This window comes from Astatotilapia calliptera, chromosome 20, assembly GCF_964374335.1.
Source record: "Astatotilapia calliptera chromosome 20, fAstCal68.1, whole genome shotgun sequence".
NCBI lineage: Eukaryota > Metazoa > Chordata > Actinopteri > Cichliformes > Cichlidae > Astatotilapia > Astatotilapia calliptera.
The window spans coordinates 22,552,259-22,621,704 of record NC_137441.1 but is presented as its reverse complement, the minus strand read 5'-3'; the positions used below and the strand labels follow the sequence as shown (position 1 = coordinate 22,621,704).

Genomic DNA, 69,446 nt, shown 5'->3' with positions numbered 1-69,446 from the left:
TGATTTTATATACCTTTGCCCAAGAAAGTGACCGGAACACCTGAATTCAATGATTTGGATGGTTGAGTGAATACGTTGGGCAATGTAGCTCATACGTGGTGTACTCTGTCCACTGTAAGTGGTGGGCAAGAACAAAACAATTATTGGTATTCATTATTCATTTTATTAATTCACAAATCCCTTTAATGTCTTTTCTTTTTTTTTGATAACTTAAACCAAAAGGTTAATTGGTGCAATAAAAAAAAAAAAAAAACCCACAAACAAAATAGGTAAAAATGTTTCAGAAATTTACAGCATTTGTCCCTTTAAAGTAAAAATCAATCTCCTATCAAACTGCTTCCACACTGAAGCTGGTCTAAAGGCAAAGTTACAGTCAGCCTCCAGGCAGCGTGAGAATGTGCTGAAATCCATCACACAAGGAGTTAGAAAAGCTGCGAACCAGAAGGAAATGCATGTGACGCTATTACAGTCAGTCTGGCAGAAGCAGGGTAAACGCTGAGTGCAGCTGCAAATCCTAATTGTTAAGACCAATTTTCAACAAAACACTAATTTCACACAGCAAGATTCTATTGCAAAGTTTGACCAATTAACCCATTAAAGAACACCTGTAACTCGAATCCTAACATCAGTTTTATATTAAGGCGGCTGAAGATTTTGTTGATGCCCAAATACCTGCAGCCTTTTTAAATCTACTGTGTGCACTACAGTTGAAGATGTTTGAATGAAACGCCCCTCAGACGTCTCAGAACATTACTGCAGGTCTCACAGACGGTCACTCCCTGCACAACCCTGGCTGTGATTGTAGAGGACGTGCCGTCTTCTGGTTGGGACGCTGCATATTATTCTGCACAAAGAGGTGGGAATCACAGGGAACCGTATACAGCAGGATATACTACCTTTATAATTATTAGCATTGGTACGGCCACTTTCTAAATCCTCTATAACAGTCTTCTCTGAGCCTGCCTGAGATTTATCTGCATGTGTAAAGCTTGGTGGGTTCAGCTGGAAATAATGTCTCACTGCAAATAATCAGCTCTCTCACTATCTCAAGGCATTGTTTTTCATTTTTAAATTGCACTCATGTGGTATGGTGGTGGGACTTCTTTTTGTAGCTTAACTGGATCTGTATTAAGGATTCTGTGAGTAGATTTCTACTAAGTGAATAGTAAAAGCAGTTAAATGGAAGAAAACATGTGATGTTATCCCTCTCTCCTTATAGATGTGCTCAAATGAGACTTGGCAAGCAATAACTTATCGAACCATTAAAAAATATCTACAATCCACACCAGTTTCAAGCTGCCAAAAACAAATAAACAAAAAAAACCAACAACAGTCAGTAGTGATCACAGTGTAACAGTCATTCAAGCCACACTAAGGAATTTTGATTGAATTCTAATGACATTGCAGCAGCAGCACAGAGAGGGAGCTCTGCAGCCATAATTAACACGAATAGCATCCTGGCTGAGAATGTTCCCTTAAAGAAAGAGCTTTCTGTGACCTTTGTCCTGCTTACAAGACAAGGAGTGCTCGCTGCTAGTGACTCATTCAGTTCTCCACTCAGACTCGTGTTGCTCTGAAACAGCAAAACTGCTCTCTGGACTTGGACAGGAAGTCAGGCAAGAACATTTCACAAACACAGTGCTGAGCTTGACATTACAGGCCATAAGTCCACATTTCACAAGTCCATCAAAGACCCTTTATCTGTTGATGGCTAGAACAACATTCCCTTGTCAGAGCCCTTGTTTTCCGAGATACAGCCAAATCCTGGATGAGCACGAGATAACAGCGGGTCAATGTCGGCTCTTTTTAGCAAGTGTAGAAAATGAGACGATATTAAGCATTTCCCTGCTGCCGAGCTGTTAGTCCATCCTGCAGTGTACACTAACACAGTCCTTGTAGTCCCAGATCTGCGCCCCTCACGGAAGTGAGTGACGGAGGGATAGGGCCGTTGTGTCACCAGAGGAGTGGATCTTGTAATTCTCCGGCTGCTGGTACGTGGTGTTGGAGCCGCAGTCGATGTAGCGATAGGCCTCCAGGCTGTTCTGGGACGTTCGCACCATGTACGAGGTTTTCACTGAGGTTCTGAAAACAGGAGAGGACAGAGATGTAAGAATCAGGCTGTTTACCATGTTGCTGTCACATCTCAACCAGTTAATTGCTCACAGAAGAAAAGCACGTTGCCACAGTAATGATTTCTCACAGCTCTGTAAGTGTGATATCGAGAACCACAGGGCACGAAACTGCACCTGCACAAATGACTTCTCTCTAGACTGCAAAACAAGAATTAAAGGGTTTGGGAAAAGAAAGAAAAAGCAGTGGGTTACCCAGTTTCCCCAAAGTACCTCACCCTGACAATGTGGTTTATATGTTAACAGCATCTCTTATCTAAGGCTGTGTTTACACTACTCGTGCAGAAGCCACTGGCTACAAGACAGAACCAGTGAGAGCTGAAGACAGGAAGCTTCAAACTGACCCTTAATAACTGTTATGGGGCCATTATGCTCGCCGTTCTCGCCCTGACAAACTGCACGGCACGACAAAAGTTTGATCACATGTGCTAGCGCATGCAGACAGCAATAGGTGCTGTCCCTGATTTTAAATCCTGTAAATCTGGTTCAGCTCAGTGATTTCCTTCAAGCCCCTCTTCTATGAAACCAACTCCCATTTTTGATTCACGAGGCAGACGCCCTCTGTACTTGTAAGACTAGGCTTAAAACGTCTTGATGCATGCTCAATCATCCAGGTAAGTAAATCTCCAAAAGTTGATTCATCTGGACGTCGCACTTTCAGTGGGAGAAACATTTGATCACTCATCCAAGTGACTTCTTCAGTCTCAGCTGACTGCAGGTTTCCCCACTCTTATAAACAGTACATTTGCATAATGACTGAAACCAGCCCACTGAAGGAACAATGGGCTGGGAGGTCAGTTCCTTAATCTTAATTATGCAAATTCTCATGACCATTGATCAATAACCACTGATCAGTGGCCATGAGTACCATTCACAGAGAGTTGGGGAATGGCTGCAATCACAGCATTGTAAGATGGTGAAAGATGTACCCTTAGGCCCCCTCCTCAATTTAGAGATGGTCTTTCCCTTTTCACGTAAATGGCCTCCTTGACTCCGCACTCAAACCAGCGTTCCTCCCTGTCCAGGATGTGCACATCCTCATCATTGAAAGAGTGTCCACTGCCCTGTAGGTGTAAATAGACTGCAGAGTCCTGGCCTGACGAGGTAGCTCTTCTGTGTTGTGCCATCTGCTTCGCCAGAGGTTGTTTGGTTTCCCCGATGTATAAATCCTGAATCCTCTAAATATATAGTTCCTGATGGATCAGGTGACCCTGAACCCTCCCTAGGCTGCTGGGGGCTTCCCATGATGCACTCTTTCTCCTTCACTCTTGATTCATTAAAACGTCCTTATTTATGTGGGCCTTTGGCACAGCTCATCAGATCATCCACTCTCTGAAACAAGCCATTTTAGCTCCTCCCCCTTTTAGACCAACTTATTCTGATTGGCTGCCCCCGCATGCTGCTTCATATGACCATATAGACCCTGTGCACGAGAAAATGCTAACTTCCTGGTTTGAGACCAGATGTAGGGGTGTACATTTCCGGTAGCTTCACTTTGCGATCAATCGCTACTGCGAGGATATACTCCAAAATCATGTCCAAAACTCAAAAACGGAAAGATCATGTTAAGTTACAAAGAGGAGAAGGTGGGAACACTCACCACTGTTGTGTCATAAAAAAATCTAATGATCGATTTTGACGTTTAAAGAGTTTAGATCGATCAGTTGTTTACATCACTCAACACAAGCAGAACTGCATTACTGCAGCAGAAGACACATCGTCCACATTCAGAAGCACATCTCTGTATAGTTATTATGATTTAAACAGGCAAAATGTTCAGCATTCAAACTACAGGTGAAGAATAGTCAAACCAGATGTTTCCCCCGTTATGTCAATATCAGCTATTCAAGTACACACCTACACAGCATGTTAACAAACCGTGAAAAAAAGGCACACAAAAAATGAATGATTGCTGGTAACGGTTTCTATACATTAGTATTTACGAAGGGTATGTTGTGACTTACCTTCAAAATTACAGTGGTCCCTCGCTATAACGCGGTTCACCTTTCACCTCGCTGTTTCGCAGATTTTTTTAGTGCAAGTTTGCATGCTTATTTTTTTTTCTTATTTTTTTTTACGTCACATTGTGTCCTGCGTCCTGATCGCTGCAGTCGATCTCCTCCGTGACGTCTCTCCTGTACAGTACAGAATCGCTGCATCGATCGCTAGCAGTGTGACTCTGAAGTGCAGTGCTGTATGTCGACGAAACATTTTGCACCGTCAAAAAATAAAATTGGCTACTTGATTTCACCTATCGCTGGTTATTTTTAGAACATAACACCCGCGATAAACAAGGGACAGCTGAGAAATATAACAGTTGAATCCCTTTTCTCTTTTGCCCTGAGGCGCGGGGAAAAAATATAGACAAGTCGATGAACATCATTTACAGATATATTGGGTAAATGCCAAAGACATCTATAGAAATGTAAATCGCCGCTTGATTCATTCATTTGCTTAACTTGTTTTGGACTGTAAACAAGGCGCGAATAGGACACCGGAAACAAAGCTCCCCACAGGAGTTTCCGCACCGGAAGTAGCATATGCTAACGTGCACATAGTCTATTAGACATCACAGTGATTTTTCTGCTGCAAGTGTTAAGATAAAAGACAGAAGTAACAAAGTAAAATGAAGATAAAGATATCTGTCGGGGTAAGGACACTTACTGCATGAGTACGAGAATGTTGTGAACCTTGATGCTGGACATGGTGCATAACGTACTGAAAAAACAAAACACAAAGGCTCAGATTACTGAACTGGAATTCATGTGTAGGTTTGCAAAGAAGCTTAATTTCCTCTACAAGCTCAGGCGCAGACACTTACTAGACGTACGGAGCGTTACTGCCGATCTCCACGCTGACTGTGTAGTTCACCTGCAGAAGATTGACACAATACGTCACACCAACAACAGAAGTATTTCAAGAGCAGCACAGGAAGACAATTCAGGCCATTATCAGCAGTGAAACTACAGAATGAAGCAACCACAGCAACTCTTTGAGCTTTGTTTACTGATTCAGCTGAGGTGATCTGCAGACAGAAGGTTGTTAAAACAAGAGGGGAAAACAAAACAAAAACACTGATTTCCTGTAAATGCTGGGTAGATAACAACAAACATTACTCAAAAAAAAAGAGGAAATGGTGATTTTATCTGGCGTTTACTTTTAGCTAAAGATCTGCTGCTTCATTGAGCCACAGCGCTGTACTGAAGCAGCAGAGCTGAGTATGTGGGCTGTGTGAAAAACTGGCCAAATCTTCTCTGCCAGTGCCAAATGGCTTATTCAGTGACCAGCACATCCAGTGTGACAAATGCTGGTTGAAGCCATCCTCAGGCTGTGTGTTAGAGGAATAGTATCAGTCGTCTCTTCAGATTTTAATCATTCAGTTCTTTAGCACAAGGAGTTTGACTGCTTTGGTACAGCGCCTGGTTTACTGAGGCAGACCTGTTCTCGATCACATGTGGGGAAATGATACAAGAAAAATTCTGGGCTACTAACAAGTGTACTGTGAGAAGCACTTCAGCGTGAGGTGGATATGTGCAGCTGCGGCCGCTCCACTCGAGCTGACACACAACAACATACGGTGAACAGGCCCAGGCCACGATGCCATGAAGACAGCCAAGGGTGGAGTTAGAAATGTTCTTATTGATCTCACTGTAAATCAAAGGCCAAAAAACAGTCCTAATTATCAAACTGCTTGTGTGATTGAATGCTTAAATAAGCTGCCATCCAGCATCCTGTTGTAGCTGTACACAACCACAGAAGTGTGATGAATGAATCATGCTGCGGCTGCTGTGCTCTGATCTGCTGTCGATATTCAGTGTGCCACTTGTTTGTAAGCCTGACACAAGCGTGCAGGGGCGTTTGTATGTATCCCCCTCTAACTTAGTTAACTTCACCTTACCTGCTATGAAGTTAGAGTGAGCGGTCCTGACAACCACTGATTATTAGTTCTGTCATGTTTATGGTTACTATTTTCAGCTGTGGGGAGATTAGCACAGCTGTTGGCACCAGCTGCCACACACCCACACAAAAAACCAACAACACTAATAGGGGAGCTTGCAAATTGCTTAAAAATAGCCATAAGAGTGATATGGCTTATATGGAAAGGAACACTGACAGCAGTAGTGATAATGTATCGGCATCGATGGAGCGGAAACATTAAAATTGTGTAAAACAGCAAAGGAGACAAGCATCTTGATTGATTGCACTTTGAGTGGCTGAAATCCTGTACCTGACACGCGCTGAGTGGCAGCACTGTGGTGACGTTGTGGAGCAGCTCAGTCCCGATCACCGACTTCATGTAGAGGACCTGGGAGCTGATGCTCTGCACATGCACCGAGAAGAAGTTGGGGTTGCTGAAGTTGAGCGTGCTCTGAGTAAAATAAAGAACAAAAGACACACAGAGGAATAAAAAGACAGCACCTACAACACAGCCTGTTTTTGACACTTCTAGTTAAGTTTCATCAAAAGACACTCAGATGGCAGAAGCTATTATTATTATCAACATCCATTTACTACACAAGCAGAAAGTGGCAAAAGCAGCAACATCAACATGTTTTCTAAACTAAATCCTAAAAAATGTCAACGCTGTTGCCACGTTTTGTGGTTTCATAAAGGAAGCGTGGCCTGCAGAGTGCTTCAGTGCACTAAAGTGCAGATCTGAACTAGACTAGTGAAGCAGCTCTTACACAGTGCACAGCTTAAATGAAACCTGACGATTGTTTCACATCCTCAGATGGTTTAGAACCACTATCGTGATGAGGGAGACAACATTTTGTCATTCACACGCTCAACTTTTACATGAAGATAGTCACATAGCAAAGTACGACTCTGAATTAACCTCAACCATTCATTCTAAGATCTCGTATGTATTCAAGAGCGCAGGATTTGCTCTTCTGTCAAAAACAAGGAAAGCAAATGTGTATACTGATCAGGTATAATATTATGACCACTCTCAGGTGGAGTGAATAGCACTGATTATCTCTTCATCGTGGCACCTGTTAGTGGGTGTGATATATTAGGGAGCAAGTGAACATTTTGTCCTCAAAGTTGATGAGTTAGAAGCAGGAAAAATGACAAGTGTAAGGATTTGAGCGAGTTTAACAGGGATCAAGCTGTGATCGCTAGATGACCCGGTCAGAGCATCCCCAAAACAAAAGCAGCTCTTGTGAGCTGTTCTGAGTCTGCAGCGGTCAGTATCTATCAAAAGTGGTTCAAGGGAGGAAACAATAGAGAACCAGGAATCATGGGCACAGATCCATGGCTGGTCTTTGTGGTCTGACCCAACAGATGAGCTACTGTAGCTTAAATTTCCCCAAAAAAACAAAAAAAACCATAAGTTACTGTTTGTTCTGAAAGAAAAGTTGTGAAAATATAAGGTTCATCACAGTTTGTTATGAATGAGGCTGAACAGCTGCAGAGCAGTCAGGTTGCCCATAACCACCAGCAAAAGCACAACAATGCATATGCAAATATAAGAACTGGACCATGGAGCAATGGAAGAAGGAGGCTGGTCTGATGAATCACACTAACGGTTGGTACTGCGTTTCTATCGCTTAAACTCGGTAACACCTGCTACAAGGATGCATTATGGGAAGAAGACAAGCCAGGAGAGGCAGCCATGGGCCATGTTCTGCTGGGAATCCTTTGGTCCTGAATCCATGTGGATGTTACTTTGACACATACCAACTACCTAATCATTGTTGCACATCATGTGCTTCCTCTCATGGAAACCATGTTCCCTGATGGCTTTGGCCTCTTTCAGCAGGATAATGCACCACAAGACTCATTCCAGGAGCACAGCGATGAACCTGGGGTGTTGACTGGGCCTCCAAATTCCCCAGATCTCATTCCAATAGAGCACCTGTGGGATGTGCTGGATAAACAAGGAGGCCCCACCTTACAGCTTACAGGACTTAGAGGGTCTGATGCTAACATCTTGGTGTCAGATACCACAGCACACCTTCAGGGGTCAAATGGAGTTCATGCCTCAAGTGCTCAGGGCTGTTTTGGCAGCACAAGGGAGCATACACATTTAGTAGATGAAATCAAACCCTTCTTGTCAAAGTCATTTTTGCACACTAAATATTTATTTGGTTTTATAAAGTGGAGCTCCTCCAGGTCAAAAAAAGAATGGAATCTTTTCCCTTCTTTACAAAACAACACGAGAAAGCACTAAAATGTGTTTAGCTGTCATCTGTGACGTTTGATGTTTTTTGTTACAGTTTTGGGTTTTTTGGGGAGGTTTTTTTTTTTTTTAATCTTGTTTGTGTGTCTATATTTACAAAAGATAAATGTCCAGATGTTTTTGGACACTTATTCAAGCTTTGCCTCTGTACAGCACCACAGTGAATCTGAAAGGCTCCGATCAACATGCAATCAAAGTACCAAGTGCTTGTTAGACAATTCCTCTATTTCCACAGACTCTAAAGCAACCAGGCAGGGTAACATAATACATTTCACCACTTCATTGTGTTTTGTTTGCTTTTTAAAAGAACATCTGTCATCTTCCTGATACAGTCTGTTTTCTATCAGCATCATCATTTCCTGCCACACCTCCTTGGACTTCAGACTGCGAGATATCAGGCTCTGAACAGCAAACAAATGCTAATTCAACACTCGGATTCATCTCCTGACCACTGTTTACATTAACTTGTTGTGGAATAATAAGAAAGCAGGGCTCTTCTAGCCATGAAACTGCCAGACTCATTTGTCTGGTTAATGCTGAGCAAGTGAAAACAGACAAAAAATGACTCCTAAGGTGTTAATGTGATGTTTTAGTTGTAGCAGCTGAATTCAAGCCAAGACTCAACACTTGAATCACGCTATTAGCATTTCAAATTCACTGTGGTCGTTGTGTTGCTTAACTGGCTGTACTTTCCCAAAGTTGAACTGAAATAATGAAACTGTCTAAGTATTTACCCACTGACCACATGTGATAAAGAAGAGCGTTACAGAAGCTGAAGATTGTTGCTAGCTTGCAAACCCGTCCTTCCACTCATTAGTCACTTCAGACACATTTGTATGGAAACACATCGGTGCTGATCCCACAGAGGAGTTCTTAGTGAAGTGAGACCTGAGCCTGCAGAGGCTGAGAGTTATGCTTTGTCATGCTGTTTGTGTAGATTATTAGAAGCTGTGATATGAAACCTACCGTCATGTTCATCAGGACCTTTGTGTTGTTGCGGTCGAACGTCACCGTCACCGAGCGGATCCCTCCGTCCACCACAACCACTGGACGTGGGAAAAGGAAGAAGGCAACAAGCGAAGAGGCCAGCAGGCAGAGCACAACTGACAGGACCACGTAGAGCTTCCTACGACACAGAGAGGGAAGGTTCTCTCCAGACAATGCACTCACCTCCTACATCACCTCAGACAGAGTGAGAGACCCACACGTCCAGAGGGAACAGACACAGGAACACATCAGTGTGCTGCAGTTACTCACGTTCTTTGGGGTTGCAGTCTTTGGTCATTGTACGGGATCAGTGCAACCAGTTCATTCACTTGTTCTGCAGAGCAAGAAGAAAAATGATGTTTAGCATTTCCCATTAAAACTGTTTTTTTGGAAACACGACAAAGACGGAGAAATTAAACACAGGACATCAGCTAAAAGTGCTACCCCTCCGCCTCCCAGGTAACACACCTGTGGTATCAAGTTCAAGATCCTGTGTCACCTTGTTTACATACAGAAAACTTACTGACCCTAATGTTGAGGTCACTGAGATTCAAACTCATCTGACATCTTAGTAGAAACACAAATGGTATTTGAAGCTCCTACTTCCCCTCATTTGTGCGTTATTGCATTCACAAACTTGTCCATACATCCTGCCTGCCCGCCCACTTGGCAGGGTGATGACAATACCCCGTCAGCCTTTTACAGCTAAGCAAACGAACCCCCAACTTAAAATAATAGCTTCTGTTTAACAGATTCACTGGTGCAGCTCTTCATGAATCTAATCATTACTCTAACACATTTTCTTAGGTGAGACACAAAATTGTATAAAACATACAGCATAGTACCAAGTTATTTTATGTTGAGCACAGGGAACCATGCATAGCTATATGTCATTACTTACATTAATCTGCTCTGGGAGTACTATGGACAAAAAAGTACCAGATGTATGAGGTACATCTCATAGACCATCATCCTCAGACATTAGCCAAGCAAACAATGGGACTCCTGCCTCTGTGATGGACAAGGTGATTATGCTTCTGAAGATATTCCAGATTTGGAATTTAGAAGTCAGGAATGTGTGATTACAACAACTCATGCGGTTGTTTCTGTACATGCAGCTCTTTCACTTTCACCTTCTAGAGCAGTTTTTCCATATGGGAGGATCAGGGATGGTGAGAGAAAACAAAAACTCAATAAATGGCACTTAAATGCCGACATCACCCCCTGGCCTCTCTGATGTCTGACAGGCTCATAATTGTACAGCTGTGCCCCTTCATATCTGTACGAATGTACATTTTCAGCATCTTCTAAACTAGTGTTTGCGCCCACGTTTCTTATTGCTGGTGTCACATGGCCTCATGTGAGGTCAAAGTTCTGCGTTATGCACGGTGGGTCATAAACTCCATTAAAAACATTACTTTAAGTGTTTTCTTAGTGGATAAGTGCAGACCAGTTTTCTGGACAATCTAGTAATTTCTTGATTTTTCCATTTGTTCACAGAGCTTCAAAACCTTGCAAAACAAACTCAATGTGTCTCGTTCAGAATTACCAGCACAACTTTAGCTAAATGTCAGTATGAGCCAACACTGACCATGCTGGCTGATATCTGCATCTTTTATGTCTAATATATTTTCTTATATTAGTAACTAGACTGTAGTCAACAGGATTTATGAAGGGGTTAAAAGTAAAATAAAGAAATTAGTTGTTTTCTCTATATGGCTCTGCTTTACTGTACCTACATTATACACAATCCAGTCCTTCTTGGTCAAACTTTAGGACATTTAAACGTCACAGATTAGAGACCAACAAGCCTTTTACGACACTTAAAATGTTGACCGTGTTTTTTTCCGTGCCAAACACTTGAAAACACCTTTTAGGAATTCTGCGCCTCATCTCTGGCGTTAAATGAGCAGAAGATGTCCTCATATCAACACAGACTGACTGTCCGACACTAACGCTTACTGATTTATCAACTCTTTCTACTCACCTGAAGGTATGCGTCCAGTGCCTTGGCAGGTCGGACAAGTTACGCTGTCTCTGCCGGTGAACTCCACGTACGGGAACTGGGCTATGTCCTCCCGCCGGACTAGTCCATCCAAAGAGTCGTTATCGGAGTCTCTGCGTTCAGTGTACCGCGTTACCCTCTGCTCCTCCGGGAGGAGAGACTGGCTGCTGCTGCTACGAGACCACCGCGTCCCCATGGCGGGTGTTTGTGGGTGGTAAAGACAGCAGAGCCAGAGTCTCCCGTTCGGAGGTGGATAATAAGGAGCCCCCCCAGAAAAGTGAAGACTCGGTGATTTACAGATAATTGTGTTCGGTAAACGAAAACACACCAAATGTCGCTGAACGCGCAAAGTTTACGCCGTGCCTCAGAGTGACGTCTCTCGGCTAGCTAATCTGCTAACGCACAATTTCTCGGTTAGCACCTGTGGTGAGTTATGGGAGACGTCCGTAAGCATGACTGAGTAAACTTTAAATACCCTTTAGACAAAACTAGCTGTCGTTAGCATAAAGTCACATCTTCCAACAAAACAGCCTCGGACTCCCGCCGCTCCCTGTTACTTTCTCAATAAAGTTTACATATTGTTGCCTTCACGTAACCTAAGTGTCCGATCCAATACACAGCAAATGCATAACAAATGCTACTGCTACCAATGGTAACGAAACGAATTTTCAATTCAGTTATGTCGTGTTTTACAAGTCAAGCATTATGACATTTAGCCATAAATTATTTTGGAAAATTGAACTTAATCTATTATTGACACACAGCACAGTTTGAAACATCTACACTACAAATGGCCGTTTAAATGAAACACATTTTTATTTCTTACAAGACAGCTCTTTAAAATTACAGACTTCATCAAACATCTCAGTGTTCTGAGTGATGTTAAAGCATTTGTTTGTTTGTTTTTTTATTTTTAACTGTAAGTGAAACAATTAAGTGCAATATTTATTATGTTTTTAAAACACTTGAACGCATCCAGAGACTTGCCAACATAGTGAGAATGACAACTCGCTGCTGCCATCTAGTAGAAAGGATTTGGGTAAAGCAGCTAAAATGGATTCTACGCTGAATAAGAAAAAAAGAAAAGAAAATTACAGACATTTATTTCAGCATCATGTAAAATTTAATAGGAAGCAGTCTCTCACGCTCGTTGTGTACTTATATGTACCCACAACAGCAACATTGTATGCAATCATCAGTCATCAGTTTCTCCTGCAAGCCTCCTCTTCAGCTTATCATTCTCTCTTTGCAGCATTTTATTCTGAAAAAGAAGTATTAAAAAGACTGAGAGACTCATTTAAAGCTTTCGTGAATATTGGAAATATTTAATTTCATAAGCTCTGTAAGTTCTTTAACAGAAATAGAAAAAAAAACAGCCATGACAACTCAGGACTGACCTTATGTTGGAGCGCCTCCACTTTTATGTCTCGTCCTACTCTGTGTGTCTCCTCCTTATTTGAAACCCGAAAGGCGTCCCCAATAACTGAGACCAGCACGTGAGACTAAAAAGTAATTCAGAAAAAATCACATCTGGGACACTAGAAGCCAGAATATGTCATTCAGCTGTGGATTTGTAGTCTTCTGCTCTACCAACATCAAACTTCAAAGTTGGTCTTTAGTTTCAGCCTTGGGAATACTCACAAACTTTGCGCTCTGAAACAGATAACAGTGGTACGTGTCCGCTGCAGGGTGCTTGGCCACAAACCCAAAAACTTTGGGTGAAGAAGGATGGACAGCACAAAAGGAAATAGTAGAGAGGTTGCACGAGTACAATAGGAACTGAGGGAAGGGAAGATGATGAGAATTAACATTTTAAAACATCATGAAAGCTGAATACATCATGAGAATGAGCAGTTTTGTAATTAGGACACTTTTGTCACACACCTTGGTTTTGTTTTCCAAAATGTCTATCCCACTCAGAGACAGGAACAGATGGACTTTGCTCTTCTTTGCAGCTTTCTCAGAGGAGAATTCATCTGAAGTCTAGGAATGACAAAAACACACAAAATTGTTTCATTTAAACAGTATAAATAATCCTGCAGATGCACACAAAGTTGGCCTTTCCCTACTAGAATACAAGACTATTTTAAAGGGGTACATTATAGACAATAATGAGAGTCTGCAGCCATGTTAGCAGCCCTGTAGGAGCTGAAGCGGTGGCTCTAATAGCTCAAGCATAATTAAACCAATATATGCATGTCTGCAAGCTAGCACTTACCAGCTGCCCAATTAGGTGGAGCAGAGGCGGGTGGTATTTACATATTTGGTCATGAGTCAATGCACTGGATACATTGACGCTGCTCTATTATTATGAGCAGTAAAAGGGTTTATGAGACTTGATATGAGTATAAAGAGACAGGACATAACAAAATAGGGATACAAAACAACCACAAACACAGAGAAGAAATCATAAAAGTGAGCAAAACAAGTACAAAGAGGAACAAGACAACCACTCACACAAAATAATCACAGAGACGCAAAGCAACAAAGAGGCACGGGGCACTACAAATAAATACACAGCAACCATAAAAAGGCTAAAATGGGACATCAAAGGGGTACAAACCAACCACACACGGAAGAATAACCACAAAGAGATGCAAAATGACTACAGAGTGCCACAAAACAAATACAAAGTGCTGAAAAACAACTACAAACAATGAAAACGTACAACAAAGCACTAAACAACTTAAAAGCGACAACAATAGCCACAAAGACACAAAACAACTACAAAGTTGTGAAAAATGATCTCAAAGTTGTGTAAAACATCCACAGAGCAGTGTAAATGATTTCAATAACAGTTTCTCATATGTGGCGTGGCAGAGGTGTTGGGCGCTCTTTTCAACACTTCATGTTGTCAGTGTGGAGCCGATGGTCGCTGACTACATGAATGCATGATCTATGACACCAGCACGACTAAAAATAACATTGTAAATGTATTAAATATGTCGGTGGCTCACCTTGAGGTTCTGAGCGGCTTCTTCCAGGATCTGTATTCCATCGGGGCGGACCACCTCTACTCGACCGAGAAACTACAGTTTACAGAAACAAGTGTTGTTCTTGTTTTTAATAATAGTAATAATAAGAACTTTACTTAGCATTTTACTTTACACAGTATGTTTTTTTATATATATATTTGGTTGCTACCTATCAAGTATACAAGTAAAGTTGAATAAAAAATAAGTAATCTCAGAGCTGAGAATATTTTTCAACACTCTGCAACAAAACTGTGGCTGTTAAAGATCAGCATTTACCTTTACTGGAAAGGAGATCTCAACGTCGTCTTCCACGTCATTCATCTCAACACTCGTACCAAACTAAAGCCTGGATCTGTCAAAGACAGACATAAATTAGGTTTAAATAAATATATATTATACAAATGATCTAATCAACTATATAAAGAAAAGAAGTGCTGGAGATTTCTTCTTACCTTTTGTAAATATACCGCAAACGGAGTGAATTGGCTTCCAACTGCAGGGAGTGTAAAGTCTGTCAGAGTTAATGAATAACTGATTTGTCTTCCTTATTGCTTATTGCACATCTATCTGATAACCAGCCAGCCAGACATCTAAGCAAGATGTTTTATTGTGTTTAAAAGCTCTTTCGTGACACGAAGATCAGGACAAAAATAATTAAATATAAATATAAATACATACATATGTGTGGACTGTTCTAAAGTAGAGGTAGACTAACTCTTCTCTTTGCTTAGCTAAGCTTTTTCTTTAAGATATTTTATTTTTGGGATGTAATTGAATAGTTGCTGTAGAAACAGACAGTAAACGAGTAAACACAGGTAACAAAGGTGCCGCTGGTTGAGAGTGAAACTGGGGATGTGGCATGTGGTAGTACACACCCTAACACCTCTGCAGTATTAGAAAATCCAGACCGGTGACAAGTCAAAGGAAAACCCTGAACCTTTTGACACTGAGAGCATCTTTAACATATCTATTTACAGCCATAATATTATAGAATACTGAAGTTTGTGTTAGAAAAAGCTCAGAATTTGTTTTCATATGGTTACTGGTGATCTCATATTGACACCTTAACTAGAGATTTGATTTAGCCTTCTTTACTGCGGTCACAGCTCATTACACCACATTCAGATGCTTTGATAACTTTAATGCAGTCAGGCTTGAAGTCATTAGGGGCACGGCTGCTTGGACACACATATATACAGGCAAACAACTGCTACCATCTAATTTGCCTTCCTAAACCAGATCTCTCCACTTTGTGAACTGGGTGCCTATTAAAGCATTTTGAATGTAATTGGTTAATAAACAGCCTGGCTTGCTGTGTGGTTAGTCACATTACCATCACCACTGATCTAGTCTGCTTTGTGCATATACTTAAAAACAAACAAACAAACAAACAAACACAAGAACTTCCAGTTCAACTGTATTTATTGTTTACAGTGCGTGCCACTTCATCAATGCGCAATTATATATATATTTGTCTTAGCAAGTACATACAGGAAACATCAACGTCTCGAGGTGGAGAAGAGCATCGTGTTAAACAGTGGATGAAAATGATGATTGTGGTCAGACAACGCAAAGAGAAGCCTAAACCAGACAGTTAAAATACCCAACCATTCACTTCTCACAGTCAACAAACGGTGAGTTCAGACAGTTTTTGAACACATTATCAACAATGCCCAACATCCTGCAAACATACTTTTTATAACATATTCCCAAAAGACTGCTTGTATCAAATCAATGACAGAAATAGACAGAAAAGAAGCCTGACTCTCAGCACAGCTGCCGACACGCTCCATGAGGTGTCGGCAGCTGTGCTTTAGGCTTCGTGTTCGTGATGTCATACAGTGATAGAGGGGTGAAGTGACCTGGGGATGGCTGACAAAAGGATCCCTTTTTGTGGCAAGCTTTATGTGAATGATGAGATGACATAACACCACCCACTCAGACGGACACCGATGGAACAGAGCCGAGCGTTCACATTACCGTTAAGTGCCAATTTCAGGTTTAGTTTGTGAGACGTGACAAACTAATCCCTGATCATTACAATTCAAGCAACAGTCTGTTCTATTAGTGTGCATCTGTGAGGCTGGTGAGGCGACACTGCTGCTGTGTGCCGGGGTCTACGAATCGTTCACGGACATGTTCTCTATGGCATCGGGCAGGTTCTGGTCTCCGCCGCCTCCTCCCTGCTTCTTCTTCTTCCCTCCTTCCTGCTGTTTCTTTGATTTCTTGGACATTTCCTGATCAATGGGAGCTGGCTTGACAAACTTAATGATCTCTGTCAAACCTGAAGATGGGAAAAACAACAAAAACATTTAATATATCCAATATTTTACATTTCTTGTCTTAAAAACATATTTTCCCTTGTTTTTCCAACCATCTGGTAGAATGCACCAGAGGGTGACAGCTACACTCCTGCAAGCTGTTTGCTGACAGTCACTGAACAAGAATGTTAATGGCGCACAGACTACATATAAAGTAAATAATATAAATAATAATAATAAATAATAAATATATAAAGCATGGATGCAGCTTCTGGGTATGAGAAGTGAAGTCTGTGGTCACGTTTCTTAAACTTTAATTTTTTTTTAAATGGCCAGCAGGGGGAAGCCTTGAGCCTTTAAACTAACCATCTCTAATATAAACAATCACTGTCATGACACTGTGTCAAATATGATATGTAGAGATGTTAGGAGTCATCTTAGTTTAACTTGGGACAGAGGAAGGGTAGCAGTCAGTCCCTGTGATCAGCTTCAAGTGTTGGATACACATACGATTGACGGATATGGATGTTAACATGTACCTCTCAGCTGGACAGCACTTCCAAAAATGTCAATTTTTTTTCCTCTAAGAAAGCTGCAAAGCATTTGAAATTTGTTCCAAATGCTAAGTATTATATGGAGACAAACGCAGTTGAGATGATAGTGTACATTAACATCAAAAGTCTCTAGGTGCAGTAAACAGGTAAGAAAGCCAGCACAGCTTACCAGGAGGCATGAACTCCCTGAGCTTCTCTGGAACAATGATTCCTTCTTCAGTTTGGTAGTTCTCTAGGATGGCACACATTACACGTGTGGTGGCGCACATGGTTGCATTCAACATGTGCACAAACTCCGCCTACAAAACACACAGACAACGAGAGATATGAATTTAGAGTGTGGCTACAGAAAAGTGAAACGCATGTGCAGGGGGAAGCAAGTTAAGATTTTTCTGCTTCCCAGTAATTCGCTTTATCTTTGATCCCTTACGAAATAGCAGACAAGACACACAAACTGCATTAGTTCTTGTACGCTGTGTTGGAACTGAGCACTCACCTTGTCCATCATTTTTTTGGTCTGTCCGTAGCGGATGCGCAGCCGCCTGGCCTGGTAGTCTGTGCAGTTTGAGCAGGAGACCAGCTCTCTGAAGGCCCCTGAGCCGGGGAACCAGGCCTCCAGATCCAGCTTCTTACTGGCTGCATGGTTCAGGGCACCTACAGTACACATGAAGGAGAGAGCAGTTAGTTTATGTCAGGGGTGCCCAATCCCGGTCCTCGAGAGCTACCGTCCTGCAGCTTTTAGATGCATCCTTGTTCCCACACACCCGAATCAAATGAATGGCTTGTTATCAGGCCTTTGCCAAACACGATGGCATGCTGAAGAGGTAATCAAACCATTTGATTCAGCTGTGTTGGAGTAGGGATGCATCTAAAAGCTGCAGGATAGTAGCTCTCGAGGACTGGGATTGGGCAGCCCTGGTTTATGTCATGGTTGAGTTATAAAGAAATCATCTAAAACTCTTTCTGCTTGTTTGAAGCACAGTTAGGTGAATGCCTAGCAGGTAGTGCTGGATATTACGTTTATCTAATTTATCTACAGAAGGAATTCAGTTTGTAATGTTTCAGTTCCATCAGATAAACCACAAAGAAATTCATGAAGCATTTTCATACTGTCTTCATTTTTCCACATACAAATGCAGGTGACCCAGACGCAGCCTGGTTGTGTCATCTTCAACTGTCTGCTGTGCATGTTTAACTCAACTCTGTTCATGCTGCTTCAAACAATTCACCCCTAGTGGATGTTATACAGAGTTATACTGGACTGATAGTTCAGATAGTGTAAAAATCTAATTATTGACTAAATGAAGAACACATTTATCCTGTTTGTAATGCGTTCTAGATTTTGTAGGCCTACATGTGCAAAACAATCATTCATTTTTCAATGTCTGTCCACTGTGCTGAAAGTAATTACTGAAGTGGATAGTTCAAGTCATGAATGACTGTCCAACTGAGGGATGGTATTTATGTACAAACATGCATGATGATTGGTTTGGTGAAGGTCAGTCCATGTGTCTTTCTTTTCTTCTTCATGCACAATTTAAAAAAAACAAAACAAACTGTCTGTTTGTATTGGATTTCTTTTAGTTTCCAACACAAACAGACTTGATGCTGTACCTTCAAGAATGGGCCACATTCACGTCTGATATTTATTCCGTCTCACTTTAGGGTGAGACTGAATGTGTGTGGATATAAGAAATCGGTAATATGTAGTACACAGGATGGCCCAACAGTTGTGTTTCTTCCTTCCTACCAAAACACTTGGATATGTAATATTTATAATATATTTAAAGTTGTCACTTTCAATTGTGGTATGGTTAGCTGTAGTCTCATGGTATAATATTACTGTATTGCAATACAGTGATTCTGAGATATTCACAATGTGAGACCATCTACAAAATATAAGATCTGAGTAAATGATGGAGAAGAAAAAATATCCCTAAAAAATAAAAAGACCTGAATTAAATATTTATTCCTTGTATTGTGTTGTCTGTGTGTGTCCAGCAACTAAAAATGCTCAGTGTGGTATGAGGAGTGAGAGTGCATGTATTTGACCTACCAGAGACAATGTTGACGATACGATAAGGAATTCCTAGTGACTGGTAGAACTCTTCTGCTGTTCCTATCATCTCATCGAACATCTCCCATGATTTGCCGTCATGCGGTGAGGCATAGACAAACTGCTCAATCTACAAGCAGACGTAGAAGAAACAATGTTTAAAATTAAAAGCAAAAAGTACTTTTGTTATTAATGTTTTTGAAACTATATTAGTGTTAATCTGACATATTGTTTTTGAATAAAAATAAATTTAAAAATGTAATTATACAAAAAAATATCACAATTTCAACAAAACTGACCTTCTCAAACTGGTGCACTCTGAAGATCCCACGGGTGTCTCGGCCATGGGAACCCACTTCCTGTCTGAAGCAGGTGGAGAAGCCAGCGTAGCGGATGGGCAGGTCCTCTGGTTTGAGCCATTCTTCCCTCAGGAAGGCAGCGATGGGCTGCTCTGAGGTGGCGATGAGGTATTTCTCATCTATGGAACTGTCATCTGATTTCTCACTTCCCTTTCCGATGACCTGACAGAAACACGTAGAGAGGTTGAAGAGGGAACCTAAATCCATGTATAGACATATTTGTTGGTTGCCAATCTTCTTTTCTGCCACACTCCAATTATCTTCTACTGGATTCAGAGCAGGCAGGCTGCCCAAGTCCACTCAACTCACTGTCATCATCATCAGGATACCAGTTTGACACGGTTGGGACTGTAAATCTAATAACGAGAACTATTCACACAATATCTACAAAAATGCAACTGCTGCATCTCTAATGCACAGGTTTTATATTTTTACCACTTTGGAACAAGTATACTGCATGCTCCAATTCAGAGACAGTCTCCATACCTTGTAAAGCTCTTCATCAAACTGGCTGAGCTGGGCGACTTCCTGCATGACCTCCTTCCTCATGAAGAAAGGTGTGTACAGCATGGTGTAGTTCTTGCTGTAGAGGATCCTTAAGGCAAAATTGATCAGAGCCTGCTCCAGGAACACCAGGGGACCCTGAACACAGCAGAGAGGAGATAAACAGCTGGTCAGTAAAGGAAAGGAAGAGGAAAGGGAAACCTGGTCATGCTACTATGTGTTACTTTGTTTCTCTACTTACTTTTCTTCATATGAAAACATACCTTGAGAAAATAACCTCTGCTGCCAGCTACAACTGCTCCCCTCTCGCCATCAAAACCATCGATCATGACCACCAGGTCAACATGGGAGTACTTCTTCTGGGCAGTGCAGTCACCCCAGGTACGCTCCACCTTATTGTCTGCATCCTGACGGCAAACAATAAACAATTTGATTGTATGATCAGAAAATCTTGAAATGACAAGACATTTATCATAGTACCAGATTCTGTGAATTACTAATAAGGAAAACATGTGTTTTTATTTTCAGATTCACAAAAAGCTCAAAGTTTATTTGAAGGTTTTAATGAGGTGTTAAAGCTGTATTATGCTGCCAGAATTGCCTGAAAGCCACACTCTCCAAACCTCTGGAACTCTGAAAAACTATTGGAATTATATCAGTGTTTTTATGTTGTTTGTGAGGAGAGCACTGTTTATCTGGGAAGACTATAGCATATGAATAACTTTCACACGAATGGTGAGTGACCTTTCACTTTTGGGTGATGTGGACCCAGATTAAGCCAGCAAATACTCCCCACAGCACAATACATTAAATCAATTATCAGGACTTGACAGCGAGACACCCTGCTATTTGCTGGTGATCCAGTCTTGTGTCATCGAGTTTTACTTTTCACTTTATGGGTGATCAGCATTAGAAGATGCAGCTGATAACAGGAAGGGTTAGCTAAATAAATGATTATACTTTTCTTCCCCTGCCTGCAACTTTTCAGTGTACAACACCAGCTCACTGCTGGCTTACAGGACCCCTCATGGTGGCTCTATTTCCCTTGCTATGGATGTGGTAAATGAACAAGGCAGAAAATTAGGACAGAAAAATCATCATGATATGATGGTGTTTTGATCTGTGCGTGGGCTGTGTCCATTTAATGGATGATAAATCAATAACCACATTCATTACAGACATGTGGATGTTATTTACAAAGAAAAAGCTGCTTCTAGCACTGACCATGTAAAAGACCATGTAGTACGATTGATGCCCAAACCAAAAAAAAAAAAAAAGTCTAGCGGTCTTCTTTTCAGACATTCAAGATCAATGTTGGGCTCTAGTATTAACCCCCCCTCAAACCAAACCACACACCTCATCATTGCTGATGGGTACAGAGGGGTGCAAAAGGTTGCCGATCTCTCTCAGGTACTCGAAACGTTCCGCCTCCAGCTTTACTCTCTCACTGTCCATCTTCTCTATCGCTTCATCCACCAACAAACGCACCTTTTTAATCTGGGTTACTGTCAGGGCCTGGCACAGGACAAAAAAAATGCAAACAAGCTTGTTAGATCTGTTTGCCATCTTACAAACAGTTATGCTGTGTAGACAGAAAAGAGTGCAGTCAGTCATACCGACAGAACTTCAGCCGTAAGAGACTCCAGGTTCTGCGCTTCTTCAGGAACAGCCTCATCCTCTCCAACTGGTTCCTTCTTCTGCATGAGCAACAAAGCAGAGGGTTAAAGACAGACAATGCTAAACCTTGTTTATTTCTGAAGGGACTGGAAAACAAATACAATGCTCAACAGTCCCCATTTAGTGTTATGTTGAAATACCTTCATTTTTTCCCCGATGCTTTTGCTGCAAAGGTTCTTTGCTTTGTTCAGGTTGTCTGCAGTGAAGCGGCCTGTCAGGGGGTAAAATCAGTGACTCAGTGCATTATGAGATTGTGTGTGTGCCACAGCAGCTGGTCTAATAACCTGGTGACATGATTTACAGTAACTAAGTATTAAACAGCCCAAAATAATAATATAAACATAACACTATCTTGGCAACTTTCATACCTGTAATAATGTACAGAAGAAATTATTAAAACTGGATCATGTTGACTATCTCAGTAGTCACACTACAGGGCGACGTTGACTTGACATGTTGCTGGCTGGGATTGCATCAGATTGACTACCCGGCATCGTTTAGCTAACCCGGCGTTAGCTTAATGGGAAACGCTGGCTAAGTCAACGGAATAATGGGAACAGGAGGTTAACTAGTGACTCGTCTTGTGAAAATTTGGTCTTAAATAACTAGGTACTTATTAAATAACAACCACAATGGCTTTTCTAGATTTGCTGAATTATGCTAGCTGCGCTAAGATTAGCGTGCTATTCACATCTGGTTATACTAAATAAAATGACAGACAAACTTCAATGAATTGCTTAAGAAACAGTGTACAACATCTATCCACTAATCAATACGGCGCAAATATAACACACCAACCAGCACGTTTACCATTTAAATTACTGACTTTCATAAGTGAGATCAGACCACTGCAGTGCAATGAGCTTTTAGCTTGCGCAGCAACACAGTGAAGCTAACAACCAAAAGTATTCCCTAAATTTATTCTGAAGATTTTATATTTAGTATTACAATGAGCCGAATAAACAGGTGGACCCTGAATAAGTCAAAAACCTTGTTCGGTCCCATTTCGGATCAAACAGTTAACCACAATTAAACTGTAACAGTTTAAAAAAGACATTTTGTTAAATGGAGTCTGGCGTGAACTCTTCTCCATTATAAGATTCATTGACGGCTACGCTAACATTAGCATCGTTAGCCACCGCGTTGACGTTAGCTGCAGAGTGACTTACATTTTCTCCACTCTGTGTCTGCGGCCACCAGCTTGTCAACCAGGGTAACATCTTTAAACCTCTTTCTTTGAGTCTCACGGACGACTTCGGGGTCGCCGCCTTTGTCGGTTCGAAACAGGTCCAAGTCGAGCACCATCTTTCCACGCTGGCTGTCAGAGAAGAAACCGATAGAGCTCTTGCCGACGTCGCCTCCCACCGAGTTGCCAGATTCTGTTGTTCACGTAAAAAAAAAAAAAAAAACCCTAACTACGTAATCCTAGTTGTACGGAGTCCCCGACGTCCATTGAGTTCTTTTGTTACTCCAATGCAAACAAGTATTTTAACTTGAATGAGATCAATATTTTGTTCATGATAAATACAATAGACCCAAATGCTCATGTTAACTAGGGTGTATTGTCAGTTTTTAAATACATTTAATTTATGAAATTAATTGTTAAAAAACATTTATACAGAAATTATCTCTGCTGGCTAATATGTTATTCAACAATGAAGTGCCACAAACTGCATTTCCTCTTATGTCTACTTGAGGCTACCTTGTGTGAGATTTCAAGTGCTGTGGGGGGCTGCCTGGTTAGTCTGCTTATCCCTGGAGGTGTTGAACAATATCAAAATGCATGCTCCACCAGTAGATCACAAAGCAAAACCAGATCAGGGAATTTCTAATTCATCGCCTGACGATCTGCCTCCCATCACAGCTGTTCCCTGCACCAAGCAGAATGAAGTTTCTCAAATACTCTTCAAAAACAGACCTTCAAAACACAGTTTAAATGTCTGGCAGAGCAGAAGGTGAAGACCTTGTCGATGGAAGCAGATCCTGATGCATTGTTAAAATGCTTTGAAAAACCAGGGTATTCTAGAATTCGAGGACAAACTCGGGGAGCATTTAACTCAATGCATAATCGTGATAAATGACTGTGATCTCAAATTTGATCAAAATAATTGGGCCCTGATCATTAAGTTTTTCTGGTAGAACCATTCAAAAAAGCTCTGTAAAACTGCTGTGGTGCAGCTCTACATAAGAGTCACTCTTGCATTTGCAAATGCAGAAGAAGTGAGTGACCAAAAAAAAAAACTAACTAAGTAACTAATTAGCCAATTGAGATTGGCACACAGAAAAATAGCATAAATAAGAAAACATCAGCTTCTTCTTCCTCATGGGGAATAAACATCTCAGTTGGGACACCATAAAAACAGTATGTGTAAAACATGGGAACAGGGGCTTTCACAACTGGTAAGCACCTACTGTGTGTCCAGATGTACAAAAGAATTGGAAAAGTATCTGGAAACCTAAGCTCAGTGACTCACACTTGATCCCTGAAGCAAAAGCCTAAAATGTGAGTAATATACAACCTGGAGATGGACTCCTTTAGCTCAGATAATATGGCTCTCAAAATCTGCAGCACCTGAGCGACCCCTTCTTTGAAACACGTTCCGTTAAAAATAGGAAATACCGTATATTGCAATTATATTAGCAGTAATTATAATCATAACTGACCATTTATATATCCTACATTTGGAATTAGATGGTGTGTTCTCGGGGGTGAGAGACTGGTGGTTGGAGAAGACTTCAGAGGACATGTACCTGAAGGGAACAGAGGTGATGAGAAGGTGTTGCGTAGGTAAAGTGTAGAAGGACAAAAATACATATAAGAGTGGAGGAAGGTGCACACAGGTGAACTATTCTGTGCACACAGGTGAGCTGAGAATGTGCTGCCTGGCTTCCTTCTCTCCTGAGAAGAAAGCTAGGCAAAAATCGAAGTCACATTTTTCCTCTGGGGAGAATGTGACAAGGCAGCATCAGGTGGTAGTATGTAGGATGAATTTAGTCATTAAGAAGAGAAAACAAGTTAAGGCAGTCAAAGATTAAATGGTGAACATTGAAGAAAGAAGGATGTTGCAGAGAGTTCAGAAAGGAGGTGAGATAGAATTACTAGACGACTGCAGATGTACGGCTGAAGTAGGATAGTCAGAGAGATGAAGAAAGTGGACAGGGGTCCTGAGAGGCTAGGATTACAACAAAAAAAAGAGAGGTGACTTTTACAGAAAGACAAGCAGAGCCTGGACTTGCAAGAGAGTAGAGTGATTAAGGATCAAGATGGAAATGTACTAACCATTGAGGAGAGTCGCTATCTTTCTGCTGCTCCCTTTAGGGGTCGCCACAGTGCGTCTTCTGCCTTTATCTCAGTCTATCCCAAGCATCCTTCTCCATTTTGTGTGACATGTTGTGTGTCCATCCTGGTTACTTTCAATGAAAAAGTTAGCATCTTAACATCTTCAACACAGACACACATACACCTTTGTTTTATTGGTAAATGTAAATGGGATTGCTTTTTCAAACAGGGCTGCTTGTTGCTTCAGGACCTGGACCTTCTTCTTCCTGGCGTTTGTCCCATGTGACAGGGTCAGCTTTGCGAAAAATCCGTCTCCATTTAGCACGATCGAAGGCGTCTTCTGGGGCGACATTGACGATCTTCATGTCAGCAACGCGGTTACTGGCCACCGGGCTCAAGCCTCATTGCTGTTTTTGCCACTGAGCTGTCGTCTAAGCGTACCACCTTAGATGGCTAAGGTCAGGACCTGGACCCCTGGCCATAATTGATGGCTCTGGCTCTCTACCAGAAAGCATGAAGGAGATTGAAATGCTAAATATAGATGATTCTTTTATTCTTGTTCTTTTGCCAAAAAGAATACACTCAAACATGGACAGACTTCTTTCATAAACCCCAACAAAGAAAGTAATTTCCAGCGTAGCAGAGGGTGTAATGTGAATATTTACAATAGACCCTTTTTCAAGTTTTCTTTGTTAGTTATTTGTTGATATATTAACAGTAAAAGGAAGTTCAACTTCCCATAAAATAATTTGTCCTTTTAAAAACACCTACTGGTGTTATGGAGGCATTTTGAGAATCCTAGAATACTCTTCTTAACCACGTGGAGGAAAAACTTTGTTTAATCATAGATGCTGATACATACAGAAACAAATCAAATCAAATCACTTTTATTGTCACATCACATGTGCAGGTACACTGGTACAGTACATGTGAGTGAAATTCTTGTGTGCAAGCTTCACAAGCAACAGAGGTGTGCAAAAATACAATAACATAAGACAAGCAACATATAAGAATGGCTAAATCTGAGAATTATATGAATAAATATATGTACAATATAAGGGTGTATGCATATTACTGAATGTGTATACTAAATATGTATATCTACGTGTGTGTATATATATGTGTGTGTGTGTACATATTTTACAAATAAATAGAGTAAACAATAAAATAAAAGTATATAAAATATACAGAGGTTGGTAGTTGGATATTGTGCAAAACAAGTGGCATTTATATACAGTATGGAGTGCATAATGCTGAAGTTCCAGTAGTGAAGGTGAGGTGTCTATGAAGTGTTCAGCAGTCTGATGGCCTGGTGGAAGAAGCTGTCTCTCAGTCTGCTGGTACGGGACCGGATGCTGCAGAACCTCCTTCCCGATGGAAGTAGTCTGAACAGTTTATGCTTTCCTCAGGCAGCGCTTCCTGTAGATGTCTTGGAGGGAGGGAAGCTCACCTCCAATTATCCGTTCAGAGCACCGCACTACTCGCTGGAGAGCTTTGCAGTTGTAGGCGGTGCTGTTGCCATACCAGGTGGTGATGCATCCAGTGAGGATGCTCTCAATGGCACAGTGATAGAAGGTCCTGAGGATGCGGGGGCTCATGCCAAATCTTCTCAGTCTCCTGAGAAAGAAGAGGCGCTGCTGCGCCTTCTTCACTGTTTTTGTTTGTGTGTACTGACCACGTAAGATCCTCAGCCAGATGTACACCCAGGAAGCGGAAGCTGCTCACTCTCTCCACAGCAGCGCCGCTGATGGTGATGGGGGTGTGTACTTCTCTGCACCTCCGGAAGTCCACTATCAACTCCTTTGTCTTTGCGACGTTGAGGGTGAGATGGTTGTCTTGACACCAGTGGGTCAGGGCGCTGACCTCCTCCCTGTAAGCTGTCTCATCACCTTTGGTGATAAGACCCACCACTGTAGTGTCATCCGCAAACTTCACAATGATGTTGGAGCTGTTAGTGGCCGTGCAGTCGTAGGTGTAGAGTGAGTACAGGAGAGGGCTCAGTACACACCCCTGTGGAGTACCAGTGTTCAGTGTGATGGAGGATGAGGTGATGCTGCCCAGTCTGACCACTTGGCGTCTGTCAGACAGGAAGTTAAGGATCCAGCTGCAGAGGGAGCTGCTCAGTCCTAGATCCTGCAGTTTCCTGTCCAGCTTCGAGGGAACGATGGTATTGAATGCTGAGCTGTAATCTACAAACAGCATTCTCACATACGTGTCTCTCTTCTCCAGGTGTGAGAGGGCAGCATGGAGTGTCAGGGCTATGGCATCATCAGTGGACCTGTTGTGGCGGTATGCAAATTGCAGAGGGTCCAGTGAGTCGGGTAGTGCGGAGCAAACGAAGTCCCTGATCAGCTTCTCTTTTTTTTCTTTTTTTTTTTTTCTTTTTTGCCTGTCCCGTTTGGCTCTTTTGCCATCAGAATTGTTGTCTAAAGGCAAAGAAAGATGCCCAACGGATTTACTTTACCAAATTGACCATCCCAGCCTTGCCGTAATGGTCCATTTGATTCACCTTTTATTGTTTATTTTATTTTCACTTGCTGAATACGGGACAGACTGGACTGGAGGAAAGAAGGGGAGAAAGAAAGAGGGAAAGAGAAACAGCTGAGAAGAGGGACGGGGAAGAAGGGCAAAAAACAAAAACCAACAGAATGGGCAGAAAAAAAAATGCATCTATCGATCACCTGGATCACCTGTTGAGAAAGAAAAAAGAAAACAAGCAGAAGAGAATAAACAACATCACAATGATATATGGGAATATGACAGTAAATACTAAATATTAAACATTATTGTGTAGCACATAAGATCAACAGAACACAGTGTGCTTTGAGGTAGGAGCCAAAAAGGGTGTAGTTTGTGGGTGTGATCACCCGTGTGTACACCTGTGAGCATGGACGCGCTTGTTTTTGTTTTTTTTTAAAAGGTTCCTTCATGTAACGATCTGCTAGAGGGTGTGGTGGGGCCACAGCCCCGTCCTCCAGGGCATGAAGCAGGTATGGAGGAGATCAAAACTCCAGACATCCAGAGGCCCCCAGAACACAAGAGACATGCAATGTTGCGTGGAGATCAGGGGCAGTACACCTGGACTGGTGGTGGTCCCCATCTTTAAGTAGGGAGACCGGAGGGTGTGTTCCAACTACAGGGGGATCACACTCCTCAGCCTCCCTGGGAAAGTCTATGCCAGGGTGCTGGAAAGGAGAGTTCATCCGCTAGAGAAAACGGCAGCCTCGAGCAAGCCAGGATATTAGTTTACAGAGGCTGTTAAAATTATATGTCTAACGTTAAAATGTTGGTGACACAATAATTTCATCCTAATGGTACTGACATATTCATAGGGTTAATTTTTGAGACAAAACATCATGAGGTAGTCATGATTTTGCAAATATTCCAACCAACACAAAGCTCAGAGAGTAATGGTGACACAAGATCACAGGTGAAATTGGATGATGACTTGATGGTTCATGACTGTATTTGAAGCACATGTGTGACTGCATGTATGTGGAATGTCTCACTGTTATTCATCAGGTGACAGAGGCAGCTCTGCCATTTTGTAGCTCAGACAGAAGTGGAGAGGCGAGGTCACAGGTGACTGACTGATGATTTGGTGCTATAGATTAACTAGTATTTATTATCATGACAGTTGTTAGGCTGCTGATTCATTAGTGTATATTTGACAAAGAATCTGAATTGACATGTCTCACTTTTTATATGGCACGAATCCATGTGTTATTTTATCAGACAGCAATATGTCCTAGTGCAGTCAGAGGGGAAGAGCCAGGACCAAAGCTGAGGCACATCAAGCACAGAATAATAATTGTAATCTGAGGATAAAACGCATGTACTGAGGCTGAAAGAAGCTTCACTACATTCAGTCATTCACCCATTCACACACTGGTGACAGCAAGCTACATTTTAGCCACAGCTGCCCTGGGGCGCACTGACAGAGGCGAGGCTGCCGGACACTGGCGCCACCGGGCCCTCTGACCACCACCAAACACGGGGTTAGTATCTTGCCCAAGGATATTTGGCATGCAGCCAGGAGGCAGCCTAGGATCAAATCACCGACCTTCTGGTTAGTGGCTGACCTGCTCTGCCACCTGAGATACAGCCACCCCTAAGAAGACTAAAAAGATGGGTAAGGTTAACATTGACTCGAATGAGATTAAACAATGCTGCTGTATGTCCACCAGGAGAGACTGGACAGTATAGATGTAAAACCAATATGCCAGCAGTTTATCTCAGTTAACAAGAGGAGCAGGCCTGTGTTTGGCTGCTTCACATAGTGGAGATTGAGTTGTTGTGTGGGACACCAGTAGTCCGTCTCTGTTGCTGTAACAGTAGTTCATGTTTAGAATAAAAAAAATCCCAGCTCACTGAGTTGATCGGGCCAATAGTGCCTAAAATGTTGCATAAAATTGCTGAGAGATCTTTTACTTTGTGGTAATCTTAGATGAGTAGTTTTATGGACAAAACCCACCAGGTCATTCAGTGTTCCCTTAGTGCTAATGTATAACAGATGTTGGTGTAACTGAAGTAATGTTGTTAAGTCTTTAAAGTCATAGTCTTTTATTGTCATGACTGTATTTGAAGCTATTTTTATGTTTGTATGATACCTGATTTATATGGAATATGATTGAAGTAAACTAAAGCCTAAAATACTTAGTCAGTCATTTGTTTAATAGTAATTTAACATTATATAATTCAAATGTAAAACTATGAATTGTAATTTTAAATGGTTTAAAAGCATGTAGAATAGCATATGTAGGCAAGTATATTTCTCCTTTTATCAAGAAGCAAAGACAAAAAGGGGAAAAAAAGAAACAGGGCAGGGTTCGGTGGTTGAATCATCCGTCCCCACCAATGCCAAAACCAAATCTACGCCCTTGATCGAAAACAATACATTTATTCCAATGTATGAAATACACTTCTTGTAAAAAAGCTGATTGGAAATGCATTTAAAAAAAAAAAAAAAAAAGGCTCCTGCCATGACCTTCCTTCTGTACACACACACACACACACACACACACACACACACACACACACACACACAGGTGGACCTAAATCTTCACCTCCAAGTCCGTTCACATACAAGAGGAAGAAACTACGCTGGCTTTGAACACACACCATTTATTTCCATAAAAAACACAGCCAGAATCACAAATACAAGTTAAAATCCCCCGTATACAATAAAAAAAAAAAAGAGTTCTCAATGCGCTAAAAACCCTGCCGGCAGAAATAACTATACACTATTAAAACAAAGCTAAACGAATGTCTCCCATATGCTAAAATTCCCCTCCCACAGTCCCATAATCCCACAGTACAGCCACACGCGGGCGAATGTTCCTTATCTGACACAGGAGAGGAATTTCTCTTCCGGGATGGAAACCACGCCGGGCAGAAGAACAAGGAGGGGGCTCCTGTCGCAGACCTGTCTCCTCCTGACAGCACGTCGCCGCACAATCTCGCCCCACTCCACACCTGCACCTACCTCCCTCGTAGCACTGTCAGATGCAGGCAGAGGGGCATCCCTGCCCTGTTGTGAATTGCGGCCATCGCCACCCACTGTTGCTGTTCCTGCCGTTGGGACTGGATCACTGAACGACTCGTGGCACCCCACAGTCAGGCAGCAGTTCCTTCAACACACGTGCGGGCTTACACGCGTTCCTTTTTCTCCTGCTCACCTTTCATGCATCGCTTCTCTTGCTGCTGCTGCTGCTTCTTCTTCTTCTTCTTCTTCTTCTTCTTCTTCTTCTTCTTCTTCTTCTTCTTCTTCTTCTTCTTCTTCTTCTTCTTCTTCTTCTTCTTCTTCTTCTTCTTCTTCTTCTCCTCCTTCTCCTTCTCCTCCTCCTCCTCCTCCTTCTCCTTCTTCTTCTTCTTCTCCTTCTCCTTCTCCTTCTCCTCCTCCATTTTAATGGCGGTTGGCAAACAACCTTCTCTTGTCTCTGCGCTCACTATCCCCTTTAACAGGTCAGCCCGGCGGCTGATAGGGCATCTTAGTGAACGCCCCCACCTCACAGGTGCCTACAATTGTCTGCTTAGTCCACAGTGGATTAAAGGAATATGGTACAACAACACTAACACACATAATATAAATATGAGGATAAAACTATGCAATATAAATATCAATAAACAAACATGCAATATAAATATCACAATAAAATCATCTGTCTCAGCTGAACTATGGACACGCACACACATACACTTACACTGATAAGCACTCATACATCCCCCCTCCCCTTCCAATGCCTTTGATGCTTGTTCCCTCCTGGGAACACGAGGTGGGTCTGGGCCCGCGCTGGAGAGTCGGTACAGTGGCAGGATGGCTGCTGTGTTGCCTGGGATTACTCCTCATCCCTTACCCAACCCTGTTGCTGGTCACGTGCTCCATAATGTTGTACTGTGGACATTTATGTGCTTTCTGTGCAGAGGAGTGTTTTTGTTTCCTGTTCTCATGCTGTCCTCTATAGCCCAGCATGAATAGACGTCCCTTTTTTTCCTCTTGTACTTTCCCATTGTAGTGTATATTTCAGTGTTTTTTTCAGTAATGCAACCGTTCTCTGACTTGTATCCCCATGTGATGTCTGTGTACTGTGTGTAAGGTCGGGGGCGGGTTCATTCCACTGCCGGGCAACCTGCCACTGCTTGTGGCAAAAAATTTGAACTTGAACTTGAACACACATTCACACACTGGTGATGGCAAGCTACAGTGTAGCCACAGCCGCCCTGGGGCGCACTGACGGAGGCGAATGGTGCCTTTCCAGATGTGTAAGGTGCCAATTCCATCTTCACCAATGCACCCCCATTGGTGCAAAAGAGATGCAAACTTTTGAACAAGCTGGATGTTCAGTCTCCTCTTTAATCCAGACAAAGCAGCGTCCATGTTTTCAAAAAGAATTTCAAATTTAAATTCGTCTGACCACAGAACAGTTTTCCACCTCGTCTCAGTCTATTTCAAATGAACTCTGGCCAAAATTAGACAACAGTGATCTGGATTATGTTCACATCTGGCTTCTTTTGTAAACTCATATCGTAAACTGTTGCCATTTAACCATATTAGTTGCAAATTGTTCCTCCAGCTGTTTCATTTTAGTGTCACTTGACTTTTCCAGCCTTTTGTTGACCTATTCCAACAAGTGAGCTGTTAGTTACGCTGCTGACATTTGGTAATAAACAGATAATCTTCAATTATGGTCTGTCTTGTAATTGTTATATTCAGAAAAATGGAACAGTGATCGACGATATAAAATTTCCCCCTGTTTTTAATACAGTGTGTGTATGAGCCAATATTTAACCAAGGCTGTTTCTGATCAAAGACAAGCTGAGGACTTACAGCACCAGCAAAATGTTAAAAAACAAACAAAAAACAAGTCGCAATAAAATGGCATTATTTGAAACTTTTTTATTTTATTAAAATTTTCGATGTAAATAGATTTTATTATTTTACACAAATATAATGTAATATACAAGACGAGACATTTATTCATATGTTTAAATGACATGAAGCTTTGATTTCCATTTGTACGCAGAGATGTACACAGACACGTGAAGCATGGCTGTAAAGTTGCTTGTTTACAATATTTAAAATTCAACTTCAAAATAAACAGTCTTACAGAGTAAGCTTGATAATAAGATTAATAGCTGATGTATTCATGGAACCTATTACACAATACTGCAAGAAAATTGACTGAAAATATTTATTTGAGAAAATATCTTTTTGGCCAGGACACATAATACTGGGTGCATATTAAGTTGCATATTAAGGCATTGCAGAGGTCATAGTGTGTGCTGAGGCACAGGTGTAGATCCACTCCTCACGTTTGAGGTGTAAACTCACAGTTTCATTCAACTATCACATATCGAGCTGAGAACTATCATTAACTGAGGGTGTGTAAGTCCCTTCTTCACTATCTAGTCCCCTTCTTCCAGAGAGTGCTGTCCTTTTCCCTCCAATGCCATTCCAGCCTCATAGATAGCCCACTGCAGAGCAGCTCCAGCTGGCACCTTGGCAAAGCCTTTCTCTGAGATTTGGTCTATCTTAAGGTAAGCCCCAGGCCTGTGCAGGGCCACTCCATGGAGGTGGGAGAAGAGCAGTGGTAAGTCACTTGTCAGTACATAGTGAGAAATGAGCCTCAGTTCAGTGGGAATGTCTGTCTCCTCTGAGTACTCGAAAATGGCTGCCATGTATTTGGACAGGTCCTGGCCCCAGGCTTTGGCTCGGCCCACCTCTGCACCAATAAGCTGGATGATTGCATCAGAGCTGTAGGCCTGATCTTCATCACCATCATCATCCTCTGGCTTGGGTCTTTGGTTAAAGCCCCTAGAGCACATCACCAAGACAAAGTCACTTTCCCGGATCTGCCGGCAGTGCCAGGCCATGCTGCCTTCCTCAGCCACGCTCAGAGAGTCCCAAAGATCCAGACACACCTTTGAAGAAAAATAAGTGGGAAGACTTTGTTAATATAAACCGAATCCCATCTCTTTCTCTTATTAAATGCATCTCATACTAACGAACACTTTGGCAAAATGTTGCCAAAACTGCCCTTACAAAATGTGCTGCAAGTTAAGAGATAAAATGTAAAACTGTACCTGAGTGGCCATGTGCTGCTGTATGAAAACACCTAACTGCATGACAGCTTTGACATGAGCGGGGCCCTCATGGCTGCTGTAGCAAATCAGAAGACGAGGAGGGGTCAGCCTGTTTTTGCGCAGTGATACCAATTCTTCCTGATTCCCAACTTCCTCGTGTTTGTTGATGATATCTGATGATTAAAAAAACAAAACATTTTCATGTGCTGCTGGGGAAAGGAGCAGATGGATTAGAGATACTAAATGAAAATGTATAAACGTAATAACTGGCAGTGGTTCAAATACTGATTTTACATGACATGTCTGGGTTGTTTTTGTACCTAGTTGTATGTCAAATTTCTTCATCTGCAGCTTGGTCCTCCTCCTAATGACAATAGCCAGACAGCCTCCAAGTACGGCTACCGCGACCAGACTCAGAGGAAGGACAAAAGCCAAGGAGGGAGTGACAGAGCGTGGAGAGGCATCTTCTGATAACACCAAAGTTTGAATTATTTCTTGAGACAGTTTAGTGGATTATCCCACTGCTTTTCAAAGTATTAGAATAGTTAAAATAAAAAGACTTATTGCATTGGCCACAAGTGTGTATCAGTAACAAACAGACAGTGAAATACGTATAACAAGTATAACTAACAAAGTAGCATTAATGTGTTTCCTATTTTACACAGAAGTCGGCGTCATCTACACAAGGGTGGAAATCTTGCGAACAAAACAATTAGGAGGGTTGCTTGCTGCCGCACCTTCACCTAGTGAAAGCCAGTAACTGCTTGCCATTGGGGAATACACATTTTTCATGTCCAGTGATAGTTCTTGAGAAATTTGTGCATGCATGCAAGAAACCTGCATATGGTTCAGGAGATATAACTTTACAACTAAAAGTACAGAAAGCTTTGTACACACTGTGACATAGTAATTGTGTGAATATGCAGCAACAAAACAGCTTTCCTTACCTTTCTGAGTGTGCACGACATGAACATTGAACATTTTCCTAACTGCATCCACTTCATTAGCTGCAATCTGTGGAAAAAAGTCAAATAGGTGAAGCATGAAAGTACATATCTGACTGAGCAAGTGAAGAGCAAGTGAACATTTTGTCCTCTAAGTTAATGTGTTAGGAGCAGGAAGATTAGGCAAGCCCAAGGATTTGAGCAACTTTGCCAAAACAATGTCGGACTCTGTAGTTTTCTCTGGTCCCCTCCCCAATCAGACCAGGAGTGACATGTTTAGCCGCATGTTCTCCTTAAATTGCTGGCTGTCTGAGTGGTGTCCCAGAAACGATGTGGGCTTCATAGATAATTGGCAAACCTTCTGGAGGAAACCTGGTCTTGTTAGGAGAGACGGCATCCATCCCACTTTGGATGGAGCAGCTCTCATTTCTAGAAATATGGACAAATTTATTAAACCTCCCAAAATATGACTATCCAGAGTTGGGACCAGGAAGCAGAGTTGCAGTCTTACACGCCTCTCTGCAGCTTCTCTCCTCCTGCTACCCCCCCAAAAACCCATCTCCATAGAGACTGTGTCAGCTTCCAAAAAGACAAAAAACAAACTAAAAACCATCAACAAACAACTTAAACATAAACAATTACAAAGAAAGAACAATACAGTATCCACATCTGAACCAAAGAGTAAAACAGTGAAATGTGGATTATTAAATATTAGGTCTCTCTCCTCCAAGTCTCTGTTAGTACATGACTTAATAATTGATCAACAAATTGATTTACTCTGCCTTACAGAAACCTGGTTGCAGCAGGATGATTATGTTAGTTTAAATGAATCAACACCCCTGAGTCATTCTAACTACCAGAAACCTCGAAGCACAGGCCGAGGGGGCAGTGTGGCAGCAATTTTTCACACCAGCCTATTAATTAATGAAAGACCAAGACAGACTTTTAATTCATTTGAAAGCCTGATGCTTAGCCTCGTCCACCCCAGCTGTAAAACTCAGAAACCAGTCTTACTTGTTATCATCTATCGTCCACCTGGGCCTTACACAGAGTTTCTGTCTGATTTCTCAGACTTTATATCTAATTTAGTTCTGAGCTCAGATAAAATAATTATTGTGGGTGATTTTAACATCCATGTAGATGCTAAAAATGACAGCCTCAACATGGCATTTAATCTGTTATTAGACTCAATTGGCTTCTCTCAAAATGTAAAAGAACCCACCCACCACTTTAATCACACTCTAGATCTTGTTTTAACATATGGCATAGAAACTGAACATTTAACAGTGTTTCCTGAAAACCCTCTCCTGCCTGATCATTTCCTGATAACATTTACATTTACAATAATTGATTACACAGCGGTGGAGAGTAGACTTTATCAAAGTAGATGTCTTTCTGAAAGCGCTGTAACTAAGTTTAAGAATATAATCCACCCACTGTTATCATCTTCAATGCCCTGTACCAACACAGAGCAGAGCAGCTATCTGAACGCTACCCCAACAGAGGTCGATTATCTTGTTAATAATTTCACCTCCTCACTACGTACGACTCTGGATACTGTAGCTCCTGTGAAAACTAAGGTCTCTAATCAGAAGTAACTGACTCCATGGTATAATTCTCAAACACATAGTCTAAAGCAGATGACTCGTAATCTGGAGAGGAAATGGCGTGACACAAATCTAGAGGATCATCATTTAGCCTGGAGAAATAGTTTGCTGCTTTATAAGAAAGCCCTCCGCAAAGCCAGAACATCTTACTATTCATCACTGATTGAAGAAAATAAGAACAACCCCAGGTTTCTCTTCAGCACTGTAGCCAGGCTGACAAAAAGTCAGAGCTCTTTTGAGCCAACCATCCCTTTAACGTTAACTAGTAATGACTTCATGAACTTCTTCACAAATAAAATCTTTATCATTAGAGAAAAAATTACCAGTAATCATCCCACAGATGTAATATTATCTACAGCTACTCTTAGTAGTTAAGTTAGACTCTTTTTCTCCAATTGATCTTTCTGAGTTAACTTCAATAATTACTTCCTCCAAACCATCAACGTGTCTTTTAGACCCCATTCCTACAAAACTGCTCAAAGAAGTCCTGCCATTAATCTATTCTTCGATCTTAAATATGATCAACCTATCTCTAATAATCGGCTATGTACCACAGGCCTTCAAGCTAGCTGTAGTTAAACCTTTACTCAAAAAGCCATCTCTAGACCCAGCAGTCTTAGCTAATTATAGGCCAATCTCCAACCTTCCTTTCATATCAAAAATCCTTGAAAGAGTAGTTGTCAAACAGCTAACAGATCATCTGCAGAAGAATGGTTTATTTGAAGAGTTTCAGTCAGGTTTCAGAGCTCAGCACAGCACAGAAACAGCTTTAGTGAAGGTTACAAATGATCTTCTTATGGCCTCTGACAGTGGACTCATCTCTGTGCTTGTCCTGCTAGACCTTAGTGCAGCATTCGATACTGTCGACCATAATATCCTATTAGAGCGATTAGAACATGCTGTAGGTATTACAGGTACTGCGCTGCAGTGGTTTGTATCATATCTATCTAATAGACTCCAATTTGTTCATGTAAATGGAGAGTCCTCTTCACACACTGAGGTTAATTATGGAGTTCCACAGGGTTCAGTGCTAGGACCAATTCTGTTTACATTATACATGCTTCCGTTAGGCAGTATCATTAGAAGACATAGCATACATTTTCACTGCTATGCTGATGACACCCAGCTCTATCTGTCCATGAAGCCAGATGACACACACCAATTAGTTAAACTGCAGGAATGTCTTAAAGACATAAAGACCTGGATGGCCGCTAACTTTCTGCTTCTTAATTCAGATAAAACTGAGGTTATTGTACTCGGCCCTGAAAAGCCTAGAAATATGGTATCTAACCAGATTCTTACTCTGGATGGCATTACCTTGTCCTCCAGTAACGCTGTGAGGAACCTTGGAGTCATTTTTGACCAGGACATGTCCTTCAATGCACATATTAAACAAATATGTAAGACTGCTTTCTTCCATTTGCGCAACATCTCTAAAGTTAGAAATATCCTGTCTCAGAGTGACGCTGAAAAACTAGTTCATGCATTTATTACTTCCAGGCTGGACTACTGTAATTCATTATTATCAGGATGTCCAAAAAACTCACTGAAAAGCCTTCAGCTAATCCAAAATGCTGCAGCAAGAGTCCTGACAGGGACTAGAAAGAGAGAGCATATTTCTCCTGTTTTGGCTTCCCTTCATTGGCTTCCTGTTAAATCCAGAATTGAATTCAAAATCCTGCTCCTCACATACAAGGTCTTAAATAATCAGGCCCCATCTTATCTTAATGACCTTGTAGTACCATATCACCCTATTAGAGCACTTCGCTCTCGCTCTGCAGGCCTACTTGTTGTTCCTAGAGTATTTAAAAGTAGAATGGGAGGCAGAGCCTTCAGTTTTCAGGCCTCTCTTCTGTGGAACCAACTTCCAGTTTGGATTCAGGAGACAGACACTATCTCTACTTTTAAGATTAGGCTTAAAACTTTCCTTTTTGCTAAAGCATATAGTTAGGGCTGGACCAGGTGACCCTGAATCCTCCCTTAGTTATGCTGCAATAGACATAGGCTGCTGGGGATTCCCATGATGCATTGAGTTTTTCCTTTCCAGTCACCTTTCTCGCTCACTATGTATTAACAGACCTCTCTGCATTGAATCATATCTGTTATTAACCTCTGTCTCTCTTCCACAGCATGTCTTTTATCCTGTCTTCCTTCTCTCACCCCAACTGGTCGCAGCAGATGGCCCCGCCCCTCCCTGAGCCTGGTTCTGCCGGAGGTTTCTTCCTGTTAAAAGGGAGTTTTTCCTTCCCACTGTTGCCAAAGTGCTTGCTCATAGGGGGTCATATGATTGTTGGGTTTTTCTCTGTATCTATGAAGCGCCTTGAGGCGACTTATGTTGTGATTTGGCGCTATATAAATAAAATTGAATTGAATTGAATTGAATTAAATTGTGATGGCTAGTTGACTGGGTCAGAGCGTCTCCAAACCTGTAGCTCTTGTGGGCTCTTCTGGGCCTGCTATGGTCAGTATCTATCAAAAGTGTTCCAAGAAAGGAACAGTGGGGAACCAGAGACTGGGTCTGTGGGGACTGAAGGCTGGGCAGTGTAGTCTGATCCAACAGATGAGCTACTGTAGCTAAAATTGCCAAAAAAGTTACCTCTGATTCTGATAGAAAGGTGTCAGAATACACAGTGCATCACAGTTTCTTGTGTATGGGGATGCATCGCCAAAAACAAGTGAGGGTTACTATGCCAACCACATCCACCATGGAACGTGCCAACAATGGACAAGTGAGCATCCGAACTGGACCACCTGACCATCACGTGGATGGTCAGGTGTGTGATGGCTTACCTAGGGGAACACCTCCACTGGGATGCACTATTGGAAGCTATCCATGTCAATGTTACTTTGACATGTAGCACCTACACTAGCAGTCAAATGTTTGGACACACCTTCTCATTTAATGGTTTTTCTTTATTTTTTACTACTTTCTCTACTGTAGATACATACTGAAGACATCAAATATATGAAGAAAGATATATGGAATTATGTAGCAAAGAAAAAAATTGATAAATAACTCTAAATATGTCTTATACTTCTGATTCAAGAGTAGCTACTCTGTGCTGCGTTGACAGGGCTCTAAACCCTTCTCTCAAGCTTCATGATGTAGTCTCCTGAAATGGTTTTCACCTCACAGCTGTGCCTCATCAGGGTTCATTTGTGGAATTTCTTGCCTGCTGGCAGCCCTATCTGACAACTGTTAGAATTTGTGTTATGGCAAGAACTAATCGGCTAAGTAAAGAGAAAGAACAGGCCGTCATTACTTTAAGAAATGAAGGTCAGTCAGTCCAGAAAATTGCAAAAACTTTGAATGTGTCCCCGAGTGCAGTCGCAAAACCCATCAAGCGTTATAATCAGTGATGGGAATGACGGCGTTACTTTTTTCAGTAACGAGTACCGGTAATCTAACTAATTAGTATTTCTATCGTTACAACGGCGTTACTGTTACTAACAAGAAAATGCGGTGCGGCCGCGTTACTATTTTCCAACAAACAGACGGTTGAAGCTGTGTTCAGCTTTCCACACCTTGGGGTGAGATAGACTGCAGAGTGAAGGCAAAAGGGCCAACGAGTGCATCTCCGGGAACTCCTTCAAGACTCTTGGAAAACCATTTCAGGTGACTACCTCATGAAGCTAATCGAGGGGAATGCCAAGAGTGTGCAAAGTAATAAAGGGAGCCTATTTAAAAAAAAACAAAACTAAAATCTAAAACATGTTTTGAGTTACTTCACACTTTTTTGTTTACTAAATGATTCCATATGTGTTCATTGATAGTTTTGATGTCTTCAGTGAGAATCTACAATGTAAATAGTCATTAAAATAAATAAAAACCATTAAATCAGAAGGTGTGTCCAAACTTTTGACTGGTAGTGTACCTAAGAATTATTGCAGAACATGTATATGCTTTCATAGAAACGGTGTTCCCTAATAGCTGTGGGGCTCTTTCAGCAGGATAATGCACCCTGCCACAAAGCAAAAATGCTTCAGGAATGGTTTAAGGAGCACAACAACAAGTTTGAGGTGTTGAACTGGCCTCTAAATACCCTAATCCAATCAAGCCATGCATGTGCTGGTTAAACAAGCCAGATACCAAAGCACACATTCAGGAGTGGTAATAAAGTCCATGCTTCGATGGGTCAGGGCTGTTTTGGCAGCAAAAGGAGATTAACACAATATTAGGCAGGTGGTCACAATGATATGTGTGATCTTCGTATATGCATTTCACAACCACTTATTTGCTAACTTTGATTGTGTGTGTGTGTGTGTGGGGGGGGGGGGGGGGGTTGAGCTGTTGTATCAGACAAAGTTAGCTGTTTCTGGGAAAGAGAACAATGAAAGTGCACAAAAACAGGAAAGCTGCTGTCCATAAAAATTGAACGGTTAGTTAAAAGACAGTAAAAGAATATGAAAAGACCTACAATGTCATCACCTCGCGCAATATGACTGATGAGCAAACTATTTTCTGATGAAATCCACACATGTGGTAAAAAGATTTGGGGGAAAAAGTCAATAAACACAAAGTCCATTCAAGTATTCAAGTTTATTCATCAACCAAGTCTTTTGGTGGAAAGCAGTTATACTTATGTCCACATATACTATAAACAGTGTTAGTCATAATTCTTTTACCTCACAGGTGTAATTGGTTCCTTCTTGAAGGTCGCTCAGCTGATAGCTATGGTGAGTTTTATTTGTAGTCAGATCCTAAGATGATGAAATTAATGCTTGTTACATTTATAAAGAGAACCTAAATGATCAGAAATATCTAAAAATAAATAAAAGGCACTGACTGAAACAAAGGTGCAGCACAGGAAATTACTTACCGGTATTATGTTGGTGTATTTTTTCCTGCCATTTATGTAACACAGCGAGAAGTAGCTTCTTATTCCCAGATTTGGAGGAGCCAAGTTAAAGGTCACAGTGATGGCACTGCCTTCCTGCTGAACCTCAATATGTTTAGGGTACCAGTCTGTAACCAGACCATAACATAATGTCATGAATAAAGCAGATCTTTGGAGAAAGACTGTCACAGACTGGACTTCACAGGAAAATAAGTTTTCTCACCATTTTTACACTGCTCAAAGCCATTCTTCTCTGCACATGCTGCAAGAACATGAAGCACATGTTACTCTAAATATTGATTTAATGCAGTGTTGACAGAATAGCAGAGCTGATTGGTGGCAAAATATGTAAATTTATGATAATGCTATTCACTGAAGTTTGACCAAAACTAAAAAGGCAGATTTAAATAATAAAGGTCACCAAACAGCATCTTACATCGTGTAGAGAAGATCTCACTGCGGTAGAACCTCTCCCACTCCTCAGGCACTGGCAGAGCCATGACAGTAACAGCATACTGGGATCCAAGGGAGAGGCCGGGGAACGGGTCTGACTTGTACACCTGCAGAATAGCATGGGCACATTATACACTTCATATATGGTTTGGGGCAGTGAACTGTGATCACAGACGATGGTTCCTGTGCTCCTGAGCTCATGCAGGGATTTCAATGACAGAATCGTGTCTGTTTTTAATGCAACGTCACCCAAGAGGGTCCATGAGGGTCCGGAAATTTCAGCCTTGTCCCCTACTTACTGAGATTTTTTCAGATTCTCAGAATCTTTAGATTAAATTGTGTACTATAGATGAGATATTTAATCTTCTCAATTTAAAACTGAAACTATTCTGAAAGAGGAATTTGTAGATGCTGCCTTTTTCCAGATCAGTGAACTTCTGCTCATCTTTACTTCTGAGACACTTTGCCTCTCTAAGAACCTCTTTTTATACCCAATAATATTACTGACCTGTTGCCAGTTAACCTAATGTTCCTCCAACTGTTTACTCAGTTCAGATTTTTTATGTTTTTCCTTGTTTGCAAATCATTGCATTGTGTTTTTATTTAAATTTTAGGCAATATCGCACAGGGGAACTTTAGTGTGAAAGAGCGATTCTTCGTCAAGAAGAAGTAAAAAGAAGCTAGTTACATGTTGTTGTTACTGTCAGTAGTGTTGCTGCTTTTTCATTCTTTGAGACTTACCAGTTAAAAAAATTGAATGGAGCTATTCATTGTTTGTCCATGTGGTTTGAATATATGTAAATAATTTAAGTCCACTGGGGACGAGCTTGTTAAAAAAAGGCTTCATCTATAAACAATAGTCTTCTATGTCCTGCCTCATATTTACAGCATTTGGATGATCTTTAGTATAAAATGTTAAACTATTTCCTCCAAGGACATGTTGTCAGTTTTATGTTTGATCGTAATCTCATCCAGAACATTATTTTGTTTTATTCTGTATTCAGTGTTTTGCAGTTTTCACCCCAAAACTGAAAGATGCTGTTTAAGCTCTGGTTCAAGGGAATGTAACTGAGAAAAATTTAGAAACCACTTGTAACTCAAAACATTTGTAAATGGAAATATATCCACATGAAGCCAGTTATTGTCATAACTAGCTGTAACTTAAAACTTTAAAAGCTTCACGTTTTCTTTGTGTGGTCTAACACAATAAAAGGAAAAATAACACAGCCAAAGGCCAAAGCCAGCGGGGCTCTTCCTACCCGTTGAGCATGTGAAGTTGGGAGGGATAAGTTGCGGTGGAAGAGAAAGAGCTGACAGGCAACGCTAGTCCCTCCCAGAGCCTGGAGGGACACCTGAAAGCCACGAAGGAAGGCGATCCCTGCAGCAAACACAAAAGAAACAAAGAATTAGCAACAACCCTTCATCAAACTTGCACACTGTGTGTACGAGTGTTTACGTCTGAGAGTTTGTTCTTTCTTTTGTTTTTTTATCAGGCTCCGACGTTGTCATGTGTCAGTGCCTCAGTCACATAGTACAATAAGAAAAATAATTTTGGAGACATCTCGCATATGTCTCATAATTGAAGTCAGATGTCTTTTTTAACCTCTCATAATAATAAAGAAAAACAAATCATAGATATCCCACCACCAAGTGAAAAATTACTCTTTTCACTTAGAAACTTAGGATACGACATGATAAATGATAGGTATATATTCTCAATAAGCAAACAAATTTTACCATAGTAACTGGGTTTCCAGGAGACAATGATGGTGTCAGATTGGGAGTTTGAGTCATTTAAAAACTCAACCTTCACATCATTTGGTGCTTGGACGTAGTGTTGACAGATTTTAGGGTCTTCATTTCCCAGCAGCTCAAAACATGGCCATGGAATACAACCTGAAGAGGAATAATGAGGAAAATACTTCAATAATAGCTCTGAGAGGCTGCACTTGCTAATCCCAACATGCTAACACATTTAAATTAATATGGTTGGAATGCTAAGATGGTAATATTTGCACCACAAATAGTTACAGTTTGGGCTGATGGGAATGTTATTGTAAACAATGGTCATAAAGCTGACAGCAGTAATGAAAGGAAAAGACAGATAACACAATTCTCTGACCAATCCTCAGTTTTTCAAATATAATCTATCTGAACTGACCCAATCCAAATCTGGTTCAATGGAGAAATAGGATTGCAAGATCGGATAAGATCAGGTAATCCAAAATTATTATTTTTTAAAATCTGGATTAAACACATTTTAATAGGAAAATAATTTATTTGATCCAGAATATCAGGATTACCCGGATCCCAGCAGAGGGTTGAATTCAGTCTGATCACAAAGGAAAAATCAAAACTCAAAAAGCAATCAAACAAGAAAACTAGACGTGATAAACAGAGTTAAGAGCTGGCAAACTGGATTATTGCCTACTCTGTGTTAGGTATTTATGCAACAAAATATTGTTATGCACTTATTTCAGTCATTTTATGATGCACTGTATTTTATAGATACAATATAAACATTACGATCTTCAGTTTTTAATTAATTAAAGTGGTAAAGAGAGGAAATACAAGTAATCAATTATGAATGTTAAAGCTGATTGCAGTACATAACAGTTAAACCATTGCAAACTTAAATCTGTAGACATGCTCTTAATGATTTCTGCCATCAGCATGTTGTTGCTGTACAAAGAGCAATGTTCATGTTTTAAAACCTGCTTTGTCAACTACATGCATGAACCCTCTCTCCTTCATCACAGTGGGGATAATCTGAACAAGACTTGGTGTTATGGTGTTATGTTCACCATTTGCATTTGTTTCACATGTCACATTCAACATACATCACTCCTACATAACTTAACGGTCACCAAAATTTGGAACCACAACAAAATATCGTTCGACTAGCCGCTAAATTTGGAATGAAGAAAACTGAAAAATCCCTGACAAAAACAGCCTAAAAGGTGAGTTTTTGCTAGTGTAATTAATCAGTTATCTTTTATTTTATGTGAATTTTGGAACCCCCCTGAATCCCAGTTAATCCCAGTAATTTGATGAGCCGGATTTGATAATCCTCAAAAGTCTGTACCTTGATCAGCATACATTCATTCTTGTTTGAACTACTGGAACAAAATTGAGCGGTATTACTCGATCCATGGAAGGAAAAAAATGTATTACCAAACCCAGACAATTTTCATCTTTGGAACGACCGGGCAGTGGGGAACATGACTGTCTAAAGCAGATTTAATATTAGTCATGGTGTTAGCATCAATTAGACAAGCACTAGCTGTAGTAATCCTGATAAATGTACTGCAGTTTTAATACTTCTAGACATTATTTGACATGTACATGTGCAAATTCTACACGATGCCTGTTTATGGGATGAGTGCAATACAACTATGTTGTCTTTATTTTTGTATTTTTTTAAACCTTTTTTTGTGGATTCAGCTAAATAAAAGAGAACAAATTGTTGTTTTTGTGCCAAGCCGGTTGTAAAAAAAAACAAGGAAAAAAAGAAAGAAAAAAGATATATTTTAACACTGATTCTTTGCAAAATTCTCAGTAGCATGTAGCTACAACAATCACTCATCCATTGATTTAGGGGTCTTTTTTATGCTTGAATGATTCATAGGTCAGTGTGAAGTGGCTAAGCAAACAAAAAAGCATTCCTTGGGACTTGAGTGAAAATGAGTGTAAAAGCAGCCAAAAGAAAAACTTTGAAAAACCTCCAGAAAGAAACTATTTCTCAAAAGCACTTTTAAAAGCTAAAAGACCGATTAATCCTCTGGGGACCATGAATAACCAAATTACATGGAGATTTGCTGACAGCTAAGCAAAGTTTTGTGTTGACATGGATCTAGTTGGACCAACAGCTGCCAGTCATTACGTTATAAAAAACATATTGGCAGCAGTCAGCTGTAGTGCCTCAGCCTCCAAGTAGATGCACCTATGTTATGAATGTCAAAATACTGGGTTGCCTTATTCTTAAGTTATCGCATTCAGAAGGCTTGACCTCTAACCTGCTGGTCTGAAGCATTCAGCTATGTGCTAGTGCAGTGCCAAGAAGGAACTGGTGTTGAAACTGTGATGATCCTAGTGAAACAACCATTGATCTGAGAAGCGTTATGAGGTAATTAGTCTGTCATTCTACAGAGAGAAATATTATTTACAAATGGAAAACACTGAAGACAATGTTGAAAGGAGTGGACATCTCTGCCAATTCTGCAAAAGTTAGCATGTTAAATGTTGAAATTAATCACAGTACAATTAGAAAAAGATTGAGCACGGAAGGTGGAAGGGTCGGAAGTTTACCAGGAAAGAGAGAAAAAAATGATGGTTGAAGCAGATGCTGTGCAGAGATAATAATTACAAGGTGAACCACATTCTTAGCACTGTGGAAATAGGTGTGAACCAAGTTCATTCAAACCTCAAACTCAGATAGAGCTCAGATATTTGCAGTATGATGTTTGAACCTGACTTACTTCCAAACCTTTCCATGGATTTAAAGCCCAGAGCCTTTCTGACATCACTCCTGGTTATTCTGCAGTATTCACATGCTGGACCGCCCTGCATAGGAGAAAATAAAGAGGTCAAACTGTACACACTCATCTATATCTCTTTCGTAGTTTTGTGCACACAAGGTTCAATTTGACCTTCCCTTTAACTTTATAATGAAAAGCAGGACTGTGTACAATCCCTGTTCAGCTGCCAAAAGTGAGGAGGAGTAGGGAAGGGAAAAATGTGACTTAATAGCAGCAACAATTAAGTCACATTCCTGCTTCCCAACAATGAACTAATATCCTTTGGCAGTTTTGCTTTACTCTTCATAGAGCTTAAGTTTCAGTAACTTACGTATCTGAAATGTATCTGTCCAACACTATGAAAGCCTTCCATGAGAGACAGTCTGAAAACGTTCAACTGTGCACTCTTCCAAAGTGTGTCTTTATCCTGTCTATCTCCCCTCACCCCCAACCGGTCGTGGCTAATGGCCACACTTCCTGTTAAAAGGAAGTTTTTCCTCCCCACTGTTGCCAAAGTGCTTGCTCATAGGGAGTCATGTGATTGTTGGGGTTTTCAGTGTTTTCTCTTTATTATTTTGGGGTCTTTACCTTACAATATAAAGCACCTTGAGGTAAGTGTGGTGTGATTTGGCGCTGTAAAAGTACAATTGAATTGAAAAGAATTGTATTGTAAGAATTGTAAGAATTGTATGTTCAGTTTGCCTGCCATAAAAAAAGGTAGTGCACCACTTCAGTTCAGTTCAGTTGAGTTCAAGTAACAATCATCAGAGGTGCTTTGATTTCCAAACATCTGCACATAGTTACCTATCACAGCTTAAACAGTGGATCAGCACTGACAACCCTTCATGGTAAGTTTGGAGAACCTTGTTGCTATATTACAAACAATATGGTTCTTGTTTTTGTAAGATTCTCCATGTAAAATCTGATTCCCATCTGTACAGTATGTGCTGCGGCTTGTTCTTGTGTTTAAACAGTGGATGCTTCTCAACATACTGTGTAGTGAAGGCACTGATCAGGGTTGACTCACTGTGCTCTGCTGTTGAGTGAACATTATCAATGAAGAGCAGGACAGTGCATTTCCCAAAGCATCGCTTTTACAGGGTGTTTGTGTAATTATAGTTAATGCTGCTTCACACTCAAAGCACGCTAAATTACAGAAGGACATATTTGACTTGTTGGAGCAGTGAAAGTGTGACTGGGTCACTGAATTTGTTATAGTTTCTCTGTAATAAAACAGCTGTTTACCTCCACCTTCTGTGAAAATGAAAGTCTGGTGTGCCCCTAGACAGATATAGCACTGGCTGTTGGTGTTTCTGTCATTAAGAAATTGTTTGATCACTTTCTTACACTGCTGACTTGCTCTACAGGTTTTAGAGATCATGACTAATAGGATGATAAAAGAGAAACCGTGTGTGCGGAAGGTTAGGTAGAAAGTCTGCGTAGCCTAAACCTTCGTTTTCTGGAGCAAACCAGCTGAGCAAACATGGAGGAAGTCTTAATCCATATAAAAAGCCCACACAAATTAAGTTTTGGAGAAAAATCAAAGTCTAATTTCTACAAGATGACTGAGTGCCCCACTTTTCATTAATCAAAATAAAATTGAAAGGAATACGTGAGCATGGCCCTTTGGTTTAACCATCTCACTGTGGTATGGTAACCCAGGGGTAATATCTTTTCAAGTAAAAACACTGCATTACTGACAGCAAATCTGGCTCAAATAAAATCAACATTTTGGATAATCGCTCACGACTGGATCCATTTTAATGAGTTGCATCATAAATCTCTGTGGCACAAGCTCCAGTGAAAAGTCTCCAAATGCTCTCCTCCTTTGCTTTTTAAACTTTTTCACATTTAAAATCTCTCCATATGCGGGTGATGAATTTATCTTTGTGCCGGGAAATCATTACAACTCCCCCCTCCCCTCTTCTTCTTGTGACACCTAAAACTAAAGGTAACTGCTGCAGATTTCCTTCTCTGATAATAACAATCATAGGTTCATTATGTGAATACACACCACACAGTCATCACGGTATAATCTGTTTACAGCCAGTATGTGTAACTCCAGCCAACCTAAATAACGCAGTGAAAACATTCCGACATCCACCGAGAGTGTGGACAGATTGAAACTGTTGGAGCTTGTAGTGTGAGACGATAGCATGAGAAAATCCACTCAAGCCCCCCTCAATTTCTAACTTGATTTATGTTCAAGATTACAGGGTTACACACACACACACACACACATTAAAGGAACATAAGATTTGTTTCTTAGATGATAACAAATATAGGAAATCTTGTACACGTCATACTTTCCACTACAGAGAACAACATACCCACTGAAGGGGCGGGAAATAAAATGTGACACCTGGGATTTTAAACCATGCAGCAGTTTGACGGTTTAAAATGAATTTTTTTCCCTACTAAATTTGGATCTTATATTTGAAGAATTGAGGATGTCATTTTCTGTGTAACTCATCAGTTACGCAGCAGGAACTCAATCTGCAGGTTGTTTATTTGCTATTCTTTAGATTTATCTTGCGACCACTTAACGAAGACCTAAACTTTTCTTAAAACCAGGACAAACTGAATAATTCTCTTAAAAAAATGTGTTATGTGAATTATCTTTAGTCGGGAGTTTTTCTTACTTTTCAAACAAAGGCTGAGAGAACATCTGTCACAAAACAAAAAATAAAACATGATGCTGCATATTGTACGAATTATACAAAGTTACTGAATTAAGGTGAGTTAACATTTGACTATGAAGGAGATACAACCTCCAGCTTACCTGCTGGATACAGTCCAGACTGCAGCTCTGAGGGGTGACAGGAGCAGCTGTGGCCTCAGCCTGACAGCAGAGCAGCTGACAAAGCGTCAAAAACAGGTACAAAAGCTTCCACATGCTTCTAGGGCCAGGACCTCATTGTCATGGCGAGCACTGGATCTCAAACTCTCACCGACACTCTGGCAGCTGAAGCACCTCCAAGTTGTGCTCGAGCATTAAGTGACAGCAACCTTGGAGAAGGAAGAAAGACGTGGAGGGGAGTGGTATCTTCAGGCTACACGGGAGGTGTGGCCTATAAACTCCCTGTACATGTTGGAACAGCTCTGCTGCCACAATAAGTTATTAGAGTGCAGAAAAAAACAAACATCTCATGGCAAGTCTATTAAACCTAAGTATCAGGTGAGGAAAAACAAGTCATTGCACAAATTTCACCAAAGACCTTTGAGGTGTTAGCCAGGTTCATTTTATTCAGCAGATGTTCCAACAAAGGTTTAGGAGTAATCAACTATGTACACAAAAAATTTTGTTTTCAAATAAAACCAATCAAATGTTGAAAAGAAATACTGACATTAAAACAAATAATAGAACAAGTAAAGATGGAAATTAGCAACTATTTGCGTCGAGGACCGGACATAGCGATGGAGCATCGGCGTCTCATCGGATCTGGAAAACAAAAAAATATTATGTAACGCCAAAAGAATCAAATACAAACACGCTGATTAGATAGAGTGTATCATGCATGCTCCTCATCAAACTGCCATATTTTTTTTCCAGGTCCTGAGGCTGAAAACAATGAAAAACAAATAAGAATAAAAAAATCGCCTTGTGCAATACCACAAAAGGCCACTAGATGCTCAACAAACACTTGAGCTTTTCCTCTATTCCCACTGCAAACAGTCATCCAGTCATTGGAGTGTCAATAAACTATTTACTCACTAACAATCAATGATAAAGTAATATCTAAATAAGCTGAAACAGCTGCTTATTTGAAGTATTACAGAATTTTGCTCATTTTTAACCTCCTAAGACCCAAACTCTTTCATGGCAAGTATTTTTAATTTCTCTTTGATATTTGGGCTGATTGGAACCTGATGAATGTAAAAACAAAGAATTTCCTGATTTCTGTTTCTAAGAAAAATTAGAGCCACATACATTTGTTTAAAATTTAGATAAAACAGTGGCAGTATAATGTCCTCGTAAGTGGATATCAGGCCCTTGTAGAGCAAGATTTAGTATTTTGGTCTAAATAACCCAAAATGTGATGTCCACATATGTGGATGCCAGGTCCTAGGAGGTTAAAGCAGTTCTGATTATGTTCATTTCCAGCCTCAAAGCCTTTTTTTCTTGGACTACTAGAGTTTCCAGAACCATCAAGTCAGCCTGAAACCAGCGGTTAGACCTCACTGCTCTGAAGCCGCCTCGTGTAAGAAAGCACTGATGAGGGAAGAAGCTGTACCATGCAGCTTGCAGAGCAGAGTCCCAGAGGTGCTCATTAAAGTTTCACTACATTTGTAATATATGTGCTTAACAATTTCCATGCAATTTTCTGCATTTAAAAATTAAATGCATGCCATAAAGTGAAAAGCATCTTCTCAGTCACAATGTGACAGTACAAAGCTCTGGACTTCCTTCCAGCATCCCTCTGAACAATTACAAAGAAAACTCGTGCCACAAATCATCCTGTCAGCACGCAGCAATGAGCCTGACGCAGGGAGCAGAAATATCATTACATTTCTCCCATGCTGTTTCTCTTCACTGACTCATCATTGAATCCAGGAGCAACTTTAAAACCCTGCTCATTACTCAGGCCACAGCTACAGTAACACAGCTTTCATGTAGAGCAGCTTGCTCTGACCTTGGATTTTCCCCTTTATTATGCTCTTATAAGGATGCCACAGGATCAGACTGCCAGGTACACTCATAGATTTCCCATGATGCACTGAGCAGTATACATGTACCTTCTTCTTTTCACTCCTCATGTGCTTTTGCCAGCACTGCATGTCATTAACTCTTGTCTCACTGTGCTCTTCATTTTGGTCTTTCCTTTCTCCTCACCTCATTCAGCAGATGGCTGGCCCTGTCTGACCCTGGTTCAGGGTCACTTCCTGTTTAAAGGGAGTTCTTCCCATCCTGCTTTTCACAGGTAATCCAATATTTGGGGTTTTTCTCTCTAATATTGTGGGGCTTTTATGTCCCATATAGAAGCGCCTTGAGATGACTGTCACTGTGAAACAGCACTATATAAATACAACTAAACTGAAACTGAACTGCACACATGGAAGATATATTAGAGTAATGAGGTCCAGTCATCTCCCCTCTGCCTCGCATTCTGGTGCTCCACCTGCAGTTAATGATGAACCTGAGAAAAGCTGGGTCAGCTTCAAAGCTTTGCTTGCAGCGTTGGTGGTGAGGCCACACAGAGCCAACGAGACTCCAATTTAAAATGAAACTGGGGAAATAACCAGCTGATTAATTTTTGCTTGGCAGAAATGACTCTTACCGTGTATTTGTCCCATTTCTTCTCAGGATCGTATGGCTCCCAGCGACTAGCAGGGAAGATATGCTTGTTCTTCTCATACCAGCTCCTCAGCACCACTTTCCCTGCATGAGACTTGAGGTAAAAGAGCAAAGCTGCACTTAATATTTTTGTTTGTTTTCACAATACAGCATGGGTGGAGAATACATTTTACAGAGATATTCAGACATTTCTGTCCCTAAAACCAGTCAGGACAGCCAGACCTCCAAAGCCTTCAACGATACACAATCCATATGACATCAGACCCCCACTGCTCAGTTTGTGGGTACACAGTGGATTGGACCCATGTGTCTCAGCCACATATGCTTGGCAAGTCAACAAGTCCAAACGTGGCTCTAGGGTGTGGTATTGGTTTCTTCTACATTAGTGTCAGTGTAAAGATGATTTCTGGGTAAGCAAAATCTGTTTTCAAACTCTGAAAACACAACTGCAAACTACTCAACATTCTTCCTGTCAAAGAGGACAATTTAGGACATTTTAAAGGATTTTTATCCTTCTAAATTAAGTGAAGAGAAAAAAAATCCTACTAATACATGATGAAGAGACTGACTCATTTCAAGTTAGACGTTGCACAGGACAGTAAACTATTAAATTAATGCTGTTTTTACATTTTACAATCAGAATTCCGTGACTTGTGATACTTTTAGACTCCGACACTGATGTATCAGTCCAATTAACAGTGTGTGTCTATTTTTGTGTCAGTTTTACATTTTATCTCCATTTTGGTCCAGAATTGATGCTTGCTTAATTTTTTCAGTCTACCTATATGTAGCGCGCTGCCTTGTTTCTTCTGTTTGCTCTCTCTCTGATCTCGGCTTGTGTCTGACTTCAACATCACACTCTTTCTGTTCATTCCTCTATAATCTTATAAACTCCCTTTCCTGTATCAGATACACAAATATTTCATCTTTCTTATGAGTATTTCTAATCAAAGCAACTGTAGAAACAGACTTATGACATTTCTTTTTTTGAGTACTTTAGGAGTAGCTCTAATCAGCTAAAAAAAGGAAACCATTTCCCATAAACTGTTTTTCCCCCTCACCTCATCTTTCTCCACAGTGGCATCATTGACCAATCGGATATCATCGTGGACATCAAAGCTGAACAGAGGGCCTGCGGAGAAGAAATATCAACTGGGTGAAAAAGCAGAAAACTAAGAAGCATGAGGCATTTAAGAAAGAAAGAATTTCCGACACATAATTGCCTCATGATAATATAAACTACAGAGACTATAACATCCCCCATGGGCCCAGATTTAACCCCTATAGGGCTGGTGGAGGGACTCTCTGCTTTTGTTTCCAAGCTTCTTAGAGTATCAAAGTGCAGTGATTAATGAGACTCTGTTAGAATGAAGCCTGAATGTTATAACTAGTGATGGGATTTCCGGCTCTTTTTAGAGAAACAGCTCTCTCGGCTCCGAACCGGCTCTTCAGGTTGTTTTGTTGCGTTAATTAATTTATTATTAACAACAATATAAAATTATGCACAAAAAGAATGTTGAAATTATTTTTAAAAACTGTTCATTTACCTGTTACCACACACCAAATCTGGTCGATGGTACTTCCTGGCTTGTGTAGCCACTAGTTAACAAAAGCTCAACACTGCGCTCAGCATCCTGGAGCACTTCTGTTGTGCTTCGGAATTTACATTTGTTTTGGAGTTTGTACTAAACTAAATAAACTATAAAATACAAAAACCAACTATTTACATTTCAACTTTTAACTATTTAAATTTTCAGCTTTTTCCTTTTAAACACATTTAAAGTGAAACAGCACAAAACACTGCAAACCACAACACAATTAAATATATATTAAAATATGCAAAACAAAAAAAAAGATGCACATTCTCTGTCATATGGGCCGGGGATGATTTTTTGGGAGAGTGTTTTCCTGCTTGGAATTCCATACACAGGATTCACTGCATGAATAAACTTTCTGAATCCTTTATCATCCGCAACTGAACAATAGTTGTGGATGATTACTATACCTTTCTAATGTGACGTTGTTGTCTCTTTCTCTCTCTCTCCCTCCCGCTCTGTTCCTGTGCTACTGCGAGTGTAACTACCGCCCCTCCCCCCTCTTCCCAGCGCAAAGCACAAGGCTCGCATGCGGAGTGAAGCGGAAAAAAAGTGCGAGAGGGGGTGAGAGAAAAAAAAACAAAAAAAACCACGACTTGCATCGTTGACTTCAAAGATCCGGCTCTAAGAGTCGTTTCGTTCGCGACCGACACATCACTAGTTATATCAGATTAGGGGTAGCCAAATGTGGACAATATTCCTGGTCTCGCGCTTTTCTCTTTAGACACCCGCAGTCTAAAGCAACAACATACAAACATGTCCAGAATAAAATCCCCCGTCCACTTATCGCGATTGGACGAGCTGTGCTATTTAACTTTAAATTGAATATGAAATATTGTGTAAAAAAGGAACGACACAAAATGCTATTAGTTTAAAAACAAGGATTAATAAACACTAAACCACAGTTGATTTCTAACAAAACATTCTGGTTTAATGAGGGACTATTTATGTTTGGGCCTTTGTGTCACATGTCACTGTGGCTTGGTTCATCTTTTATATACACTCTATAGCACAACAAAAATGTTTTATATTAGAGCTTTTCTATCGTCTGTAGCAGGAAATTGGGATATTGGATGTCAACAGTGTGGAAGCTGTTGATGCCTGATTACCTGATTTGCCTCTGGCTTTGGTCACAATGAAGTCATAGAAACTGTGATGCTGAAGGAGACAAGGAGACAAACAACTTTACATCAAAAACAAAATTCTCTTTCTGATTACAATCTACTAGTGTGACTACACTTAACTATCAAAGTGAATTTGAATGGCGCACAGGTGTTTAAACAAGAGAGGGAGGAAAAAAGGGAAAAAAAAAAGTTAAGCAAAGGTTTGGCAGCAGTTAACTGGGTGTGTCACAGCACTTACATGTGGGATTATCAGATCTTCTTTAATGTACATCAGCTGCTCTACTCCAGCAGATCTGTGGAAAAAAATCCCATTTATCATTTTGTCACATCCATTAACTCCAAGGTGCCTTTTTTTTAATGTCTCCATGGGAACTGAAATAAAACACTGGGGCTGACAGCAATGCTTCAGTTTATCACTCTAGCGTTAAAAGATGGAGAAACTGAGAAGGACACATGATGTGCGCCAAGTCAGTTCTGGCAAGTCAGAAATTGGCCAGCTGTTCACTGCAGGAGGTCTCTTACAGACAGCACTTACACCACTGTCAAAGCTTTTTTTCCTTACACAGACAACATCTTAGTTTGTTTTTCTTCACTCTACTTTTACTCATCGGTGTCAATTTCAGATGATGCCGCATTCAGTTATATGATGGCCTGTAGTGATGAACACTCCCACCATGGAACCTTCTTTTCGTATGGCATAACTGCAGCTACTTTTGTAAATACCTGCATTCTCAAACAGTCCGAGTGAAAAACAAAAATGATCCTATTTTCATGTCTAAACTCACCGGAGCTCGCTGAAGTCCTTTCTGAGGACTTCCAGGGCTTTCTGCAGGAAGTTCTGAATGGTGTTACCTTTCTTCATCTGAAGCAGAAATACACAAACGGAGAGAAAACAAAAGCATGAGGAGAGAAACCGGTGTGTAAAGTGTTGCTACGCACGGTGCAGATAACATTTTTTTCTCCTTAAAAACCTCAGTGCCAGTTGGTTCAATCTTTACCTTGACAGTTTTCCGATGTCCAGAGCCGTCCCAGTAACTGAACGTAATCTCAATCTCTTCATCTGATGACACAGATGTACAGTTATTACAGATTTAGAGAGACATAGGGTTGCGCACTGCTGTACTGCCACACTGATTTCATAATAATGCAATAGCAACTTTTTAATTAGGATGTTCGTTTTCAGATCACCGGGGCCCTGCAGCCTGATGCACACTGCACCCAGCCCCTGCAGTGCCTTCTAAAAGTAATGAGGCCCCAAGAGGGTGAGTCTGGTCTCCGTGACCGGACCGCACGGGCTAGACACAGACAGACATCCAGTGGAGCTCAAAGACCTTGGTGGTTGTAAAGAAGGCCCAACAGTGTCTCCATTTTCTTAGAATCCTCAGAAAAATGGACGTGAAGAGGGAGCTGCTGATTGTCTTCTACCGTTGCTCCACTGAACATGTGCTGACATGCTGCATCTGTGTGTGGTTCTCCAGCTGCACCATGGCACACAAAAAAGCACTACAGAGGGTCATTAATATGGCCCCAAAAATCATTGGACATCCTCTTCCCTCCCTGAAGGACCTGTACAGCATCCTACAGGACTGCACACATCCAGGACACCGGGTGTTTAAGCTGCTGCCGTCTGGCAGGAGATTCAGGCTGCTGATGTCTCGGACAAACAGACTCAAGGAAACCTTTACAACAGGGCAATAGCTTTGTTAGCTCAATGCTAACAGCTGACCTCATTGGATACCTCCCTGGTGTTTTTGTTTGTTTTGTTTTTGTTTTTGGGGGGCAATAACATAACAATAATAATAATAATGATAATAATAATAATGTGCAATAAACATTCACTCATTCTTTTATTTATTTATTAAGTCATTCCTTTTTTTGTTCATATCTTTCTTGCACTTTTAAAAAAATCCACTTTAAGTTACTGTGTTGTGTGTAGTGCCAACGTGGGACGCTTTCCAACTTCGTTGTACTATTGTACTAGGTATGACTGTCCAATGACAATAAAGAGTCATCTTCTCCTAAAGCTTGGCAAATAAGCGTTCTTCCTGGCTCTGAATCACTCTTTGTCAGGCCCTCACCCAGGACTAATATGACTTGGGAGACACTACCTGAGGCAAAAGCATCTAACCACATTGCTTCTAGGAAATCCAAGTATACACAAACTGCTCCACTACAATAAGGTGGAGGATGTGGCTCCTCCGACAGAACTTCAACAGCATTCTGAGGGTCAGTGAGTCTGAATGGACCGTGTTCCTAACCTCCACTGCTGAAGCGGCTGCATGGAGCTGTAGCTAATACTTGTAGTGGTGGTAATCCCTGAACCAGATGGTAGACACCAGAGGTGAAGGGAGCTTTCAAGCTAAAGCAGGAGTCTTATCGAGTACTGCCCGAGAAGAGTTTGGCTGTGGCGGTTGCTGGTATGGGACGGTTCAGTGAAGTTGTACAGAAAAAAAAGAGTTGAGATCACAGCGATCATGGCAGTTGAACTTTGACTGTTTTCATTGTACTAGTTTGCGTGCAAATATAGAGACCTTCAGAGCTTTTCAGTAAGCCATTCATTCAACGGCTCTGGGGATGTCAGGAGGAAAACAGTTCCCATTGTTATTTAAAGGTTGTGACGGTTAGGCGGCTGGGTCAGAGCAAACAGCGATGTGCACAGCACCTTGTCACACTGCCACTAGCACAGTGACACTCCCATTGCAAAGAACTAAAAAACATGCTGGGCTCAGGGGAAAACACTTTGGTCGGCACTTCACTTTGAGGAAAGTGTCAACTGTCCTCACGGAAAACATCCAAAATGGATCATTGTGTAGCTCCTGCCTGCCTCCTTGTATTCAGCATTAAAGTGATCATCATTACTTACTTTGTAATCCTGATACTCACTCTTAATTTTCTCCTGTTTGAGCTCCCACTCCTGCCTGAGCTCCTCTCTGAGCCGGTTCTCCTCCTCCTGAGTACACAAAGCCCATCAGTGGAGCAAAAATACTTACAAACAAGTTTTACATTTAAAGACGATCAGATTACAGAAGATTGACAACACCACCAACTGATCAACAGTGACACCAACTCTTAACTTTTGAGCTCCAATTATTCAGAAATCTGTTTGTTATTTTGCTGACATGGACAACTGACAGTGAAGTGGAGCTACTTGTGGAGAGGTAATCATTCATCACTTCTTAGCCTTCGCGTTTCTTAAGATTTGCAGTGTCTGGCAGCTTGCCAGGTAAAACAGAGCACAGCTGAACATACATGCAGAGCTAAGAAGAGCCAGAAGTGCAACCATATTATGTTATCACACGCTCATGGAGTTAATGTGATTTACAACCACCTCACCTCCCTGTCTCGATCAGGCAGGAAACTTGTGTCCACATCTGGATTTTTCCCCAGTTTTTTCTTCTTGACTGGATCTACAAGACAAAACCAAAGATCAATAAGAAATCATGTGACATCTAGATTATTTATGTTTTAGCAGTACAAGAAAAAAAAAAATCACAGTTATTAAGCAGACTTTAAAATCCAAGACTGTGTTAGTCACCAAGTCTAATTAAGACTCTTACAATCTCTAATGAGAAAGACCAAACCAAGTCACTGTATACATGAAGATAGACAAGGCCATCATGACTGAAATCCCATTGTGGAGACGTAAACTGAGGCCATCTTTGAGGGGTGGCTCAAGATTTTCGCACATTAACTTTTGATCTTTCTGGAATTTTATTTGGCAATAAGAAAATAACTGTGATCACCACCATCAGTCTGCACTTGTTGCCTCACGGTGGTGACGAAATCTCTGAGTGGGGTGTTTTGTTACCTTTAATCTGTATGAACACACAGAAAAGACTTTGGCTGCTCCTGCACCACTGCTGCTCTTAACATAACTCTTATGGTTACACGTGGGGTCTGGCCAGCAGTACTGAGTATTATCAATCCCTCTAATCTGATGATCTAAACGACTTGTAAGGAGTGACGTATAACTAATTGTATAGTTCAGAAAAAGAGAAGCGACAAATCAACAAGTTCAAATTAACCTTTAACAAGTATAATGAGATCTCTGCCGTTTCTGGAATTCAGATTAGTCTCCCTGCAGGGCTCGGTCTGAACATGTTCATTTCAGCAGTAAGGCTCTGACCTAATCTAACAGATTTAGAAGAGATTTTAAACAAAGTTACAGATAAAGAAAGAAAACTGCTTCAGATGACTGAGGCCTTAACGTCCCAAACAGAACGAATGCTCACAGTCTTGCTCTTCCTCTTCATCCTCCTCCTCCTCTTCCTCGTCCTCGGGATTAAATGACAAGCTGGCTATTTTCCTCTTCTGCTCCTCCTTTCTCTTTTTCTCTTTCTGCTTCTCGAGCTTGCTGGAAAGAGAAGAGAAAATATAAATATTGACCCATCGAGACACAAGAGGGTGTCCGTGAAAGCAAATACTTACAGTCAAACAATTATTTGCTGCTGAGCTTAGCTGAGCTGAGCTAGAGCCCAGAAAAGAAAATTTACTGTTTACACGCTGTGATAAGCTGCTTGTAGGTTTCATATGTTTGGCAACACAATTCAGGTTGGACAGCACCAAGGAGTGTTATTCATCTGTATTTTATTTGGGTCCTTAGAGGGACTGCTTAGAGTTTCCTTAAACTGTTCACACACACGTGCACTGAATTTGTTCTTTCTGTTGACCAAAACGAACTTGCCTGTATTTAATGATCTGGCAGCATTCGTTCACAAATGCAGAATTACTGCCAACTTAGTAAGAATACACATGTGAGGCATCTGGTGAGAATTTTAAAAACAAAAATTTAGAAGAGTTTGTTTCCAAGAAGCCCAACATTTCAAAAACAGGATCTGCAGGTCGGTGCACAGTCTGCATTCTTTCTGTTTCATCTGCACAGAGACTAACAGCCAAGATTTAAAAAAAGAAAACATTGATTTCAATTCAGCTGAAGTGAAATTATTACAGTGCACATAACTGAAGCGAGGCAGCTCCTGAAGTAGAAGGGTAACGTGTTGCTTACCAAAAAGGCCAAAAAGCTAACAATTTCCATGGGATGTACACACATCAGATACATTTCAGAAGAACTGAACTCAGGAACTACATTCACTATCCATCAATGTAAATTAGGCCATTTTAATAGTTTGATAAGCCAGTAAACAATAAACCAAAACAAAAAAGGTACATCACATATTTCTGTGACGCAGATGACATCTTCCACAACTTTTAGTCCAAAACTCAAAGATAGCAAATTTTGTAATCTGGTATTTAAATGTTTGGTATTTATGTTTAGCAATTATTTCCCAGAATGCATGAATATTATTAGCCTGAAAAATGTGTGGGTACCTCACAAGTAGAAGGTTAAAAGTAAGAAAGGAAATAAATAAATGAACTTTTTTTTTTAAATGTGATCATTTGGCGACCTCTTCTGGGGGGAGCAGGGTTTGAACCACTGCTGCTGGAACGCTTCCTTTTAGACCACATCATTAAGCAGTACACAAAAGGACACCCCACAGCTGGTTCTCTGACATTTACTGTCATTACTTCCGGCGCCGCTCCGAGCTGGCAGCCAGTATCAGCAGCTCCGACCTGACCGAGTCCTTTTTTCTCTTTAATAGTTGTTTCTTTGTTGTTCTTGTGTTTCTTGTTTTTGGACTGTTGTCCCCACAATGGAGCTCAGAATTCTATGGACAATCGTGTTCTTTATTACATTATTTACGGCGTCTGTGTCCGGAGAGCGCGTGGAGGTCCGACCTCCCATTGTTTACTCTACCCTCGGAGCCTCCGCTGCCCTGCCTACCACCGAGCAAGCCAACATCCCCCACGAGGTGAGGAGGAAGAGACACGGTACTCGGGCCGGGATCGGGCGTCGCAGTAAAGTTAGGAGGTACCGGCCAGCGATTCCATCTATTATTATGGGGAATGTGAGATCTCTACCCAATAAAGTAGACGAACTAGCGGCTCTTACCCGACATCAGAGGAGCTACAGGGAGTGCAGCCTAATGTGCTTCATAGAGTCGTGGATAACTGCGCTAACTCCGGACTCATACGTAAACATAGATGGTTTTCATCTGATCTGGGCCGACAGAACAGCGGAGAGTGGTAAGAAGAGAGGAGGGGGTCTGGCTGTGTTTGTGAACGATAGATGGTGTAACTCTGGGCGTTTATCTATCAAAGAGACGCTGTGCTGTAAGGACATTGAGCTGCTAGCAGTTAGCATGAGACCGTACTATCTACGGCGAGAGTTTACACACGTGATTGTGATAGCTGTGTATGTCCCGCCCTCTGTTAACACTACAGCAGGCTGTGAGGTCCTGCACACTGTAACCAGCAGACTCCAAACACAGCACCCTCAGGCCCTTTTCCTGATCTCTGGGGGCTTTAATCACATCACATGTCCTCCACTCTCCCCACCTTCACCCAGTACGTCAACTGCCACACCAGAGACAATAAAACATTGGACTTATTGTATGCCAACACCAAGAAGGCATACAGCTCATCACCTCTCCCTCCCCTGGGGGGCTCAGATCACAACTTGGTTCATCTCCAGCCTGTGTATAAACCTCTAGTACACAGAGAAACAGTTGTGAAATACCCATTAAGCAAATGGTCGGCAGAGACTGAAGAGGCCCTGAGGGACTGTTTCCGTTCTTCTGTGTGGGACAACCTCTGCAGCCCCCTGGAGGATGACCTCAACAGCATCACGGACTGCATTACAGATTACATGAACTTCTGTGTGGACAACACCGTACCCATCATAAAGGTACGGTGTTTTTCTAACAACAAGCCATGGATAAATCCTGAAATTAAGGCTCTCCTCAAGGAGAAGAAGAGAGTCTTTAGATCTGGAGACAAACAGGAGCTGAGAGTTGTTCAGAAGAAGCTGAAATGGAAGATAAGGCAAAGGAAGGAAAACTACAGGAGGAAGATGGAAGAGCAGCTGCAACAGGACAACTTCAGAGGGGTTTGGAACAGCCTGAAGACAATCTCAGGACAAAAACCAACCCCCAGGCTGCAGGAGACTTGGGGTGGGTGAATGACCTAAATAAACATTTTAATAGGTTTGATCAACCACCCACCCTTCCCCCAGCATCGTCCCCCCTGCTGCAATCTCCCTCATCTTCAGGGCCTGCCTGTCTTTCATCACAGGACTTCACACCTCCCAGCTCCCAGTCATTACACCCACCCCCGGCTTCTGTGGACTCCAACATACACCCCCCTCCCCCAAAATCCACTCTTTCTATCTCAGCACTTCAAGTGAGGAACGAGCTTCGCAAGATCAAGGTGCGAAAGGCTGCAGGTCCAGATGGCATCAGCTCCAGGCTCCTGAGGTGCTGCACAGATTAACTGTGTGGCATCCTAGGATATCTGTTCAACCTGAGCCTGTCACTGGGGAAAGTACCACAGCTGTGGAAGACCTCCTGTGTGGTACCGGTACCAAAGACCTCCCATCCCAAGGACCTCAGCAGCTACAGGCCGGTAGCCCTGACATCACATCTGATGAAGACCCTTGAGAGGTTGGTTCTAAACCATCTGCGCCCCCTGGTGAGTTCTTCATTGGATCCGCTGCAGTTTTCTTACCAGCCTGGCATCGGGGTGGAGGACGCCATCATCTACCTCCTGCACCAAGCTCTGACTCACCTGGAGAAGCCTGGAAGCACTGTGAGGATCATGTTCTTTGATTTTTCCAGTGCTTTCAACACCATCCAGCCACGACTTCTGAGAGACAAGCTGGAGCTATCGGGAGTGGACCACCACATGTCCTAGTGGATACTGGACTACCTCACAGAACGCCCACAGTATGTGAGGACACGGGGCTGTGTCTCTGATACGCTGGTCTGCAGTACGGGGGCCCCACAGGGAACTGTGCTGGCACCGTTCCTCTTCACCCTCTACACTGCAAACTTCTCCATCAACTCCCCACGCTGCCACCTACAGATGTTCTCTGACGACTCTGCCATAGTCGGCCTCATCCCAGGTGAGGACGACTCAGAGTACAGACAGTGGACTCTGGACTTTGTAGACTGGTGTCAGCAGAACCACCTGCTGATCAATGCTGGGAAAACCAAGGAGTTGGTGGTGGACTTCCGGAGACGCAGACCCACCACACTGACACCAGTGAACATCCAGGGAGTGGACATTGAGATAGTGGACTCTTATAGGTATCTGGGTGTTCACCTGCCTGAATAATAAACTGGACTGGAGCCACAACACTGATGCTCTTTACAGGAAGGGTCAGAGCAGACTCTACCTGCTGAGGTCATTTGGAGTACAGGGAGCGATTTTGAAGACCTTCTATGACTCTGTGGTGGCATCTGTCATTTTTTACAGTGTTGTATGTTGTACGAGGAAGGACATTTCTGCAGGTCCTTCCTCCCTGCAGCTGTCAGACTGTACAATCAAAACTGCTCCCAACAATCACAGATGTTTACATCTGCGCTGTAACTGCAATAATTCAATCAACCAATTCGCACTACAACCTGGTTTGCCTCTTATCTGTAGTTTATTTTATTTTATTTAATAACTGTACAGTACTCTGTTTATAGTAACCATTGTCCTTAATGTAAATATCTAAGAAAAATTGTGTATGTTTCTGTTCTGTGTCCTGTTTGTATATGTGTCTTTCTGGCTGCTGTTACAACCAAATTTCCCCTTGTGGGACAATTAAAGAATTATTCTATTCTATTCTTCTATTCACACACCACACCACCAAGGAGAGTTAGATCAGCCAGACCAGATGCTACATTATCTGGATACACTTATCCTAACTTGGGTAATCCTCTCATTAATTTCAGCGTTTCCCCTGCACATTCGCACGACAGGGCTGACCCTGGTTGCATCTAACTAATCGCAAATATGGATAAGTATCCTCGCAGCAGAGCGACTGATTTCATAAAAGAAGATCAAATTATAGTGCAGGAAAATATGACGAGGTAAAACACATAATAGAAACTGAAATTCACACGGCGATGTGAGTGTGAGGAAAAGCACTGTGGAGTGTTACAGTATTAAAAATGTGCACTTTAACTGCTCCGGTCAGTAAGACTGGAAAACAGCTGCTATATTCAGAAGAAAGAAAACAAAACTGACTGTGTGAGTCAACAGACTTATCAATATCACAACTCTATCAATAGGACATGAGAGAATCTGATGGATAGCAATCAATTATTTCTGCAGCATCGGTGCCGTTTAAGAGAATAAAGAATTCTTATTAAAAGAAAATTCAAACGTAGGCTTAGTCTACATGCAAGTTTGATATGAGGTAAGCAAATACAAACAGGCGCTATGTCATATATTAATTGATTAATAGTTAATTAATTAATTATTGTTCATAGAATAAAACTGCTGTGAAACCATTCGCAGACAATAGGAATCAAATAATAAAGTGGTGTTTAAGAATCTATGTCCATCTGTGCTCGTTGGGCAAAAACAAAAACTTTAGACCCTCCTCCAAATGTCCACGCCCAGAAGTCTGGCTGATCTTCTGGGAAAGGTGACGCTAATTTCTGGAAATGTAGTTGTTGTTAAATTACTGGAAATCCAGCTGTTTTCCTCAACCAAGGTTGAAACTTGAATTTAACCAGATAAGACTGAATCCTGGATCGTAACAGAGGCCCCAGAGCATCAGTAAGAAAAACTCACAGCTGGAGTTCCTTGGACTGCTCCTTCTTGGCCAGCTGTTTCTCTCGCTCTTTTACCAGCGCCTCCTGCTTGGCTTTCATATCATTCAGTGTCACCAGACCTGATCAAGAGATTTAAGAGAACAAAGAAACAAACAAAAACCACAACAGGTAAATTAAAAAGTAAGCAAGAATGCCAGAAACAAATCATCCTAATCTAAATATAACACAACACACTCACCAACTGTGCTGGACTTCAGCTCTGCCTCTACAGCATCATAGTGAGCCGAGAACTTCTTGTCAATGTTGGACTTGACCATGTTGTCCTATGAGAAAACACACACACACAGTGAAGGCTCAGTGAAGAGCAGGTCAGGCATGTTGTTATCCTGGTGTGGTCACAATATTAGAACAGATCAGAGAGCCCTTACAGCCTTTGTCTCAAAAATCTTAGAATTCAAACAGAAATTTGGACAAATCTCTCATTTTAAACATTTTTTCCCATGTTTTATGCGATTGTAACGGTAAAGTAGTTTGTTTCGTGTATAAATACCTGGATCGAACTACATAAAAAAAAGTTAATTATGTATCTGTGTCTGTGTATCTTGATGACACAGCAGATTAGCTCATAATACTGCTGATCACCATAAGCTAAACTCAGCACAGTAGTAATACACAGTACAACTGTCTATAAGTGGTGCTACATTTGTATTGTGCTTCTTTGTTACTTTATCTGCACAAATAAGAAAAAATGTTAGAGATAGCATTTGATCTTTGCCACCACTACCTAGATTCAAATATTGTACAGGCGTGTAGTTTAAGGAGCTTAAATAGCAATACAATATTTTGTGAGAGATGTATGCCCTCTAAAATCATCACAGATCCATCCTGGCCACCCCACGGACAATTTCCTGGCTCCGCCACTGTCCTTCACTCGCTTTGCTCCCGGCCTTACGCGACTGCGTTCTGTCGTTTTGACCACTTATAAACGGCTAAAGTAGCTCTCATTGACACTGAACTATTATTGGACTTGTTATAATCAAGGGGGAGAAGTTCCAAACCTCTGCAATCTTCTGCTTTAGTTGCTCCAGCTGCTCTCTTTCTTTTTCACGCTTCTTCATGAGCTGCATGGCCCTGCCAGCCTCACTGGCAGCGCCTTTGTACTGCGCCATGTTTTCAAAATGAGCTTAAAAAGATACTTGTTCAAATACAAGATTAATAATAAAATCTCTCAGAGACTTTTCCAGAACTGTAAAGACAGCGTATCTCGCAAATCACAACAAGAAAAATGGCGACGGCGAAGTGCATGCCGGGTAGTTACGTATTAAACGATGCCTTCAAGGGCTTCAGGGAAGCTCGGAATAATTGTGGAAAAAAAATTTCTCTCTCGAAGCAATTAACACTAAGTTCGCATGCTTCAACTACTGATTAAGCAATCAATCAAAATGTTCTGATTAATTTGTGAAAATCATCCATAGTTTTTTAGGAAAAGCTGAAAAAAAGCCCCAAAGCCAAGTTTGAAACAAATGAATAGGACTTATATTTTTGCTTCATAAATTATTTTTAAGACGAGATAATTATTTGAACATTTATATTTTATAGTATGTGTAAACTTTCTACTTAAAAAAAAAAAAACTAACTAAAAACAAAATATTTGTGACCTTAATATTTCTTGAAAGTTGTTTGATTTACACTCATATCTATTTCATTTTGGAAAATAAATAAATACCCAATATAAAAAAAAATACCCATGGAAGTCTTGACATTTTTATTTGTAGTTTGTTTCAGCTTTCATACAAATAAACCAGAAATCAAATGATTAACAACAACAACAACAATAATAATAGTAGTAGCAGTAGTAGCAGTACATTTCTTTATAGCCTGATGGTGGAAATAATAGCAGAAATTGGTTTACATGTAGAAAACATTTTGAGTAGGATTAACAGAGCAGGTTAATAAAACATAAATAAAAAAAAACATGAAGAAAAAGAAAGAAATGAGAAATAGGCCCCCAATTTAAGCATTCACTCAGTCACCCACTGAGTGCATATCTTGCATTCATACTGTGTCTTTGTCTTTCATTTGAATCCAGTCCTTGTTCGACAGTGAAATTGCGATTTGGCTGCAGCAGAGAGCAACAGATGCACAGAATGGAGAGATGACAACGTTGACGGCACACATACACAAGGACCGCAGGCATGGAAGGAAAGTGTTGCTCAGCTGTATGCAGGGAACCAGAAACCTAGGCACAGACAAAGATCAGAGTAAGTTAGTGAAGACGGCTTAGGCAGCAGAAACACCTGTGTAATGTGTCTGAACACTCATGTGGCAAACAGCTACAGGAAGAGAGGCTGAGTTTCTCAGAAGTAAAGAGGGGCAGAAGTTCACCAGCTTGCAAAAATAAATCTATAAATTGTGAAACAATTGTTCAAACACCAGTAACAAAAACACAAGACTTGTCCAAAGCTGCAACAGCTGCACATTTACAAAGATTTTACATATCTCATCATCTATAGGACATAATCAAAAGATTCACACAAATTGGAGAAATTTCTGCGCGCATGTAACAAAGCTGAAAATTTGTACTGCTGAATATCTGCTGGCTGTGGTGCGACCACACTTGCAGTACAACAACAACAAAGTCTTATTTGACCCAAAAATCCTTTTACATTTATAAGTGAGACATCTGCAATACTGCTAACAGGATAGCCAAGACTGTAAATAAGGTTTCTTTTGCTTGTGTATGGAAAGGGCCACTGGAAAAAGAAAAGTGGGCTCTTCCGTACTTATGACCTTAGTCCACTGAGGTTTCATTTTAGTGAACCTTCCTCAGTGTCTAGAAGAGAGTTTTATTCATGTGACATTGGTATAATGTCAAGCAGGAATCTGCAAAGAAAGCTATTAAACATGTGACTGTCTGCAAACGTATTTCTGCACATGTGAATTGCGCCATAAAGAACTGCCCCTGCCCCTTAGTCCTAATCCTAACTGTATACACACAGTAAAACAGGATGCTGGTATGAACTGGGCAGAGACGAATATGTAAGGGGTTACGTGACAACTTTGTCCATCTCTGATATATAGTCCATGCACTCAAATGTTATATTGAACATGTTTTAAAGTAGAGACTGTGTCTGATGTTTCATTAGAGGCTAACTACACTCTTTCTTGCTAGGAAAAAAAAAACATGCCAATAATCCTAATAATACTGTGGATGTGTGTTTGTGGTTATTTGCAGATAAAGCAATGTGTGTCCAGAGGAGAAATATTTAATAACTCTCCAACATACCAGACATGAAGGCAGGCAAGAATGGCCAGGAAAATGCCACAAACGAGAGCGCAGGGCACAGCAAAAAGCAAGGAGAGGCACTGGTACGTCCAGATACGAGCATTCTCAAAGCCAGTGACGCTGTAAATCCACACTTGGTCTATGCTGTGAGGTTTGCTGGGTTCTGCCAACACATCACTGACCTCCACCTGTAAAAGGTAACAGGAGAGAACGCTGAGGCTGAACACAATAAACTAGCCAAAGTTAATTCTATTTTTATCAGGATAGTTTCAACTGCTATCTTGATCAGTTAGATCTTTAACATGACAACCATGCACAATGTGCTTTGGGAACATGCAGGTTTTGGTTTGTGTATCTGTACTGAAAGCTATTTCATTCCTATTCCTAGATATTCCATTATAACAGAAATAATTTATTATATTTTATGTTTTTTCACTCAGACAACTCATGTTGGAAACTATGTTTGCAGCAGGAAATTATCTGGAATATCTGTATCTGAGCGATCACTCTGGGAATACCATTCACAGCATTTCTGGTCAGCTTAATGTTATATTAAAAATGATTAAAAATGATCTAGTTAACTTCAAAATAAAACAATATAAAATGATTTAAATTCGTTTTATTATCAAAATGTCACAAAGTTTGGGAAAATGAAATGTGTCATGTCTGGCTTATCTGAGGTTTTCTGTTGCATTAACTCTTTCAATCAATAAGGGTTATTTCACTGCTGTTTTGTTGTGTTCTTTGGGGTTTTATTTGTGTCATCTATAGATTGTCCCATTTAACTCTTTCCAAAGAGAAAGAGCCCCCTCCCAAAAAAGCCAAAAAGAAACCCAGGGAAAATAAATAAATAAACAGGGACATCTGTCTGTCGGATGGGAAAATGAGGGTGAAAATGATTGTGTAGCCTCACAAGTGTGCAGCATTTTAAAAACCAAGATAGTCTTATAAAGAGTGTACAAATTCCCCCAAAATACATTTTTATCTCAGATATTTTGTCATAGATATAGATAACAGTTCTGAGACTGGTCAGATCCAATTAGAAGGTTAAAAAAACAATTTTCTGGTAGGACTGTGTCTATGCATGTGACATCTGGATTTTAGGACTCAAGGGCAGATGTTGTGACAAAGCAGACTGATAATAAAGAGAACAAACATCAGGACCTTTAGGTGCTGGTTGATACCACGAGGATCCCTGCTGACAGGACGAGTAGCTGCTGCTGTAGGAGGAGCAGCAGGTGGAGCTGGAGCTATGGGTGGAGTCGGGGCCCTGGGCGTAGTCAGAGCTCCAGGTGGAGTTGGAGCTTTGGGTGCAGGGGTTGAGGATTTGGATGCAAACTCTGGGGGAGGAGGGGGAGTGTTTATCTGTTCTTCCCCTTCGTCGTTTTCATCGCTGTCGTCAATCTTACACTCCACCAGGCAGTCGTCGCTCACCATCATCATCTTCGCTAAAAGCAAATGTAAATGTTTGCATTCGAATCACGCAGAATTGTTGAAGCCAACTAGATTCAACCCACAGACAGAGAGACTCACTCCTCCAGCTGATTGCAGGCCAGTGTAAAAGCGAGCTGAGCTCTGGCACTTCCACCTGTTCTTCAGCCTCCCGAAAAAGAAGTCAGTCCAAAATCTGTAAATAGCAGCTGGTAATTTTAAGACGGCATTTTTAAATGGAAAGCTCTGCAGTGCGGCCAGTGGTCGCATTAGATACAGTGCAGCCAGTGGTCGGATCTAACACGTGTGCATTTAGAACATTTCTATCAAAAAGGTGAAAAAATATATCGGTGCTTCCTATGAAACTTTCAATTCAAGATTTACGATTCACCACAGAGACAGCAAAGATATGAATAAATCATGTCTGACTTACCTTTTTTTTAAAAACAAAATGCTATCTTAATCCTTTCTCACTGACAGAGACCCTCAGAGAGAGAGAAAGATGGGGCAGGGGTGCTCTGCTTAGTGCTAATCTGAAATGTCAATGAGATCAGTTCAGCGGCTTCATCACAATGTCCCTCGAAGCTGAAGTGGAATTTACAGGACATGCAGAGACACAACACAGACACCTACAGTGTCTGACACCGACTTAGTGTGTCAGGAGTGCAAATGCGGTACAGTAGCTCTCTATGTGTGTGTGTGTGTGTGTGTGTGTGCGTGTGTGTGTGTTGGGTGGCTGTGTCAAGGGGTTATTTTAGGAGAAGGAGCAGACGGGTCCGAATGATCGCATTACAGAATTGGTGTGGTTTCCTAAAACAGAAACAATGACACATGCACCCACAGAGACCAATTATGTCGTAAACATGTTTCAATTAACATTAATACAACACTGATTCACCACAGTGATGAGTCAGACTGCAAGAGAGACTGTCACACGCAGGAAGTTGGGGTTGCTTATTTTTCCAGAGGCAAAATCTTTGAGTGACTACTGGAGAGCCATGTTCAGAAGCACAGCGCAACCACTTGTACCCCCATCATGCCCGAGTTCAGCTGAACCACGTGTGGCAGTCACACCAGTCAAATGAACAACAATCCCCTTAAATACAACAACAATCTGTTAACCATTCATCACTTTGTCATCTTTATTCATTTTTTTTAACCACATATACAGTTGGACGCAGTAAACTTAGTGACAT

General features: G+C 41.2%; 6 protein-coding genes across 8 annotated transcripts; all 6 read right to left on the bottom strand.

Moving 5' to 3' along the window:
* Positions 1-1,642: 1,642 nt before the first annotated feature.
* tmem106c (transmembrane protein 106C) lies at positions 1,643-11,897 on the bottom strand. The gene is made up of 7 exons (XM_026154531.2): positions 11,288-11,897; positions 9,571-9,634; positions 9,280-9,439; positions 6,358-6,498; positions 4,951-5,000; positions 4,794-4,847; positions 1,643-2,082 (listed from the first exon to the last, which is right to left on the bottom strand). Exons 1-7 carry the CDS (start codon positions 11,499-11,501, stop codon positions 1,917-1,919), a joined length of 849 nt encoding a protein of 282 aa, XP_026010316.1. The 5' UTR covers positions 11,502-11,897; the 3' UTR covers positions 1,643-1,916.
* Positions 11,898-12,102: 205 nt separating this feature from the next.
* On the bottom strand, positions 12,103-14,827 carry LOC113013534 (PTB domain-containing engulfment adapter protein 1). Its single transcript, XM_026154529.2, has 7 exons — positions 14,733-14,827; positions 14,557-14,632; positions 14,263-14,334; positions 13,190-13,288; positions 12,947-13,084; positions 12,703-12,807; positions 12,103-12,566 (listed from the first exon to the last, which is right to left on the bottom strand). The coding sequence occupies exons 2-7, from the start codon at positions 14,599-14,601 to the stop codon at positions 12,501-12,503; spliced, it is 525 nt and encodes a 174-aa protein (XP_026010314.1). The 5' UTR covers positions 14,602-14,632; positions 14,733-14,827; the 3' UTR covers positions 12,103-12,500.
* Positions 14,828-15,684: 857 nt separating this feature from the next.
* On the bottom strand, positions 15,685-23,084 carry sars1 (seryl-tRNA synthetase 1). Its single transcript, XM_026154600.2, has 11 exons — positions 22,861-23,084; positions 21,832-21,902; positions 21,631-21,711; positions 21,371-21,529; positions 20,278-20,421; positions 19,997-20,152; positions 19,451-19,672; positions 19,152-19,281; positions 17,592-17,749; positions 17,265-17,394; positions 15,685-16,564 (listed from the first exon to the last, which is right to left on the bottom strand). The coding sequence occupies exons 1-11, from the start codon at positions 22,994-22,996 to the stop codon at positions 16,398-16,400; spliced, it is 1,554 nt and encodes a 517-aa protein (XP_026010385.2). The 5' UTR covers positions 22,997-23,084; the 3' UTR covers positions 15,685-16,397.
* Positions 23,085-32,352: 9,268 nt separating this feature from the next.
* Positions 32,353-48,927, bottom strand: LOC113013262 (interleukin-17 receptor D). Of its 2 annotated transcripts, none has more exons than XM_080294904.1 (12): positions 48,696-48,927; positions 45,875-45,959; positions 43,134-43,292; positions 42,656-42,774; positions 41,380-41,503; positions 41,167-41,205; positions 40,926-41,071; positions 40,732-40,806; positions 34,502-34,568; positions 33,875-34,021; positions 33,555-33,727; positions 32,353-33,392 (listed from the first exon to the last, which is right to left on the bottom strand). In XM_080294904.1, exons 1-12 carry the CDS (start codon positions 48,807-48,809, stop codon positions 32,877-32,879), a joined length of 1,764 nt encoding a protein of 587 aa, XP_080151030.1. In that variant the 5' UTR covers positions 48,810-48,927; the 3' UTR covers positions 32,353-32,876. The 2 variants fall into 2 exon arrangements, with proteins under 2 accessions (XP_080151030.1, XP_026009792.2); XM_026154007.2 differs by having other exon boundaries at positions 33,875-34,018.
* A 205-nt stretch (positions 48,928-49,132) lies between these two features.
* On the bottom strand, positions 49,133-64,874 carry fam50a (family with sequence similarity 50 member A). The gene is made up of 13 exons (XM_026154009.2): positions 64,592-64,874; positions 63,772-63,856; positions 63,553-63,652; positions 58,161-58,282; positions 57,262-57,335; positions 56,812-56,878; positions 54,927-54,988; positions 54,714-54,790; positions 54,167-54,221; positions 53,914-53,962; positions 52,271-52,341; positions 51,193-51,303; positions 49,133-49,355 (listed from the first exon to the last, which is right to left on the bottom strand). Exons 1-13 carry the CDS (start codon positions 64,700-64,702, stop codon positions 49,347-49,349), a joined length of 993 nt encoding a protein of 330 aa, XP_026009794.1. The 5' UTR covers positions 64,703-64,874; the 3' UTR covers positions 49,133-49,346.
* Positions 64,875-65,283: 409 nt separating this feature from the next.
* On the bottom strand, positions 65,284-68,977 carry cav4b (caveolin 4b). 2 transcript variants are annotated; one of them, XM_026154378.2, is made up of 5 exons: positions 68,684-68,977; positions 68,353-68,446; positions 67,984-68,267; positions 66,820-67,007; positions 65,284-65,772 (listed from the first exon to the last, which is right to left on the bottom strand). In XM_026154378.2, the coding sequence occupies exons 3-5, from the start codon at positions 68,260-68,262 to the stop codon at positions 65,589-65,591; spliced, it is 651 nt and encodes a 216-aa protein (XP_026010163.1). In that variant the 5' UTR covers positions 68,263-68,267; positions 68,353-68,446; positions 68,684-68,977; the 3' UTR covers positions 65,284-65,588. The 2 variants fall into 2 exon arrangements, with proteins under 2 accessions (XP_026010163.1, XP_026010164.1); XM_026154379.2 differs by having other exon boundaries at positions 67,984-68,262; positions 68,684-68,909.
* Between the last annotated feature and the right edge of the window lie 469 nt (positions 68,978-69,446).

Excerpts from the sequence above, each read along its gene's own strand:
- tmem106c (XM_026154531.2), bottom strand. The coding sequence starts at position 11,501 with ATGGGGACGCGGTGGTCTCGTAGCAGCAGCAGCCAGTCTCTCCTCCCG. Across the intron at positions 9,635-11,287 it reads CACTGGACGCATACCTTCAG|AACAAGTGAATGAACTGGTT; the intron begins GTGAGTAGAAAG and ends CTTGCTCTGCAG. Across the intron at positions 4,848-4,950 it reads AGTAACGCTCCGTACGTCTA|TACGTTATGCACCATGTCCA; the intron begins GTAAGTGTCTGC and ends TTGTTTTTTCAG.
- LOC113013534 (XM_026154529.2), bottom strand. The coding sequence starts at position 14,601 with ATGAATGACGTGGAAGACGACGTTGAGATCTCCTTTCCAGTAAAG. Across the intron at positions 13,289-14,262 it reads AAGCCGCTCAGAACCTCAAG|ACTTCAGATGAATTCTCCTC; the intron begins GTGAGCCACCGA and ends TGTCATTCCTAG. Across the intron at positions 12,808-12,946 it reads TGTTTCAGAGCGCAAAGTTT|TCTCACGTGCTGGTCTCAGT; the intron begins GTGAGTATTCCC and ends ATTACTTTTTAG.
- sars1 (XM_026154600.2), bottom strand. The coding sequence starts at position 22,996 with ATGGTGCTCGACTTGGACCTGTTTCGAACCGACAAAGGCGGCGACCCC. Across the intron at positions 21,712-21,831 it reads GCATCGGGGAAAAAATGAAG|AAGAAGGAACCAGTTGGAGA; the intron begins GTATTTCAACAT and ends TTGCTCATGCAG. Across the intron at positions 19,282-19,450 it reads GAGTGCACCAGTTTGAGAAG|ATTGAGCAGTTTGTCTATGC; the intron begins GTCAGTTTTGTT and ends GTCTGCTTGTAG.
- LOC113013262 (XM_080294904.1), bottom strand. The coding sequence starts at position 48,809 with ATGTGGAAGCTTTTGTACCTGTTTTTGACGCTTTGTCAGCTGCTCTGC. Across the intron at positions 41,504-42,655 it reads CAACTTCACATGCTCAACGG|GTGTACAAGTCAGACCCGTT; the intron begins GTAGGAAGAGCC and ends GCTATTCTGCAG. Across the intron at positions 34,022-34,501 it reads TGTCGTGCACACTCAGAAAG|AAGATGCCTCTCCACGCTCT; the intron begins GTAAGGAAAGCT and ends TGGTGTTATCAG.
- fam50a (XM_026154009.2), bottom strand. The coding sequence starts at position 64,702 with ATGGCGCAGTACAAAGGCGCTGCCAGTGAGGCTGGCAGGGCCATGCAG. Across the intron at positions 63,653-63,771 it reads GCTGAAGTCCAGCACAGTTG|GTCTGGTGACACTGAATGAT; the intron begins GTGAGTGTGTTG and ends TCTCTTGATCAG. Across the intron at positions 54,222-54,713 it reads AAGGACTTCAGCGAGCTCCG|ATCTGCTGGAGTAGAGCAGC; the intron begins GTGAGTTTAGAC and ends TTTTTTCCACAG.
- cav4b (XM_026154378.2), bottom strand. The coding sequence starts at position 68,262 with ATGATGATGGTGAGCGACGACTGCCTGGTGGAGTGTAAGATTGACGAC. Across the intron at positions 67,008-67,983 it reads GTATCAACCAGCACCTAAAG|GTGGAGGTCAGTGATGTGTT; the intron begins GTCCTGATGTTT and ends TACCTTTTACAG. Across the intron at positions 65,773-66,819 it reads CTTGCCTGCCTTCATGTCTG|GTTTCTGGTTCCCTGCATAC; the intron begins GTATGTTGGAGA and ends GTCTGTGCCTAG.